Raw genomic sequence first — 72089 nt, 5'->3', positions numbered from 1 at the left:
AGGGGATCTTCCCTATCCAGGGATCAAACCCAAGTCTTTTATATCTCATACATTGGCAGGAGGGTTCTTTATCACTAGCACCACGTAGGAAGCCCTTTTTACAAGTATTTTATAAGTTTGTGCTTGTGTGTACTTGGTCATTTGGTCATATCTGATTCTTTGTGGCCCCAAGGACTGTAGCCTATGAGATTCCTCGGTCCATGGGGATTCTCCAGGCAAGAACACTGGAGTGGATTGCCATGACCTCCTCCAACTTTATAAGTTTAATGTGCTTCAAGTCAATGTGCTCTGCAAAGATGCAGAGCACATGTTTCTCACTCCACCTAAATATTTGGCTGTTTAATGGGTGTCTGTACGTATGTGCAATGTTGTAACTTCCTTTTACCCAGCCTCACAAAGCCTTAATCGTCTCAATTTTTAATTTTCATGAATTATATTAATATCTATCTAACTAGCCATCCAAAGCACAGTCTGGCCCTGTTCTATATTTCTTACCGTGCCTTCTAAGGAATGAACAAGCTTCACTGTATCTGAGACTAAATTGTTCTCTAATCCACCCATTTCTTTCTGTCTCCACTGCCAATACCTCAGACCAGTTCACCATCATTTTCCTGGATTGCTACTATAGGATTTTAATGATCTCTTTGTCTCTTATCTTATTTTTCTCTAATCTGTTTTCTTTAAAACCAGCCTAAGTTCTTAACATGTCTTGTAAATCTAGAAATATCTAACCCTTGTTTACATCATCTCTAGTGTAATCACTTAGCATTCATCTCCACGTAGTCTACACTGAAGTATACTGGATTTTTCTTGAAGGACTAATGTTTCTTAAGAGAATAATATTTTTTAACCTGCACCCTAGGCTTTGCAATAGTTTCAGTATTTTATTGAGGCATTACTCACATACCATACAATTCACCCATTTAAATTGTACAATTCAATGACTTTTAGTATATTCACAGAATTGTGTTGTCATCAAGACAATCAAATTAAGAACATCTTCACTGGGAATTCCCTGGCAGAGCAGTGGTTAGGACTCAGCACTTTCACTACCAGGGCCCAGGTTCAATCCCTGGTCGGGGAACCGAGATCCTGCAAGCCATGTAGCATGCCAAAAAAATAAAAAATCCCAAACAAAAACACCCACTAGTTGGATTTGTCTACTGTGGACATGCCATACATGGACTCATACAGTTATGATTTGTGTTTTTGTCTTTTCATTTAAAAGACACTTATTCTTTGGAAGGAAAGTTATGACCAACTTAGACAGCATATTAAAAAGCAAAGATATTACTTTGTCAACAGAGGTCTGTCTAGTCAAGGCTATGGTTTTTCCAGTGGTCATGTATGGATGTGAGAGTTGGACTATAAAGAAAGCTGAGCACTGAAGAATTGATGCTTTTGAACTGTGGTGTTGGAGAAGACTCTTGAGAGTCCCTTGGACCGCAAGGAGATCCAACCAATCCATCCTAAAGGAAATCAGTCCTGGGTGTTCATTGGAAGGACTGATGTTGAAGCTGAAACTGCAATATTTTGGTCACCTAATGCGAAGAGCTGACTCATTTGAAAAGACCCTGATGCTGGGAGAGATTGAGGGCAGGAGGAGAAGGGGACGACAGAGGATGAGATGGTTGGATGGCATCACCGACTCAATGGACATGAGTTTGGGTGAACTCCAAGAGTTGGTGATGGACAGGGAGGCCTGGTGAGCTGCGGTTCATGGGGTCGCAAAGAGTTGGACACGACGGAGGAACTGAACTGACTGACTGACTTCATTTAACCTAATAGTTTCACTATTCATCTATGTTGTAGCATAAATGAATAGTCCATTTCTTTTTGTTGACAAAATATCCATTGCATGGATATTAATCACTTTTATTTATCTGATTATCAACTGATGAACTTCTAGATTGTTTCCACTTTTTAGTTATGAACAGTGCTGCTGTGAACATTGGTGCCTAAGATTATGTGTGGACATGTATTTTCAGTTCTCATGAATGATAATTTTCAGTGAAACTGCTGAGTCATGTGGTAACTCTATTTCACCTTTTAAGAAACTGTCAGGCATTTTTTCTAAAGACAGGGAACCATTTTACATTTCCAGCAGCAGTGTAGAAGTGTTCCAATTTCTCCATACCTCATCAATACTGATTATTTTTGATCTTTGCAGTAGTTTCTCTTTTTTCCTGAAATACATCTCTCTTCTATGCTAACCTCCTTCTCTCTTTTCCAGAGGGCAGTGAATAATGATTAAATGTTACTTCCTTAGAAGTTTGTCCCTGCCGCCCTCAAACATCAGGTGATTTTATATTGTTGATTGGTATGACACCATCCATTTATCAGAATTTATTATAATTAATAGTCTGATGCATCTGTTATCCCAGGCTCACTCTAACCTCTGTGAAATACTATGACTTTATTTTTTGCTGTTGAATTTGAGCATCTTGAAGAATACCTAATATGTAGTAAAGGCCCCAGATATCTGTTAAACTATTGATGATATGAAAGTATAATGCTAAAAATCTACTTTTCAAGAAAACACTGTTTTTTAACCAAACTTTTAAGCTTTAGTTCATTAAAGAAGCTCACAATCCATTCTTATAGTTACTAACACCCAGATTGTTTCAAATTCCCTAAAGGGAAGTCTAAAATATCATGCTGTGGAATTTCTTATGCATTAACTTCTGCAGTAATTTTTGCAAAGGAACCCCAGCATTCCTGTCTTCATGTTTGGAGCTATACCAATCATGGTTTTCAGTGTATTCTTGGGCAGGATCTGGTACCAAGCAGCAAATGCTCTGGTTCCTACTGAGGGATCACCAGATCTCCATAGATGAAATGTCCGTGATGATTCATTCATTCACCAGGTGAGTGTTGTTCTGGTATTTCCACAGCCACCAACTTAACAGATGAAGCCATTGAATCCATTAACAATCTTTCCCTAAGTCTCTTTCCAGCCACATTGTCTTCAAAGCTCTCCTCACAAATTTCCATCTTCATCTCCTGCTTCGTGTAGGAGATGATCCAAAATACCAGCCATTTTCAGGCTAGGGGAAGCACTTTCATACATCTGGACTTGGGCTATCTTTTCCTTACAGTCTGAATGCCCCTTTCCACCTCACTCATTTCCACCTCACTATCCTGCTCGTTATACAAAATGTCTCACTGCCACCTTGCTTTTGAAACAGACCTGAAAGGAAGTTTCTTATGCATCTAGTCTTCAAGCAAAGATGATACTGATGGCTGTATTGTAATACCCAGAGGCTGTTCAAGACAAATTTAAAAATATCACTTTGTACAACCATCTTGCTTAGGATTTTCAAGTTACTGTGTCAGGTATAAGTTGTGATTGCCACAGTGAAGAGAGATTCCAAGAGCAGATAACTGTGAACCTAGAATAAGGAAGGCAGGCAATTTAATGATCATCTGCATTCACCCAGTAATAACTTGAACCTCTCTTTTTTGTTGTTGTCGCAAAGCCTTATACCTGTGATGATTATCTAAAAACTGAAGGCAGTAGCCTATTTTCATCTGTTTTCCTTGACTTTCCATTGTTATGCATCCTTTAATCCTCTTGATAGTTTTGACTTACCATGGTTTTCCACTTTCACCTTGGTTTTGAAATATTGAAACTTTTATGGCAGAAATAGAATATAATTGCTCTCAGTGCACATGATAAACAGTAAGCATAGAGAATGATACAAAATACTTGGCAGATAAAAGAACACAGAAACAAAACAAACACTTCAGTTCAGTTCAGTAGCTCAGTCATGTCCAATTCTTTGTGACTCCATGAACCGCAGCAGGCCAGGCCTCCCTGTCCATCACCAGCTCCCGAAATTTACTCAAACTCAGGTCTATTGAGTCGGTGATGCCATCCAACCATCTCATCCTCTGTCGCCCCTTCTCCTCCCACCCTTAATCTTTCCCAGTATCAGGGTCTTTTCCAATCGAAACAGGTGGCCAAAGTACGGGAGTTTCAGCTTCTGCATCAGTCCTTCCAATGAATATTGAGGACTGATTTCCTTTAGGATTAACTGATTGGATTTCCTTGCAGTCCGAGGGACTCTCAAGAGTCTTCACCAACACCACAGTTCAAAAGCATCAATTCTTCAGCACTCAGCTTTCTTTATAGTCCAACTCTCATGTCCATACATGACTACTGGAAAAACCATAGTCTTAACTAGATGGACCTTTGTTGGCAAAGTAATGTTTCTGCTTTTTAATATGCTGTCTAAGTTGGTCATAAATTTTCTTCCAAGGAGTAAGCGTCTTTTAAATTCATGGCTGCAGTCACCATCTGCAGTGATTTTGGCGCCCAAGAAAAATAAAGTCTCTCACTGTTTCCACTGTTTCCCCATCTATTTCCCATGAAGTGATGGGACCAGATGCCATGATTTTAGTTTTCTGAATGTCGAGTTTTAAGCCAACTTTTTCACTCTCCTCTCTTTGACTTTCATCAAGAGTATCTTCAGTTCTTTGCTTTCTGCCATAAGGGTGGTGTCATCTGCATATCTGAGGTTATTGATATTTCTCCCAGCAATCTTGATTTCAGCTTGTGCTTCATCCAGCCCAGTGTTTCTCATGATGTACTCTGCATATAAGTTAAATAAACAGGGTGACAAGATACATCCTTGATATACTCCTTTCCCTATTTGGAACCAGTCTGTTGTTCCATGTCCAGTTCTAACTGTTGCTTCCTGATCTGCATATAGATTTATCAAGAGGCAGGTCAGGTTGTCTGGTATTCCCATCTATTTAAGAATTTTCCAGAGTTTGTTGTAATCCACATAGTCAAAGGCTTTGGCATAGTCAATAAAGCAGAAATAGATGTTTTTCTGGAACTCTCTTGCTTTTTCAATGATCCAGCGGATGTTGACAATTTGATCTCTGGTTCCTCTGCCTTTTCTAAATCTAGCTTGAACATCTGCAAGTTCATGCTTCATGTACTGTTGAAGCCTGGCTTGGAGTATTTTGAACATTACTCTGCTACTGTATGAGATGAGTGCAATTGTGCAGTAGTTTGAGCATTCTTTTGCATTGCTTTTCTTTGTGATTGGAATCAAAGCTGACCTTTTCTAGTCCTGTGGCCACTGCTAAATTTTCCAAGCTGGTATATTGAGTGTAGCACTTTCATAGCATCATCTTTTAGGATTTGAAATAGCTCAACTGGCATTCCATCACCTCCACTAGCTTTGTTTGTAGTCATGCTTCCTAAGGCCCACTTGACTTTGCATTCCAGAATGTCTGGCTCTAGGTGATTGATCACTCTATTGTGGTTATCTGGGTCGTGAAGATCTTTTTTTGTACAGTGCTTCTGTGTATTCTTGCCACCTCTTCTGAATATCTTCTGCTTCTGTTAAGTCCATACCATTTTTGTCCTTTATTGTGCCCATCTTTGCATGAAATATTCCCTTGGTATCTCTAATTTTCTTGAAGAGATCTCTCATCTTTTCCATTCTATTGTTTTCCTCTATTTCTTTGCATTCATCTCTGAGGAAGACTTTCTTATCTCTCTTTGCTATTCTTTGGAATTCTGTTTTCAAATGGGTATATCATTCCTTTTCTCTGTTGCCTTTAGCTTCTCTTCTTTTCTTAGCTATTTGCAAGGCCTCCTTAGACAGCCATTTGGCCTTTTTGCATTTCTTTTCCTTGAGGTGGTTTTGATCCCTGCCTCCTCTATAATGTCAGGAACCTCCATCCATAGTTCTTCAGGCACTCTGTCTATCAGATCTAATATAATCAGATCTAATCTAAACAAAAACTACCACCTCCTCAATCCTGAAGTCACATATGGTTCAACCTTTATAATATGTGCCACCCAATGCATTGAGCATATTTTGTGAGTCTTGTTTTGGCAATAACCTTCAAAGTGCACAAGGCCTAGGCCTATGTTTTATGCATTCTTTGTTTAGTCATTCCTATCATATTTTATGGCTCAGATCACTTCCTCTTAGATTAAAAATAAATCTTCTTTGATTGAAAGTATTAAATCTTTATTGTTCAACAGTTTGTACCTATTAGCATATTTGAAATGAAAGAAAACAGTGTGTTCCTTCCTTTGCTATTGTAAAAGGTAATTAGATTATTTGCTAAGAAATTACTTTTCAGAATTAACTCTCTTCTTGGTTATTACTTTTCCCTTCGGCAGGACTTAAGTGATTTAATATGCTTCCTGATACTTTTAGCAACCATATAAAAATTCCTTGGTGGGATGAGTCAATGTTTGCACAAATAGAACTTTAGAAATTGCAGAGACAGAATTGATACATTTCAGAAAGTTGAAATTCTAGGAAGAAAATCTTCCTCTTAAATTATCTCATACTACAATTTTATGCTGCAACATGACAGGAAATAGATTTCCATTAGCTTTCTAAGCTGCAAGTGTGTTGCCTTTTGTATGGGGACAGTGACAGATCAGTAACAATGTGTTTGTACTGAAACTGAATCAGGGCAGCCACTTTATGCTGAGCCATCCTACTCTTATAATGTTATTCTTATAAAAACCTCAGACTTATCCAAACTGTGCATATATGTGTGTGTATGATTATTAAAATAAACCACCAATGTGTCTTACACATGAACCCTTCTTTAACTGACTGCCTTTTGTCTTTTTTCTCTCTGAGACACACACATCCCTTGAAGAAGTGCTAGTATCATAAGTATGAAAGATAAGAGTCCCTCTGTGCTCCTAAAATCATGTGCTGTTCTGTCTTGGACAGCATACCCAAGCTGAACCCAGAACTTGCACAGCCCGTTCCTCCTCCAGTTTTAAGGAGCTGAGGGCGCAGAAGTGTCCCGGTGTTCACAGGCACACCTTGTTCTGTTGTGCTTTGCTTTATTGCACTTCCTGGAATCTGTGCTTTTTTTTTTTTTTTTAAATACAAACTGAAGGTTTGTGATAGCCATTCCTTGAGCAAATCAATTAATGCTATTTCCCAGCAGCATCATATTTTAATTAAGCAATGTGCATTTTTTTTTAGCTATAAAGCTACTGCACACCTAATATACTACAAAATGGTATAAACAGAAATTTTATACACCCCAAAAAACCAGAACCCTGTGACTCCCTTTATAGTAATATTCACTTGACTACAGTGGTCTGGAACCAAACCCACAATATCTCTGAGGTAAGCTTGCATGTGAATCTAAGTATAAGCTTGGCTCCAACAGGGCGAGCATTGTGAAGCTGCCAGCACCAGGGTCTCCCCTCAGAGCTGGCATCAGTCCCCAAATTATGGTCTTTTTAATGTCTTCTGTGGATTAACAACTTGGCTTCAAGGTAGACAAGGCTATAAAAATACAGATAACTTCTTGAACACGTTTTTCTCCTGTGCCCATTTCACTCGCTAACTCTTCAGCATAATTCAAGATATATTATGCTAGCATGTGAAAGATTTTGTGGGTTTGAAGGGAGTAAGAAATAAATCTTCGTGTTATTTACCTTCACACTGTGATACTTTTTTTGATGCCAAGCAAAGGTGTGGGTGACATTTGAAGTACGGGTTGCTGATTTGGAAGAAGCCTCCTTTTACATAATTCTAGAGTCTTTTAAAAGTGTGAGTGGGTTTTGCGCGGCAGGTGGTGAATGGCAGCTGTTTGGGCAGGATACAAATGAGAACACCAAACACCCCCACATTATAAAAGCTCCAAAAGCAAAGTATGTTGGGGCTGATATATGACAATGCATATGAAATTACCTGTTACTTTTCCCCCTTTTAAAAAAAAAAGTTCTGGTTCTATTTCTTCTATAATTTGAAGGCTAAAAATATTTTAGATAAAATTAACAATTTACATTTTATGTAAATAAGCTCTTTCATCAATGTTCTAACTATAGCTTTAAAAGTCTCAAACTTTGTACTTTTCATTTGTCATTTTGATTAGGAAAATAATGAGCAGGGGACATTGTAGTTGGAAAAACTCTGAGTTTGAGTTTGGATCTGACTTCTAATCTCATTTCAACTACCATCACCTTAAAGCAGTTAAAACAAGAGTGAATATTTAAAATGATTTTTAATGTTAATTCTTGAAAATGTCACTTTCTGCTTCTCTGCCCAGACATTCATTTGTTCGTGGAAACTTTTCAGTTTTTGCTATGTATGAGACCCTATGTTGGGTCCAAAGTAAATCAACCATAGTTAGAATCTTCAGTGTGACTTTTATATGGAGAGGATAACAGAATGTAATATAAATAATCATAAATATGTATAGAGAATAATTCCATCAGAATGTGATCTATGTGTTTTAGAATGTAGAGCATTTCCAATATTCAATACTTAAAATGTGAGAAGATGACTGTATTTATCCTGACGGATATCTAATGCTTCTTCAAAAGAAAAGAGATTGGGGGAGTCTCAAAAAACTTATGAGCAAATCTTTGGGGAATAAAAAGTACTGAATATGCGTAAAGGACTGCACAATTCTCAGTTCAGAGTCAGGGAGTATTTAGCCAAGAGTAGTGTTGAGATATCTTGCCTGGAGAATCCCAGGGATGGCGGAGCCTAGTGGGCTGCCTTCTATGGGGTCGCACAGAGTCGGACACGACTGAAGTGACTTAGCAGCAGCAGCAGCAGTGTTGAGATAAGGCTGGAAAAGAATTCCACCAGTACACAGAAAGAAACTGTGAGATGCAGAATAAGCCAGACAAAAATTTTTCTTGACAATAAAATTAAAGAGTATCTTTGTTCTAAGTAAATACTATGAACCTTTAAAATAGGATATTAAGCAAATATTCAGAGAAGCCAATGGCAACCCACTCCAGTACTCTTGCCTGGAGAATCCCATGGACAGAGGAGCCTCGAAGGACATGGACATGACTGAACGATTTCACTTTCAATTTTCACTTTCATGCATTGGAGAAGGAAATGGCAACCCACTCCAGTGTGCTTGCCTAGAGAATCTCAGGGACGGGGGAGCCTGGTGGGCTGCCATCTCTGGGGTCTCACAGAGTTGGACACAACTGAAGTGACTTAGCAGCAGTAGCAGCAAGCAAATATTAATTGGATAAATGTCTTCTCTCATTTACTTTACCAAGCAATTAAATGAATTAAGAATATTCCTCAGAAAACTAAAAATAGAACTACCACATGATCTAGAAACTCTGCTAGTGGGTGTATATTCATTTCAGTTCACTTCAGTCGCTCAGTTGTGTCTGACTCTTTGCGACCCCAAGAATCGCAGCATGCCAGGCCTCCCTGTCCATCACCAACTCCTGGAGTTCACTCAGACTCACGTCCATCGAGTCAGTGATGCCATCCAGCCATTGAGTCAGTGATGCCATCCAGCCATCTCATCCTCTGTCATCCCCTTCTTCTCCTGCCCCCAATCCCTCCAAGCATCAGGGTCTTTTCCAATGAGTCAACTCTTCTCATGAGGTGGCCAAAGTATCAGAGTTTCAGCTCTAGCATCAGTCCTTCCAATGAACACCCAGGACTGATCTCCTTTAGGATGTACTGGTTGGATCTCCTTGCAGTCCAAGGGCCTCTCAAGAGTCTTCTCCAACACCACATTTCAAAAGCATCAATTCTTCACCGCTCAGCTTTCTTCACAGTCCAGCTCTCACATCTATACATGACCACTGGAAAAACCATAGCCTTGACTAGATGTATCTTTGTTGGCAAAGTGATATCTCTGCTTTTTAATATGCTGTCTAGATTGGTCATAACTTTCCTTCCAAGAAGTAGCATCTTTTAATTTCATGGCTGCAATCACCATCTGCAGTGATTTTGGAGCCCCCCAAAATAAAGTCTGACACTGTTTCCACTGTTTCCCCATCTATTTGCCATGAAGTGATGGGATCAGATGCCATGATCTTCATTTTCTGAATGTTGAGCTTTAAGCCGACTTTTTCACTATCCTCTTTCACTTTCATCAAGAGGCTTTTTAGTTCCTCTTCACTTTCTGCCATAAGGGTGGTGTCATCTGTATATCTGAGGTTATTGATATTTCTGCTGTGGTGTATATTAGAAGAACACAAAAATATTAATTCAGAAAGATACATATACCCCAGTATTCATGACAGCATTTTTTAGGAATGCCAGGATATGGAAGCCACCTATGTGTCCCATCAACAGATGGAATGGATAAATAATATGTGGTATGCATGTGTGTGTATATGTGTGTATGTTACATATATAAACACACACAATGGAATATCAGCCATTTTGAATGAAATTTTGCCATTTTCAACAACGTAAATGGACAGATGGACTGGGGTGGTTTTATGTTTAGTGAAATAAGTCAAACAGAGAAAGAAACATACTCCATGTCATCACTTATATGTGGAATCTGAAAAATAACAAGAATGTATTTAACAAAGCAGAAATAGGCTGACAAATATAGAAAACAAGCTAGTGGTTATCAGTGGGGAGGGGAAAGGGGAGGATCAATGTAGGGGTAGAAGATTAAGAGGCACACCTACTATGTATAAAATAAATTAGATACAAGGACATATTGTATAGCACAGGGAGTATAGTCAATATTTTACAGTAACTTTAAATGGAGTATAATCTATAAAATACTAAATCACTATGTTGAATATCTGGAATTAATATAATATTGTAAACCAACTACATTTTGATTTTAAAAATCTAAAAAGTAAATGATGTAGGAATAATTATTTTCATTTTACAGATGAGAAAATTTATGAGTAAACAGCAGTTAATGACTTGGGCAAGTTCACATAACAATATGTTTTGAAGCAGAGATTTTAAGTTTGCTTCATTGTCCTCTGGTTGCTATGCTCATAACCACTCCACACTCCTGTGTACTTGAGGAAGGGAATTCAAATGCCATAATAGTTATAAGCTCAAAACCATACTTGTCACTAAAGAACTAAAGTGCAAAGCAGAGAAACTAATTGAGGGAAATGATGCATCAAAGCCAATGTTAGATGTACAACAAGAATGATTTATTTTACACTTGGTAACTCACTGCTTTGAGGGTACAGTTTTACCTGATATTGATAGCTTTCCAGGCTTGAATATTGGAGTGGGCTGCCATTTCTTACTCTGAATCTGGGGTTGGGAAAGTAACCTGGACAGATAATTAGAACAGTCTTAATTGTTATCATAATATTTCAGACTATCTTCACTAAGTAAATTAATTTGCATATAACTGAGAGTTCGGGTCATTACTGTCAAGAGTTCTTCTTGTCTAGTCTCTTCAATCTAACTGGTCTATTAGAGTCCGTCTGGACTAGGTAAACATATTAAATTATTCTGACTTATGATTTCTGAAAGACAAAAAAAGGATAAGTTGAAATGGATAGAATCCACATTTTAAACTAAAAAAAAGATACTGCCATTCAAATAATTAAATATATATAAGCACACTAATATATATTAATACCATGTATATAAAATATTATACAAATGAGATATTCTCATAAACAAATGTGCAAGCTTCTCAATATAGACATCATGAGACACACTCCCAATCTGGATGTGGTTCATTTTAACTCAGTTACCAATCACTCAGTGAAACATATACATGGTTCTGCTGACATAGTTAAAGTATTGAAAGTGAAAGAAAGTGTTAGTTGCTCAGTCATGTCCGACTCTTTGCCACTCCATGGACTATAGCCTGCCAGGCTCCTCTGTCCATGAAATTCTCCAAGCAAGAATACTGGAGTGGGTTGATATTTCCTTCTCCGGGGGATCTTCCCGACCCAGGGATCGAACCCGGGTCTCCTGCGTTATTGCAAGCAGACTCTTTACCACCTGAACCACCAGGGAAGTTAAAGTATATTTTATAGTAAATAGAAATATGCACATATTACATTGAAGAAGCTACTCAATGAACTGTACAACTGAAAAAAAATCTCTTTTTAGGTCTCAACACTCAACTTATAAATGAAATACAAACCAACATACCCTATCTTGACACCCCTACCTTTATCACATGAAAAAAACTCAGTACTTCAGTAAATATTTTTTTTCTCTAAGTAAATGTATTCTGTGTACTCATTCATGCAGTTGATATTCTCTTTGTATCAGTGTGAGTCAGGCACATGACAGGTTTTTATATACATTATATCATTTATAATTCATCTTAAAATTATAAAATTGAAATTACAGTACCCCCACACTGTGGCTAGGGAGCAGAGCCGATGTGATTAGACAGAAGTCCTTGGGGAGGGTGTCCTTCCAGAAAGGAGGAGTTAGTTCTTGGGAGGAAGCTCTTTGCATGCTTCATGCATCCTCTTCTTTTTGTTGGGCAGGCAGACATCAGAGGCTTAGCTTGTTGCAACCTTGGGGACAAAGGCAAACGAGAAGGAAATCAAGCAAAAAGATGAAAGGAGTCTAGCCCACAGATGTGCTATTCAGCCTCCAGAGCAGCCCTCGCCTGCTTATTCCGACAGAAAAAGGAAGTTGGCTTAGCCAGTGTTAATTTTTGACAAATAATGTGATTACACAGATAGAAACTGAAAGGCTAGCATAAAACATGGGGATGAGCGACTCCAACACTAGTTATGTTTTCCTATTTTGCCAAGTGGTTCATATCCTTAAGGAACTTGAATTTCATGGAAGAAAAGACAAGTAAACAGGCAGAGTGATGGTGGCTAGTATATTACTACCAGAATTACTATACAGGGAGTCTCGTAAACACTTTTTTATAGGGTCCTGGATTTGGCAGAATTAACCTTAGGAGAATTCCTTTACTCTGCTGCCACCTTTTAACCTCCTACTCATCCTTCTTGAATGTGTGTCTCATAATAGATGAGATAAAATTTCATCACAGGGTAAAGAAAGAAAATGTTCAAAAAGACCAGAAAAAAAGCAAGCCTTTACATCAAAGATGTTTGCTTCCTAAATTCACATTTGTTTTTTGTTTCCAGAGATCACAGAATTATTTCAAAAGTTAGTTATTTTAGTCTACATGAAGAAATTGTTCAAAAGATCAGATACTTAGTGTCATGAAAGCTACTTATAAAACTGTTTTTTACTATGCATTAACCTGCAAGTGACAGTTACAGTAGATGTTTCTAGAAATGTCAACTGGTTTCTGGTTTAGATTCACTCCATAGCACCAATAAGTAGCTTCTAATTGACATTTTACTTTTTTGCTTCAAGCTAAAGACAGATGGGTATATATATGTGTGATATGAAAAGTGTGTTTTCCCAATATTCTTTTTCAAGTCAAATCCTAGTCAGGTTCCATTGGACTTTTTTGAAAAGGTGTGTGTCTGTTCTTTATTTGTAGTGGTTTTTTCTGTCTCTAATTGCAACCTGACTGAGATTTTTGCATCCTGGAGTCACTAAGTATATGGTAGCTGGCAACTGGAGATTAGAATTTCAATATATGAATTGTCTCTTTTGGAGGCTTACAGAAATTGTTGGTAAAACAATAATAAAGTGATTAGACAACACTACAAATTGACATCTGTCTTGGGAATTCTAAGTGTGAAGATTAAAGCTAAGGTCAAATATAAGACTGTATTTTAATTTATTATACTAATTGAAATGACAAAACCACAATCAATTATGAGTCTGATGCTTGTTGAAATTAAGGTTAAAAAGATGCTTGTGAGAATGTCTTTTATAAAATTAATTTAATTTTTATTGAAGGATAATTGCTTTATAGAACTTTGCTGTTTTCTGTCAAATCTCAACATGAAACAGGTATACATATATCCCCTCCCTTTTGAAACTCCCTCCCATCCCCCTTTTAATATCCATTTCTAGGATAATCATTGCCTAACAGTTTTTAAAAGATGGAGGAAGATACTCAATCTGATGAAGAAACTAAAAATTGTCTGTTCTTAAATAAACAGAACACTAGGGAAATATACTTAGATAAGAGTGATTCTATAAATAAGTGCCTTTTGTTAATAGTAATCTTGTTTAACATTTGTTAAACATGCTTCCTTTGAGAGGCTTAAGGTGCTTTTTAAAAATCTTTGTTACTCTTTCACGGTAACTTCGTGAAAAATGAAACAGATCTCCTCTCTAAAAATGTCATTGCAAAAAGAATTTTCTCTGTGGGAATAAATGACCTAACATTGAATAAATAGCCCCCAAAAATCTATTGCTTCCTTTGTCTGCCGCAAAGTGTACAGTCAGATCAATGTCCCATTGAACTTTGCACTGATGTGAAATCGTCTGATGTATTTAGTCAATTTGGGGCATAACATTTTAAAAATAAGTAGTCGATCATGTCTAATTTATCAGTTTATGTATCCCCAGCAGTTCTTATATGTTCATGATATATAATAGTTGTTCAATAAATATTTAATAGCTGCATTAGTATCAGATGCTGCTGCTGCTGCTGGTAAGTTGCTTCAGTCGTGTCTGACTCTGTGTGACCCCATAGACGGTAGCTCACCAGGCTCCCCCATCCCTGGGATTCTCCAGGCAAGAACACTGGAGTGGGTTGCCATTTCCTTCTCCAATGCATGAAAGTGAAAAGTGAAAGTGAAGTCGTTCAGTCGTGTCCGACTCTTTGCGGCCCCATGGACTGCAGCCTACCAGGCTCCTCCATCCATGGGATTTTCCAGGCAAGAGTACTGGAGTGGGGTGCCATTGCCTTCTCCGAGTATCAGATGAGGACTATATAAATGCCATGAAAGATGTGCATGCAAAGGGTTTAGAGGCTTAAAGAAAATGTATCTGTTTTTGTTGTTGTATAACAAACTACCACAAACTTAGCGGTAGGTATGGACTCTGGGTAGGGCTCACCTGAGTTCTTTGTGCAGAGTCACATGGCTGAAATGATGGTATTGGCCTGGATTGTGTGACTACAGGAGTGACTATTTCATCATAGTTTGCTGTATAATATAACCCCATCCAGCTTCCCTGGTGGCTCAGTGGTGAAGAATCTGCCTGCCAAGCAGGAGATATGGGTTCAATCCCTGGGTCGGAAAAATTCCTCGAAGAGAGAAATGGCAACCCACTCCAGTATTCTTGCGGGGGAAATCCCGTGGACAGAGGAGCCTGGCGGGCTACAGTCCATGGGGTCACAAGAGACTCAGACACAACTTAGCGGCTAAACAACAGCAACATAACCCAACCCAGGGAGTCAGTACACATTACATGTGCAAGTTATACTCACATTCAACACAGTTTTAGAAGACCTGTACACCAGGGAGCAAGAGTCATGGGGCCATCTTAGAATTCTGCCTTCCACAATAAATAGGGACACACACACACACACATATCAAGGCAAAAATCAAGGAAATCATCATTTAAATATTTTTACCCTTTCTTCACTGAGATCACCTTTTAAGAATGGGAGTAAGGAAAGAAGATAGCAATTCTACCTATAATTCAGCTATTTGCAAATTGACCTGTTCCATGGAACAAGAGCTACATGTATTGAGTGCTTATTATGTGTCAGACCCTGTCTGAATTCTTTCAATAGATTAGCTCATTCCGTCCTCCAGAAACTGTAAGGGAGGGACATTACTATCTCCTCATTTATAGTTGGAAAACAGTCACGAAGAGGTTATGCTGTTTGTCAGAATCAAAACACTGTTAAATGGCAAGGATAGAACACTGTGCTTAACACATATTATACCCTCAATAAATGTATTCAGTGGGACATCCCTGGTGGCCCAGAGGTTAGGACTCTGCTTCCAGTACAAGGGAGGTGGTTTCGATCCCTGGTTGGGGAACTAAGATCCCTTCAAGCTGTGCTAGTGTGCCCCCCAAAAATGTCATTAGTAATTTGATTATCATTTAGGATTACTGGAAAAAATAGTATAGAAAACCAAAGAGGACATGAGTACATATCTTTACTAAACAAGCATTGTTACTGCTTTATGTTAGAACTTCTCTGGAAGGGTACCCATCTCGGAGAAGTATAAAATCAAATCAGGAAAGAACTTCTGTCAGTTACTTCTGTTTAGCAGTGTTCATTGTAGTGCTATCGAAATTTTCAGTATATTGACTAAGAAAACCCAGGGTAAAGAATGGACAAAATCTTAAAATAGAAGCAAACAACACTGGGTAAAATCTCTCTGTTGTGCTTGAGAAAGAAAATAGTGCATGAAAAGCATGTAACCCAGGTTTCATTTAATGACATAACCTGACTTCGACCTTTTGGTAAAGAAGTTAACTAAAAATCATACAACGAGGTACTTTGTTTCTCTCAAAGCTTGGTTTTGGTTCTTCCAGTAGAAACCTGGGAGTGGCCTCTCCAGTTCTCAGGGGCTGGTTCTCAAGCAGCCCCAGGACTGAGTCTTTTCTCCGTCTCTTATCCCCAGGCCCCCATCCCCCAAGGACTGATTACCTCCTCAAACACTCGATTCATCTGGGCAGAGGTGGCAAAGTCCAACAAAGTACCGGGAATCCAGACTCCATGTCAGGGTCGCTGTCATAGGCCTGGGTGCTCGTGGGATGAGAGAGGAAGCTGCAGGAGGCATGGAGGGATTGTAGAGGTTTTACACCCAAATGCTCCAGGAAGAAACTGGGAGCGGGATAGGCCATGCAGTGTGTTTTCAATTTCACACTTTCTTTTTCCTTTTTTAAATTAATTTATTTTTTTAATTGGAGGCTAATTACTACATGCTTTCAAACTGTGGTGCTGCAAAAGACTCTTGAGAGTCCCTTGGACTGCAAAGAGATCAAACCAGTCAATCCTAAAGGAAATCAATCCTGAATATTCACTGGAAGGACTGATGCTGAAGCTCTAGTACTTTGGCCACCTGATGAAAGAAAGATGACTCATTGGAAAATACCTTGATGATGGGAAAGATTGAGGCAGGAGGAGAAGGGGGCGACAGAGGATGAGATAGTTGGGTGGCATCACTGACCCAGTGGACATGAGTTTGAGCGAACTGTGGGAGATAGTGAAGGACAGGGAAGCGTGGCGTGCTGCAGTCCATTGGGTCACAGAGTTGGACTTGACCGAGTGACTGAACAACAACAAGAAACTCAGGTCAGTGGAGAAATAGGATCATGTTTCTGAATTAATATTTTATAAGATCTGTTATAAAATTTTAATAAACTCACATGCTCAATAGAGTTCAAGAAAATTACACTTCTTTATCAAGAAACATAGAAGATTATTAGTTATTTTAATTTAAAGGGAATAGAGTAGTGATCAGTTAAGTGACCCTGATATGATAATTCTATGACACTTTATATTATAGTCATTTGATTTTGAGATAAAGAAGCAACAGATCAATAGATATCTGCCACGCTCTTGAATCAGAGTGCAATTTGAGTAAGAATTCTATTCAAATAGATAAACACAGGACATAGCTATAAAGAAGCACATGTTGGTTGCCATGGTTAAAAAAATACTAGTGTAAGTTTGGTGAGGTGCAGAGAGGTAATCAGGATAAACAAAGCCAGCTTAGAATTACTTGATTAGTAGAACTACATAGAGAATTGTGTTAAGAGTTGACCATTTATCATTTAGAAAATGATAAAACATTTTCTAAAGCCAATGAACATATGGAGGCAAATTCCAAGAATTTGTTACTCTACAGGATTGTGTCTTTATGTCTCTTAGGATGAAAGTATGTTAGTTGACATCATCAAAAAAAAAGTTTGTTGTAATTGTTGAGCTGTTTCCTCTAATAATTACGCTTTTGCCCTGAGGTTGGCTTAAAAGCTTAAATTATGAATATTTCACATTATATTATTTTCATATTCCTCATACATACCTCATGCAAATTAGCTTTCTTATAGGCTCACACTGACCTTTACCTCATTGATGGAAATTAAATTGTAAAATGAATCTGCTTAGGAAAATCATTTTCAGAAAATATTTCTTCCTCTGTGTTGTGTTTAAGAGAAGCTTTTAGCATGCCAAGTCATCAATCCTACTGTATAATGAAATAAAAATCTAGGCAATTGGTAAAAAAAAAAAAAAAAATGATGTTTTGTTTTTCTCAGGATGAAAATGAAATAACTCAAAATATTGGAATACAGCAGAAAAGAAAAAAGTGCCTACAACAATTAGCTGTGAATATTCTCAGAATTTTAGGATGCTTTTCATACCATATACTAGCATACTTGATTTTTTCCTCAGGCTGCTTGAAATTGATGAAACATATATAAAGACAAAGACATTTGGATTCTGTAAATTTCTGAAAAGTCTCAATTTGTACTTCTAAAATAGTATATATTCATAGTTTAAGAAACAAAAAATACCTGAAATATCTGAAATGAAAGATGTGTTTTTGTATGTAGTAGTTACAAATAATAAACTATTTTCTATTTTACCTGAGTGTGCTTTTAGAGTAATTTTTAATCTCTTATGATTTCTGAGGGAAATAAAACTGCAAGTTGTATATTTTCTGTTCACAAAGTCTCATTTGCCTCCTAAAATTCACAAAAGTACCTTATGATGTCTGGTGGCACTCAAGTCTTGTATGCTAAAAAAGGAGAAAAAGTTTGGGCTTCTCAGGCACCATTTATTTTAAATTCACATTGCATCTCAAAACTCTGAAATCATATTACATGGACTCTACTTCCTTTATATAAACATCCTGATTCAATTTTCATACTGAAGTGTTTTTGAATGTAATGTCATGCATGGAATCAAAAATAGAAGCATTGGTGTTTTATTTTTGCACCCAGTAATTTGGTTTTTAAGCCAGGTTTACAGGGAACAGACCTATAAAGAGAGTTTATAGATTTCAGAATAATCTCAGCAACTGACTACTTAGTTTAGGAAGTTAAAGTCTAACAGATAAAATAGCCAACTTATAAAAGCCCATGAAACTCAATCAATTTTTTAGAAATTTTAATTTTAAAAAAGTGAAAGAAAGAATAATTACAGTAATTACATATAAAGTAGTAAATAGTCAAGCTGTTGACTTCAGGATTTATAAAACAAAAAGCATAAGTATATTCAATAACTGTTTAATAAAGTCTATGATTAAGTTACATATAACTTGTTAATATATGTACAAGTCTTTCCTATTTGAAAATATTTTCATAGAGATTCCCTGGTGGCTCAGATGGTAAAGCATCTGCCTACAATGCTGGAGACCCAGGTTCAATCCCTGGGTCGGGAAGATTCCCTGGAGAAGGAAATGGCAACCCACTCCAGTATTCTTGCCTGGAAAATCCCGTGGATGGAAGAGCCTGGTAGGCTACAGTCCATGAGGTCACTAAGAGTCGGACACGACTGAGCGACTTTCTTTCATAGCGATTAATTATCTGGTTCTCCCAGAACCTCCAAACCTTCCTTTACTTTTATGTCAAAGCCTAATTTTCCTTCCAGGTAATTCATTGTTTTTCTATGATTTTAAACATTCTTTTACTTTACATAACATGATGAGCAACTTTAAAAGGATATATTCATCAAAAACTTTCAGATGTCTGATTGTGATTTTGCATTTGGTATCTGAGTCTTTTTTTTTTTCTTCTTCTTCTTCTTAAAGTGAAGTTTGGTCTGAATCATGTTTTGAAGAGATTTAAGCAGATACCTCATTTATATTTTTGCTAAACACTCAGTCTCATGACATGGAAGAGAAAAATTAAGCTTTGTGATCAAAATTTACAATTTAAGTTTTTGCTTTTTATACTATTAACCAGTAATAGTCATTCCCACATTTATTCTATAGATGTATTTGAATCGTGGAAGCAAATCTTTGTAGCATATATAAAGTAGTAAAAAGAAGCAATAGACCTTTTAAAATAAAACAAAAGAATGAGCCAACAGCTCTAATTGGGTCTTATGAAAATTAATCAATCAGATATATAAAAATTAGGGTAGTTCTATTTAAAAATAAATTTCAGAGATCAACTCATTTAGTATTGTTGTTGTTGTTCTGACTCCATTGTGTCCAACTCTGTGACCCATGGACCGCTGCATGCCAGGCTTGTCTGTCACCATCTCCCAGAGCTTACTCAAACCCATGTCCATTGAGTCAGTGATGTCATCCAACCACCTCAACCTCTTTCCCCCTTCTCTTGCTTTCAATCTTTCCCAGTATCAGAGTCTTTTCTAATGAGTCACCTCTTGTACAAATTTGCTGGCATATTAAGTGCAGCACTTTAACAGCATTATCTTCTAGGGTTTGAAATAGTTCAGCTGGAATTCCATCACCTCCACTAGCTTTGTTCATAGTGATACTTCCTAAGGCCCACTTGACTTCACATTCCAGGATGCCTGGCTTTAGTTGAGTGATCACACCATCTATGATATCTGGGTCATTAAGATCTTTTATGTATAGTTCTTCTGTGTGTTCTTGCCACCTCTTCTTAATATCTTCTGCTTCTTTTAGGTCCATACTGTTTCTGTCCTTTATTGTGCTCATCTTTGCATGAAATGTTCCCTTGGTATCTCTAATTTTCTTGACGAGATTTCTAGTCTTTCCCATTCTATTGTTTTCCTCTATTTCTTTGCACTGATCACTGAGGAAGACTTTCTTATCTCTCGTTGCTATTCTTTGGAACTCTGCATTCACATGGGTGTCTTTCCTTTCCTCCTTTGTCTTGAGCTCTTTTCTCAGCTATTTGTAAGACCTCCTCAGACAACCATTTTGCCTTTTTGCATTTCTTTTTTTGAGGATGGTTTTGATCACTGCCTCCTACAATGTCATGAATCTCCATCCATTGTTCTTCAGACTGTCTATCAGATCTAATCCCTTGAATCTATTTGTCAGTTTCACTGTATAATTGAAAGGGATTTGATTAAGGTCATACCTGAATGGCCTTGTGGTTTTCCCTACTTTCTTCAATTTATGTCTGAATTTTGCAGTAAGAGGTTCATGATCTGAGCCACAGTGAGCTCCTGGTCTTGTTTTTGCTGACTGTATAAAGCTTCTCGATATTTGGCTGCAAAGAATATAATCAGCCTGATTTCAGTATTGACCATCTGGTGATGTCCATGTGAATAAATATAACATCATTTTAATCAAACTATATATGTTTATATATTTAGATATTGTCTATCCATCTATCTACCTAGCTATCATTTTTTCTGTCTAATTACCCTGAAAACTTATTTTACAAATTCTTGGCAAGATAGCCACCTAGAAAAAAGGACAAACAAATAGAATAAAAGAAAATATATCTGAAACTGGCTAGCAAAAATAAATTAATGGACCAAGTTGCATAGTTACTGTTTCTTTCAGGATCCTATGATCTTTTAGAGAATGTGTATAGTATATTTTACAATGATATGTTTATGAATAATATAGGCTTCCCTGGTAGCTCAGCTGATAAAGATTCTGCCTGCAATGCAGGAGACCCCAATTCAATTCCTGGGTCAGAAAATTTCCCTGGAAAAGGGATAGGCTACCCATGCCAATATTCTTAGGTTTTCCTGGTGGCTCAGATGGTAAAGAATCTGCCTACAATATGGGAGACCTGGGTTTGATCCCTGGGTTGGGCGGATCCCCTGCATAGTGCGTGGCAACTCACTCCAGTATTCTGGCCTGCAGAATCTCCCTGGCGGACTACAGTCTACGAAGTCACAAAGAGTCGAGCCACTAAACACACATATGAATAACACAGGTAAATGAAGTTTTATGGATTGCACCATGATTTTTCAGTGAATTTACTTCATAATTTGAGTTAGCCTGTATCTGTTTCGGGGGTGATATTCATTTTTCTGTGTCTTTTAACACTCTGCTTTTCACTTTCTACCAAAAATTTGCTTCCAAAAACTCCGTATAAAGTAATTTTCTATGAATATAGCCTAAATACATTTCTGGGAACTCGTACTTAAAGGGAGCTTATAATGAATCACATTATGATGTGAATGATGCCCATTTATCTATTCCAGGAGATCAGCTCAGGTTTCCAGAGACTGGTATTTTAAAGTAGGTTTCAATGGAGAGAGCATTTCAGTACCTAACCTCAGACTATAAAGTACACTCAGACATATAGTGGAGACACAGAGATGTGACTCTGGTGTTTTACTACATCATTGTAAACCTGTCTTGCTAGTTTTTAGAGATAGGTGAGGCAAGATTACATGAACATTTTGCACGTTATATTGAAATGATTGGTTTATGTGTTTGCCTACACAGGAACTCCTATGGGGTGTAATATCTTCAGTGATAAACTTTATACTATGTTACTCATCTTTACATTCCTACCATCCAGTACGGTGACTAGAATCAAGGTGAAGCTGTAGTAAATTTTATTAAACTGCAGGGGCTCTGTATAATTAAATAAGGATAAATTAGGCATGAGGTATTCTGCTAACTGCTACTGCTAAGTCACTTCAGTCGTGTCCGACTCTGTGCGACCCCATAGACGGCAGCTCACCAGGCTCCCCCGTCCCTGGGATTCTCCAGGCAAGAACACTGGAGTGGGTTGCCATTTCCTTCCCCAATGCATGAAAGTGAAAAGTGAAACTGAAGCCGCTCAGTCGTGTCCGACTTGTAGCGACCCCATGGACTGCAGCCTACCAGGCTCCTCCACCCATGGGATTCTCCAGGCGAGAGTACTGGAGTGGGGTGCCATTGCCTTCTCCGATGAGGTATTCTAAGCTATAGATTATTAAATGGGTGTCATTAGTATCATTAATATGGATTTGACCTCATTTGAGTTCATATTTAAATATTCTTATTCCTCTGCATGTATTAATGTTCAGAAAATAATTTGGGAATGTCACATATTGATGGCAATCTTTTCAAATGTTTGTATTTATTTCTTTAGTCTGTTAAATGGAGTCTGTTAATCACAATTTTGGTATTTTTGGTAGCTCCAAAATAGATAGCGTTTTAATCTTCATATTCCACACAATTATTATTTATTTTCTGCCAATAGGTAAAGATATCAGAGATGAAAGTTTAAATAGACTATGTGAAATTAATACTGTTGTCTTACTAAATCTATGATAAATTAGTTCCTTTGGTTATAAATTCTAAAAGTCGCATTTTTACTATAGAAAATTTAATTAGAAAGCAAAGTCCACATTTGGAATATAAAGAATGATTATATTTTTAAAATCACAGTTGAGGACTGGTTTTTAAGTTTATTAAATGCAATATTTTACCACTCATGCTGCTAATTTCTCCCTTTTGTTTCTCAAGTGATATGATTTTTTTAAATGTTGCTTTTAATTATGCTTCCCAGATGGTGCTAGTGGTAAAGAACTCACTGGCCAATGCAGGAGACATAAGAGATGTGAGTTTGATCCCTGGGTTGGGAAGATCCCTGGAGAAGGAAATGGCAACCCACTCCAGTATTCTTTCGTGGAGAACTCCATAGACAGAGGAGCCTGCTGGGCTACATTCATGGGGTTGTAAAGAGTGGGACACAACTGAGCAACTAACACACTTTTTCACTTTATGATTATGTCATTTTTTTTTAACCCTTTGAAGGAACTTTTTTACTCTTGGAAGGACCTTTCTTGATCAGTAAGGCAAAAACAAAAAAATGAAATTAACAACCAAAAAGCCTAAATTAAAATGTGTTTATATATTGTGTATGCTTTTGGTTAGTTTTGCCTTTATAAGCAAGCAAAGTTTTTGCAAGTTAATGGTTCTATTTTTCTCTAAAATGAAATTAGTTACTTAACTCCTAGCTTCAAAAGAAAAGTGATACCTATATCATCATTTACAAATGGATTTGCAATTTGAGATTAATATGAAGGGTTGTTTGTAAACAAACATGGCTTTCAGTTGCATATTATAGAATGTAGACTTTATCAGAAAACATCCCAGGAAGAAAGTTTCTTTCTCTCTCCCTTTAACTCTTTCTGTTTGATTCACCTCTGAGTGTTCAACAGATAACAGTATCAATCAAATACACAGTATTCAATAAATATTTGTTAATTCAGTCACCATGTTACAGAAAATGGATTTGTATATGTTATCTTAAACTTTATTTTCATTGTTGAAAAAACCTCAGGTGATATAGATGAATGAGTTTGTTAAATTAACAAGGGGTTTGGGTTTTGTTTTCATTTTTAAAGAGATGATAATTAAAGAGCAAGGCAATTAAATATAAGGTCTCTTCATATGACACAGTGAAAATAACTTTAATGTGTTTAAATTTAGCTAATGCTATAGTTAAGTCTGCAAGCATTTCAAGGGTCATGTATCTTCAATAAACTTTGTTCCTTTTTTGCTCATAAAGAATGACTATACTGAACATAACCAAATAGTCAAGCTTTGTTTTCAGCTTTTTCTTTTAAAACAAAAATTTGTTTTTAATATTCCAATATTTTTCATTTAGCTAAAAGTCATTATTTACTTTTATTTGCAGTGAACAATTATAAAAGATTTTGTGAGAGCAATAGCTGTCCCTATATTTTATTCTGAAAATCTCATTTTTCTCAAAGGATGTTTGTTTGATTTGTAATCTAGACATTACTAGAAATTTTATATTATAATTAAAATGTGGTACTTAAATACAGGGAATTCTTTTCATAATCCTGCCCATGCACTAAAATAAATTAATCTATATTTGGCACTTTACAAATATTTTAAAATTTAATCATCTTAAGAACACTGTAAATGTTTTATTCCAATATTACAGATGAGAAATTGAAGTTAACATTTAAGTAACTTTGCTAGCGTGTTGCTCTTGAAAAGTGGCAGAGCCAGGATTTAAATAAAAATATGCCACATTGTAAAGATTTTACCTTTTGCTAAAATACTGTATTACTTTTCTCATAATGCTTCCTGTTGCTTATATTTGATTCCAAGGCCGTTTACTGATCTATTATGTACAAAATGTGACAGTCTGGTTTGACTTTTGTCTCTGTGCTTCATGACACCTCAAGACATCTAATTCAACCCGTCTCTCTTTGATGTCAAATTGCTTCTTTGACCACCCCCTTTTTTTTCTACTGGCCATAAAACAAAAATTTAAGTTATATTTCCTGTGATTTTTTTTCTTTTCACTATACTTCTAATTTTTTTAACAAAATTGTTTCTTATTCTTAGGCCAATATCCCATGTTAACTTTTAGTCTGAAATTTTCCTTCACTGACCACAATTATGTGCCTCTTTTTTAAATTTGTGTGTAAACCAAGAGGTGCTTTGAAGAATATCAGGTCAATAAATGAATAGAATCCTTAAATGTGAGGACCATAAGGAAAATCAGAAATTCTGAATCCTTATCTTGAAGAAATGTGTGGAATAAAGATACTTAGAAGTTAAATGAACATCTGAGGATCAGGCATCTGATTAGGGAGCTCAGATATTAAGAGTCTTGGGTTTTCATTATATATTTCTGCAATTCCTTCAGCCAACTTTCAGTACTGTCTGCATGTTTTTTACTTGGCTTCTATAACTGCTTATTTTGTTTCCTTTATTTGGCTCTTTGTCCCCCCATATACACCCACTCCTTGAAGTCAGGGCTTGGCTTCATTAAAAAGTCCTGGTATGATTTTGAAGGATCTCATGGAGTATTTCATAATTTATATGATATCAGATGCTTCTGAAGAGCATTTCAAATGAAAAAGCTACATATTAGCTATTTGTGGTCCTTGAACAATGCTGTTAATATCAACCCATAGTTTTTTTCTTATGAGATCAGAAAGCCTGTATACAGTCTTAAATCTATGCATAAAGTAATCAAACTCTTTGAAAAGAGACTGCTGTAAACAAAGAAAATATCAATCAACCACAGAAAAAATAGGAAAATAATTTTCTTAGTTGATCTTTGAAATGCATAATGCCTTGTTTTCATATTCACAATACTGGGAGTTGATATTAGCATTAAGATCAGTGACAAAACACCTCAATTAATAATTTCTACTCCAGTATCATTCTAAAATAAGAAAATATGCCTTTGTCTAATTTGATGACAGGAAGGATAATCAATAATCAGTGAGAGCATTTAGTGACCAAATAAACATTAACTGGACAAGCGAAGAAATTAAAAAATATTTATTTCTATAGGTGATATCGGAGAAGGCAATGGCACCCCACTCCAGTACTTTTGCCTGGAGAATCCCATGGACGGAGGAGCCTGGTAGGCTGCAGTCCATGGGGTCACTAGCGTCGGACACGACTGAGCGACTTCACTTTGACTTTTCACTTTCATGCATTGGAGAAGGAAATGGCAACCCACTCCAGTGTTCTTGCCTGGAGAATCCCAGGGACGGGGAAGCCTGGTGGGCTGCCGTCTATGGGGTCGCAGAGTCGGACATGACTGAAGTGACTTAGCAGCAGCAGCAGCATAGGTGATATACAGATTTACATTCTACAGTTCAACTAAAATAACATTTGCCAAAACCAAATGTATGGCATCTTTAAATACCAACATTTACAGACCATGCAAAACACATTTATAGGAAGAGAAATATGTAACAATTAGCATCATCTTATTTGAGTAATATAGTATTAAATTATTCAGTGAGATAAGATTTGGAATAAGAACATGATCAGTGGAAGCACACTTTCTGAATATAAGCCAATGTGGCAGATGCCTGAGTTCCCAGGGCCTTGGACTCCTTGCTTTTTTATTTCTTCTCATTCCAAAAATGAAGGCTCACTTAGGGGATAAACCTCTTTTGGTCATTATTGAAATGACGGACTACCCACTGTTTTAGTGGCAAGTTCCCCCCACAGATGAGAAGATGCTCCTCCCTGGAGCCATTGCATCATCTGGTCATGTTTCTGTGACCAGCAGTGGTGGCTCTGTGTGACTGGGTGAGTTTATGCTCACTTTGGAAGGAGCCCAAATGTGGATCACATTATCAGTGATCAACCTAGGTTACGTACGATCTGGAAGTTCTGTAGAGATGAATGTATCCTCCCAAAAGTTTCTGGTGCTGGTTTATAACTAGAGGTGATAGATTGCTATTCAAGAGCCAGGGTTAGTAAACCAAGAACAAATGGTCATCCTCTCTCATTATGAGAACTGGATTGCTGCTATACTTTCTATAATCAAGCCATAGAGAACTTTCATCATTATAGAAAATGTCCAAATACATGTCTATCTGAGCATTGTACAGTCTGCATCTAGAAAAAATTTCAAACTAGATAATTGGCCAATCTGTTGACAATTTTGCAAAAGCTTAACCTTTACTTAACTTTACAATCTTGTACAACACTGTTTTTATTTCCTTACTGCCTTTTAATTAAGGAGCTTTCTGACTATGAATGAAATGAAGTCAAATGGAAGCTTTTACAGAATATCTTGGCAGATACATTAGGCATTGTTAGACAAATAACAGTATTGATTTGCATTTTTAAAATCATTTCAAATGACACACTTATTTTAAAAGATGTACCCATTTGTTAACATAAACATGCTGTATCTTAGAAGCAAATGAACAAGCTTACGAATAAAATGAGCGAAAATAATTTTCTTTATAACCAAATGGCAACATCTGACTTTGCATCCTGGAATTCATTGTAGGTAAATGAACGCGATCGTCTTCTCAGATTTGTTGGTCTCTGTGATCTTCCTTTTGTCAAGTCTAAATAGATGTCAGATTTCAGAAAACGCATGTAACTGTCTTGTTCCATGAGCTGATATACTCTGCTTTGGGCAACATCAAAACTCTGGAGGGTGGGTTGGGTGATGCTCTTGGAGATGATTTCTTTGGTGTGAAAATCAAGGTTAACCTGGATAATAATAACAACAAAACGGTAATTATAGTCAGTCTCCTTAAGTAAACACCTTGAGAAACAAAAGTACAGGACTGATTCCAGGTCAGAGGGGGCAAACTGCACTTGGATGCCAGGTGAGTTTCCTGTTGTGGGCCTAGGGATCCAGTGATTCATTCTGGGCTGTCATTTCATCTGGCTCTTCTCTTCCTGTGACCCTGTTCTTTCTGTCTCTGCTAGCATCATGGACCATTGAACTGGTACATACCCAAGAGATCATTAGATTCAACTCATTTTCAAAATGGAAACTAAACTTTGTAGAAATTAAATTATTTTGTGTGAAGTTTAACAGTGTGTTTGGGACATATTTGGGATTTCAACGTGAAGCTTTTGCTATATTTCAGTGCTTTTTTCATTTTATTATACACCTATAAGTATATGTGTGTTGAAAATGCCTATCTTTTTTTAAAATTTTATTTTATTTAACTTTACAATATTGTATTGGTTTTGCCATATATCAAAATGAATCTGCAACAGGTATACATGTGCTCCCCATCCTGAACCCTCCTCCCTCCTCCCTCCCCATACCATCTGTCTGGGTCATCCCAGTGCACCAGCCCTAAGCATCCAGTATCGTGCATCGAATCTGGACTGGTGACTTGTTTCATATATGATATTATATATATTTCAATGCCATTCTCCCAAATCATCCCACCCTCTCCCTCTCCCACAGAGTCCAAAGGACTGTTCTATACATCAGTGTCTCTTTTGCTGTCTCGTATACAGGGTTATTGTTACCATCTTTCTAAATTCCATATATATGCGTTAGTATACTGTATTGGTGTTTTTCTTTCTGGCTTACTTCACTCTGTATAATAGGCTCCAGTTTCATCCACCTCATTAGAACTGATTCAAATGTATTCTTTTTAATGGCTGAGTAATACTCCATTGTGTATATGTACCACTGCTTTCTTATCCATTCATCTGCTGATGGACATCTAGGTTGCTTCCATGTCCTGGCTATTATAAACAGTGCTGCAATGAACATTGGGGTACACGTGTCTCTTTCCCTTCTGGTTTCCTCAGTGTGTATGCCCAGCAGTGGGATTGCTGGATCATAAGGCAGTTCTATTTCCAGTTTTTTAAGGAATCTCCACACTGTTCTCCATAGTGGCTGTACTAGTTTGCATTCCCACCAAGAGTGTAAGAGGGTTCCCTTTTCTCCACACCCTCTCCAGCATTTATTGCTTGTAGACTTTTGGATTACAGCCATTCTGACTGGCGTGAAATGGTACCTCATAGTGGTTTTAATTTGCATTTCTCTGATAATGAGTGATGTTGAGCATCTTTTCATGTGTTTGTTAGCCATCTGTATGTCTTCTTTGGAGAAATGTCTATTTAGTTCTTTGGCCCATTTTTTGATTGGGTCATTTATTGTTCTGGAATTGAGCTGTAGGAGTTGCTGGTATATTTTTGAGATTAGTTGTTTGTCTGTTGCTTCATTTGCTATTATTTTCTCCCATTCTGAAGGCTGTCTTTTCACCTTGCTTATAGTTTCCTTTGTTGTGCAGAAGCTTTTAAGTTTAATTAGGTCCCATTTGTTTATTTTTGCTTTTATTTCCAATATTCTGGGAGGTGGGTCATAGAGGATCCTGCTGTGATGTATGTCGGAGAGTGTTTTGCCTATGTTCTCCTCTAGGAGTTTTATAGTTTCTGGTCTTACGTTTAGATCTTTAATCCATTTTGAGTTTATTTTTGTGTATGGTATTAGAAAGTGCTCTAGTTTCATTCTTTTACAAGTGGTTGACCAGTTTTCCCAGCACCACTTGTTAAAGAGATTGTCTTTAATCCATTGTATATTCTTGCCTCCTTTGTCAAAGATAAGGTGTCCATAGGTGTGTGGATTTATCTCTGGGCTTTGTATTCTGTTCCATTGATCTGTATTTCTGTCTTTGTGCCAGTACCATACTGTCTTGATAACTGTGGCTTTGTAGTAGAGCCTGAAGTCAGGCAGGTTGATTCCTCCCGTTCCATTCTTCTTTCTCAAGATAGCTTTGGCTGTTTGAGGTGTTTTGTAGTTCCATACAAATTGTGAAATTATTTGTTCTAGCTCTGTGAAGAATACCGTTGGTAGCTTGATAGGGATTGCATTGAATCTATAAATTGCTTTGGGTAGTATAACTCATTTTCACTATATTGATTCTTCCAATCCATGAACATGGTATATTTCTCCATCTATTAGTGTCCTCTTTGATTTCTTTCACCAGTGTTTTATAGTTTTCTATATATAGGTCTTTAGTTTCTTTATGTAGATATATTCCTAACTATTTTATTCTTTTCATTGCAATGGTGAATGGAATTGTTTCCTTAATTTCTCTTTCTAGTTTCTCATTATTAGTGTATAGGAATGCAAGGGATTTCTGTGTGTTGATTTTATATCCTGCAACTTTACTATATTCATTGATTAGTTCTAGTAATTTTCTGGTGGAGTCTTTAGGGTTTTCTATGTAGAGGATCATGTCATCTGCAAACAGTGAGAGTTTTACTTCCTCCTTTCTAATTTGGATTCCTTTTATTTCTTTTTCTGCTCTGATTGCTGTGGCCAAAACTTCCAAAACTATGTTGAATAGTAATGGTGAAAGTGGGCACCCTTGTCTTGTTCCAGACTTTAGAGGAAATGCTTTGAATTTTTCACCATTGAGGATAATGTTTGCTGTGGGTTTATCATATATAGTTTTTATTATGTTGAGGTATGTTCCTTCTATTCCTGCTTTCTGGAGAGTTTTTATCAAAAATGGATGTTGAATTTTGTCAAAGGCTTTCTCTGCATCTATTAAGATAATCATATGGTTTTTATTTTTCAATTTAATGTGGTGTATTACATTGATTGATTTGCGGATATTGAAGAATCCTTGCCTATCTTTTAAAGTCATAAAATCTTTAAGGTTTTTTATCAAAGCACCGATGACATATTTGGTGGTAAATTTTTAGTTTTCAGGTAGGTTTCTTCCTTTTGCTTGATGGGTAACAGCACATAACCAGCTGCCTTTGTTTGCATGTGTGCATGCTCAGTCACTCAATCCTGTCCCGTTCTTTTAAGACCCCATGGACTGTAGCCCGCCAGGCTCTTCTGCCTATGGGATTTCCCAGGCAAGAATATTGGAGCAGGCTGCCACTTCCTCCTCCAAGGGATCTTCCAAACCCAGGGATCAAACTTGAGTGTCTTGCATCTTCTGCATTGGCAGCAGATTCTTTACCACTGCGCCACCTGGGAAGCCCTGCTTTTGTTTACCTGTGTATAAGTCTGGCCTTGGGGAAAACAGGATAATACATTGAAACACAAAACAGAGTGAAACACACTGAAACTAGGAAAATAAGTGTTGTTGCATGCAAAATGATATCTACACAGGCAATGCTACTTTGTGAACAATATCAATTTATAGTCAAACAGAAATCTTAGCAGTGACAGACTACAAGTTCTCTTTCAGTGCAAAGACTCTATTTATTGAGCACATACTAGAAATATAGAACCCCTAATTCATATTCAAGGATAATCAAGTAATACTTGCTAGTTTATTAGCTATTTTAGTAATTCTTTCATACAGTTACCTCATTTGAGCTTGCAATCAAAAAAAGAAAAAAATCACAATTGCTTTTTCAATTGAATTCATTACCACATTAGGTTTAGCTTATCTTTCTATTATGAAATTTTATTTCCATTTATCTTAAGGTATGGGGATGATAATTATGGGGCAACTTAAACTTTGTACAGGTAGGTGAGCTAACATTAAAATGGTATATGATACATGCTTCTTGATTTCTCTTATCTTCACCACATGTAAAAATGTTTAGTTTCTACAAGAGGTTACTTGCGCTGTGATTAATATTATAAATGAATGAATCTTAATGTTACAATTAATTATATTCACTCAGTCTAGAATAAAAATATCTCAAGGAGTAATGTCTATTATACCTTTCCTTCCATGGCAATATCTTTATTTTTATTTTTTAATTGTCTTATAATGCATTCTGTTTGTATATAGAAACCTATATACAAGCATATCTCAGAGATGTTTCAGGTTCCCTTCCAGATTACCTCAATAAAGAGAATATCTCAGTAAAGCAAGTCACACAATTTTTTGGTTTCCCAGTGCATAAAAAAGTTATGTTTACGTGATAGTCTAAATGTGCAGTAGAATTATGACTGAAAATACAATCTACATACCTTGATTAAAAATGCCTTATTTCTAAAAAAATGCTAACCATCATCTGAGCCTTCAGTAAGTCATAGTAGTAATATCAAAGAACACTTATCACAAATTGCCATAATAAGCATAATGATGCAAAAGCAAGAAATATTGCAAAAATTATCAAAATGTGACACAGAAGCAGGAGATGAGCCAATACTGTTGGAAAAATGGCACTGATAGATTTGCTCAAGGCAGGGCTGTCACAAACGTTTAATTTAACACAGTATCTGCAAAATGCAGTAAAAGTGAAGGGCAATAAAATGAGGTAGGCTTATAAAGAGACACCATTTTTGTTTCAACAAAATTCTGACCTTTCTGGTAGAATGTACAGCAATACTGATTTGATGAAGTCATATTTTCTCAAAAAATTTTCAAACAAATGTACAGTTTTACAATCATCTTTACCTCTTGTGGGGCATCATTCTGTATAAATTTCTCGTATATTGCTTTTGCTTTACGGATTATTTGTTGAGGGTCTTTGCTTTTCTTGAAATCTTCACAGGCTATCCAAAATTCAATGTTTTCCTCACTGAATTCAGTTTTAAGAAATCTGGTAAAAGTCTCCAGTCCATCTACCAAGAAAAGATGTGACATATTTTAACTATAAGATATTCATTTTGAGAAAACATATTACTTTATATTAAAGTTTAACCATGAATGTTAGCAGAAGAGGTGTGCTGTCTTCTCTCTGATTCAGGGCAGTAGCACACATCTTGGTCTTCCCTGGTGGCTCAAAGAATCTGTCTGCAATGCAGAAGACCTGGTTTTGATCCCTGGGTCAGGAAGATCCCCTAGAGAAGGGAATGGCTACCCATTCCAATATTCTTGTCTGGAGAATTCCATGGATAGAGAAACCTGTAGGATCTATGGGGTCACAAAGAGTAGGACAAGACTGAGTGACTAACACTTTCACTTTCTTCATTACACACATCTTGTACAGTATATATGAGAGTTGTTGTTCAGTTGTTCAGTCATGACTGACTGTTTGAGACCCCATGGACTGCAGCATGCCAGGCTTCCCTGTCCTTCACTATCTCCCAGAGTTTGCTCAAACTCATGTCCATTGAGTCAATGATGCCATCCAACTATCTCATCCTCTGTCTCCCCCTTTTCCTCCTGTCCTCAATCTTTCCCAGCATCAGAGTCTTTTCAAATGATAGACCATGTATCAATTAGCTGATTTCTTTACAACTATGAAAAAGAAGTACCATTTCTGTTGAAATAAGACCAGTATCATATGTAGACATGAGAAACAGGGACCTTTGGGCTTTCCTGGTGGCTCAGTGGTAAAGAATTGACCTGCCAATGTAGGAGATATGGGTTGAATCCCTGGATAGGGAAAATTCCCTGGAGAAGGAAATGACCATCCACTCCAGTATTCTTGCCTGGGGAACCAATGGACAGAGGAGTTTGGTGGGCTACGGCCCATGGGCTTGCAAAGACTCAGACATGACTGAGCATGCACACATGCTGACTCTCTCAGCCATACCTCTCCCTGGGTTATTTGTGGTAGGGTTAGTCTACATAGCCAAGGAGCCATTCCAGCTGGAGACCATCACAACTTCTGCACTATGCTTCTTAAATTCAGGGCCTTAGAATTATCTGTAAAAAGACTTGTGTTTCCAGGATTTACATAGATCTCTTTGCCAAGTTCACCCACAAAAGGCACCTGATCCAGTGGAATGCACACTCCAAGGCTTGGGTGTGGACAGGACTTGAATTTGCATGCTGGGGTGTTCATCCAAATGTGATAGGAGGCATCTCACAGTGTGGCACCAAACCATGGGTGGAAAGTGGAAGAAGGCAGGCCATGCTATTTGGTAGAACTGGGAAGAGTATGAGAATCTTAAAATTAAACTTAATCTGCCAAATATCAAAACAGAAGCATAGAATATCTTTTTTTTAAAGGTTTATTAGCCTGAACTATAATGGTTAAGAATCTAGAAATATAGTATTGGACCTCCATTTTCACTTTTGTCCTGTGCCCCATGAATGTTAGGGGCAAGTATCAAGTCTTATGAAAGACTGCTAGGGTTCAAGTTCTTGTTCAGCTAGTGACTATGTGATGTTGTCTTGTGGCTCAGCTGGTAAAGAATCCACCCACAATGTGGGAGACCTGGGTTCGATCCCTGGGTTGGGAAGATCCCCTGGAGAAGGAAAAGGCTACCCACTCCAGTATTCTGGCCTGGAGAATCCCATGGACTACAATCCATGGGGTTGTAAAGAGTTGGACATGACTGAGCAACTATCTTATGCATGTTGCATGAATTGGTTTTTCTTTCTGTACCTTGGTTTCTCAGTATTAAAATGAAGATAATGATAGCATCTACCTGATAGAGCTGTTTAGAGAATTAAATGTGACAAAATATACAAAGTGTGGTTAAAATAGAAACTGGTACATAGTAAATATGAGTTTTGATAGTGATTATGATGATGGTATTGATGATCTTGATGATTAAAATATTTGTTAAGCTCAATTAAGTAAAACTTCATAGCTAAAGCTGTGGCAGACTCAGAATTCAACATTAAGACAGCCTGACTTTAAAATTAGTTCTCTTTCAATTATTTATAATATTCTAGTCTTTTTGACTTACAGGTATTTTTTACATTTAACTTCTTTGAACAAATTATACATTTACATGTAGTCATAGGAGATAAAAGAGCTCATGTACCTTTTACCCAGTTTCCACCAATATAACATTTTATAAAACTGTAGTATAATATAACAAATAGGATAATGATACTGATATAGTTAAGATACAGAATATTTCCATGATTGAAAGGATATCTCATGTTGCTTCTTTACTGTTACAGTCACATTTTCTCCATATCCAACCCCTCCTTAAACTTTAGGAATCAATAATCTGTTCTCCATTGTAATAATTTGGTCAATTCACAAATATGAATCATGTAGTATATATTGCTTGGGGTGGCTTTTTTCATCTACCGTGACTCTCTGGAGATACATCAATATATCAGTAATTTCCAACTTTTCATTGCTGTGTTGTATTCCATGATGTAGATTTGTTTAATCATTACCACTGAACCATTAAAGGCTTTCCTGGTGGCTCAGATAGTAAAGAATCTGCCTGCAGTGCAGGAGACCTGGGTTATATCCCTGGATTGGAAAGATCCCCTAGAGAAAGGAATGACTGCCCTCTCCAGTATTCTTGCCTGGAGAATTCCGTGGACAGAGGAGCTTGGCAGGCTGTACAGTCCATGGGGTCACAAAGAGTTGGACACGACTGAGCGACTGTTACTTTCACTTCCACCTTTCATTGAAGGTTTTAGGGAGCTATTATCAATAAGGTTGCTGTTAACATATATGTACACATCTTTTAATATAGACATGTTAAGATTTTATTTCTCTGGGATAAGAGAAGTGAAGCTGTTCATTCATATAGTATTGAAACAGAGAAAAGGGCATTCATTGCAAGAGCATTAATAAAAGGTAAAAATGTTCCTTTTAGATTTTTCAGATAAATTCTCTCAGTGAAATTCACATTTGAGTTGGATACAAATGATTCTTAGTGATCTTTCTTTAGATTTGTTCTCCACTCATTCAGTTACTGTCATGTCTGTCTCTTTGCAACCCCATGGACTACCGCTCGCCAGGCTTCCCTGTCCTTCACTATCTCCCTGAGTTTGCTCAAACTTGTGTCTGTTGAGTCGATGATGCCATCCAACTGTCTCATCCTCTGTCATCCCTTCTTCTCCTATCTGCAATGTTTCCCAGCATCAGGGTCTCTTCCAATGAGTCAGCTCTTCACTTCAGGTAGCCAAAGTATTGGAGCTTCCGCATCAGTCCTTCCAGTGAATATTCAGGGTTGATTTTCTTTAGGATTGACTGATTTTATCTCCTTGCTGTCCAAGGGACTCTCAAGTGTCTTATCCAGCACCACAATTTGAAAGCATCAATTCTTCAGTGCTCAGACTAGTGATCCAACTCTCATGTGCTTGTGGCTTATTTCTCTTTCTGCTCTTACAGGTGAGTTATTACAAAAGGAAATTGCACAAGGCATGAGCTCTGTCTGGATTTCTCACTTGGCAGCATTTGATAATAACAATATCCTCCTTTTTGAAATATTCTTCTTCCTAGGATTCTAGGACAGCATACCTCCTAGTTTATACCATCCAATCACTTTAATGTAATTGTCTGCTCTGGCTTAACATTGTTTGTTCCCTGGTTAAATGTGATGTTCACAGGGATTCTTTATAGTCATCTCCTTTTGTCCCCTCTTTCCATTTCTATTTCCCTTTTCTTAGTCTATTCTCCTGTATCTTCCTCTTATAACATTTTCCCTGAAACTCCTTTCCCTCTTACCTTCTTCTGTATTTTATGCATATTGCTCGCACCTACAGGCAAGATAAGGTGTTACAAATAATCTTGGAAAACAATAAAGTTTTTTTTAGTTAAATTTAATTTTAATTAGATCAAAATAAGAATTTTAATCTCATCATATGAAATCATTAAAAGAATTTTTTCTCTTAACCTCAGCTTTTCTCCAGCTACTGATCTATATCTTTCCCCTTGCAAATACAGTCTTTTGAGTAAGCTTTGTACAGTTGATCTCTTAATCTCCTCCACTGATTTACTTCCCTAGACACTAAAGTGTGGTTTCTACTCAATGCTTGATTTAAATAATTTTTACCAAAATGACTTACTGTTATATTTACTGGAAAAGTTTCTTTCCAATCCATATATTACTTCATCTATGTCAGCAGACAAAGATATGTTTATAATTTTTCTGTGGCACTTAACACTTTTGAGTTTCTTCTTTTTCCTCTGACTATTGCTTTTCTTCAGAGTCATTTGGACAGCAAGGAGATCAAACCAGTCATGAGCTACGTTAGTCATGATCCTAAAGGAAATCAACCCTGAATATTCACCAGAAGGACTGATGCTGAAGCTGAAGCTCCAATACCTTAGCCACCTGATTCGAAGAGCTGACTCTTTGGAAAAGACCCTGAGGCTGGGAAAGACTGAGGGCAGGAGGAGAAGAGGATGACAGAGAATGAGATGGTTGGATAGCATCCTTAACTCAATAGAAATGAGTTTAAGCAAACTCTGGGAGAGAGTGAAGGACAGGGAAGCCTGCTGTGCTTCAGTCCATGGGGTTGCAGAGTCAGATGTGACTTAGTGACTGAACAACAACAATTGCTTTTCTGAATACTTCTCAATTTATCCTTCTTCATTCTTCCTTTTAACTCTGTTTCCAGGACAATTATTTCAACACTTCAAGACAATGAATATGGCGATGACTTTCAGAAATCATCTCTAGCTCAGATCTCTTTCCTGAGCTCCAAGCTTATATTACCTGGTAAACACCTTCACTGAATTTCCCACCAAAATAATCACATCACAGCTGAATTCATTATCTTCACCCCAAAGCTTCCCAGAATGTTTCCATTTAATGGCACCATCAACTCAACATCATAACCCACAACCTTGATATCCTCACAGATCCCCATTTTTTCTTCTCAACCCAATTGATAATCATATCTTGTCAGCTTATCTCCTTCATATATCGTACATCTCTCTTTTAAAATATTTAATTATTTATTTTATTTGGTTGTGCTGGGTTTTAGTTGTGACATGTGAAATCTTTAGTTGAATGTGAGAACTCTTAGTTGCTGTATGTGGGATCTAGTTCCCTGACCAGGGAATAAACCCAGGCCCCCTGCATTGGGAGCACAGGCTCTCAGCCATTGGACCACCAGTCCACCTGTCTTTTCATTTTAATGCAATCTGGAATTACCTTTATTCAGATCAGGATCATCTTTTACATAGCTAATTTTAACTACCTCCTGTCAATAATTGATGATTCTATCTCCAGTCTTCTCTTGCTTCCTTCTCTCCCAACCCTCCACTTTCCTAGTTTATTATCCACATTCTAGTCAGTAATATCTTTCTACAGTACAAGTTTAAATATTTTTCTTCACTGTTTAAAATTTCCCAGAAATGCCTTAATCTCTTTCCACTATCTTTTTCACACTTTAAGCTCCAAGCATAGTGAAATAACTTAGAGTTCCACTCATGTGCCATGTTCCCACATGTCTTTACCTTCTATTGGAAACATTTTCCCTTCCTACTCCAATTTTACAAATCAGATTTCATCAGGTTAGTCTGTATCAGCCATTGAAGTTTAAATCTGGAAAGATTTCACCAGTCTCTCAAGGGTAGGTTGGGTGTCCTTCATATATGACTTCCTAGTACACTGGGTAACAAATATTGTGCTGCAGTTGCTTGCTTATTTTTGTTTCTCATTCTATATTATGAGATTTGTGAGAGGAAGATCCTTGTCTTATTTGCCAAAAAAAAAAAAAAAAAAATCCCCAGCATGAAGAAAACACTCAATTTTTACTTACTAAAAGAAATAAGCCATAATTGAATACAAAGGAAAAGTACAAAATTTCATTAAAAATACAAAAGTTCTAGGGTATGTTTTTGTTTATTTAGTGAAATAGAATACTTTTAAAAGAAATTGTCAGAGCCAGGAAACATTAAACAGCAATAAACAAACAAACAAACAAACAAAAAAACACAAAGAATCTTGTCCAATTATAAATATGGACACCCAAAATCTGAAATTAACAATATACTATTCATTTAAGAAGTCAATCCTTATTTTAGCGTGATGCCTTTAAACATTTAATTTATGTTCTAATTTCAAGCTTGTCAAGCAAAAATCTTATTACGGTTTGGCTCCTTTCTTGAGTGCACAGAAGAGAAGTGGCTACCAGTGACAGTTTTATTTCTGAATCTATATTATTAAGTTGGACCGCAGCCTCATGAGTTTTGCCAAAGCGAGCCTCTACTGAGTGTTGGGTCCTTCTTAACATGCTAATATTCAAGTCTGTAAGGTTAGATTTTTGTGGAAAATGCCAGCCTTTGTGGCTTCAGATAAGTTGACAAGCCTTCACGGAGGTACACAACTCCCTTTTGGATATCACTGGGTTATAAGCATATTCCCAATTTTTTTTTGTCAACTATTTTATTAAATAAATTTGTTTTCATCCCAAATTTCCCTCCAAGCAACTCATTAATTTATTGAGAAAAAAATATTTATTGAATGCTAAGTATTTCCTGGACACTGATCTAGGTTTTGGAGATCCAGTAGTGCTGAAAATGTTTCATCATATTGGGACTTGAACGCATGTGCCAGGATTTGAACTGGACCAAAACCCTGCTTGGGACTCTAACTCACATAGCTGGGACTCAAACCCAGCCAAAACTCACAGTAATGAAACTTGGGTTCTTGTTGTCTTATCGCAGTGATAGGTAAGAAGTGGATTTGTTCAGAAACACACTCCACAGACAGCATGGGCCATCACAGAGGGTGAGTGAGCCTGTGAAATGTGGTGTGGTTAGCTTTTATGGGCTGGCTAATTTCGTAGGATAGTGAGTGGGATGCGGAGAACTGACTCATTAGAAAAGACCCTGATACTGGTAAAGATTGAAGGCAGGAGGAGAAGGGGACAACAGAGGATGAGATGGTTGGATGGCATCACCAACTCGCTGGATATGAATTTGAGCAAGCTCAGGGAGTTGGTGATGGTCAGGGAAGCCTGGCATGCTGCAGTCTATGGGGTCTCAAAGAATTGGACATGATTGAGTGACTGAACTGAACTGAACAGAATGAGTGGGTGGGTTATTCCAACTCTTTTAGGGAAGGGGTGGAGATTTTCAGGAGTTGGGTCACTGGCACTTTTTTGGTCTTTTGATGGTGCCTTGGAACTGTCATGGTGCCTCTGGCTGTGTCATTTAGCTTGCTGATGGAGGATCAAGGTCTAGTTGAAGCTGACTTGTCTGCCATCTTGGACGCATTTGATTCTTATTGGTTTTCGTGGTGTCCTCAGGCTTTGTCGTTCTTTCAAAAGTTGTGCACTGCCCCCTTCCCTCCTGTTTCAGTACCCAGTAGACAAAATCCTTGCTTTGATTTTTAAACTAGAGTCTCACCTTAAATAGAAAGAGATATTGCATTCAAACTATAAAAATGAAGAGGGCCATAATAGAGTAAAAAGAATCAAATTTGCCTTTTGACAGCATATAACCATAAAACTTATGGATGGCATCACCAACTCAATGGACATGAGTTTGAGTAAACTCCGGGAATTGGTGATGGACAGGGAGGCCTGGCATGCTGCAGTCCATGGGGTTGCAAAGAGTCAGACACAACTGAGTGACTGGACTGAACTGAACTGAACTGAGCAATAAAACTAGACAAAATATCAAAACAGTCATTTTCACAGAGTATAACTGGCAACAAGGCCTGGGAGCAGTATGAGAAGAGAAACATATGAAGTGACCTATAGTTTTGCTCTGCCTTTTTACCTGAGAGTACATATAAGGCTGGAATGGATGCAGATGGAGCTCAACAAAGTTAAAAATCTTGTTGAGGAGGCAGAAATGAGTTTGGGGGTCATAATATGTTTGGAATTTATGGGTCGGTCAAGGTAGTAAGGAAAAAAAAAAAAAAGAAATCTGCAAAGGGTTCCTGGACGTCTACATGCAGGTTCTCTGCCGATTCTTGGCTGAGGGTCACACTGTGCATGGGCAGGGTAAACTCTGTGAAGCCCAGAAGAGTGTAGCGGCTGAGAGGTGAATGGAGATCAGGAATTTGTGTAGGTATGGGAGGCTAGAATTCTGACCCAGCCATAATGGAGACACCCCACAAAGGTCATGTTTTTGTCTAAATACTTTGCCTAAAGGCAAAGTCTTTGTCCTCAAACTAATATACATTGGAAAGAGATTGGTTCTAAAGATCTATCTGATCAGAAATAATCAAGGGGACCCACCAGTGATTTAATCAGAAAAATAATCTAACAGCATAATCTAAGACAGCATAATCTAGACTCCTATACCTTCCTCCTTGCTCATATGCAATAAATATTTATTAGGAATGCAAGTAATATCTAATGTGGCCTATTATTAATAACAAAAATAGTCAAGAGAAATTGACCACAAAGTATCTCAAATTTGGATATTGGACTTAGGATGTTATAAAAGCTATTATTAATATGTCGAAGAATGTAAAGTTTAAAAAAGACACAATCAGTGGATAGATGCAAAATGCAGCAGAGAAACTTATATAGAAAACAATCAAATGGAAATTATAGAACTAAAATGGAAAATATTTGAAGGAAAAAATTCATGGGATGGGTGTTGTAACAGATTAAAGACTGCCTGAAAAGATCAGTAGACCCAGAAGATAAGTAGGTAGAAATTATTTAATCTAAGGATAGTAGGAAATTTTCACAATTAGAGATATAGATTTTAATTTTATCCACCCATAAATTTATAGAACAAGTAGAATGTCAATGAGAATATATAAAACCTGAACATTATCAACTAAATTGACCTAACTGACAACTATACAACATTCTACCAAACACATCTTTTCAAATAAATGAGGAAGATTATCCAAGATGGAAAACAAGCTAGGATATAAAATGAATTTAAATAAACTTCAAAAAATTGATATCTTACAAAGTATGTCCTTTGCCCATAAGGGTTTTAATCAAAATCAACTAGTAACATAACTATAAAAGTCCCCAAATATTTGGAATAAAATGATACATGTAAATAATTTATAGGTCAAAGAAGAAATCACAAGAGAAATTACAAACTATTGAATTATTATAAAAATACAGCACATCAAAATTTGTGGAATACAGTTTAAACTGTATTTATAGGGAAATTTACTGCATGAAATGCTGTACTTTACTAACAAAATATGGTCCAAGTTTCTACTTTAAGAAGCTTGAAAACCAAGAGCAGATTAAGACCTCTATAAGTAGAAGGAAAAATTCATAAAAACATAGCAGAAGTCTATATAAAAGAAAACAAAGCACAGAGAAAATTTACAATGCTGAAAGTTCTTTCAAAACAGAACCCCAAGTGAGGCTGTTTAATAGTAGGAAGCAAATGAGTGGTATTATCACAGAATCTTAGAGATATTACAACGACAGTAATTATTATGAATGATTTTATGTCAATAAATGTAATTTAAAATGGGAATATTGTTTAAAAAATACCTATCCAAACTGACAGTGAAGTGGAAAATATGCAGCTCTAATTATAAATAGATCTTTATAATAAAGATCTCTCCCCTCCCCCTCAAAAACAATCTTTGGGCCCAGATTTGGTGAATTTCATCACAAATGTAAGAAAAAAAATATTATAATCTTCCAGAAAACAGTGGAGGGATAAATAATTTCCTTCTTATTTTAAGAGGAGAAATGATTTTTAATACCAAAACTTAAAATTATAACATGAATACCACCCCAGAAATAAAAATTAAGAAAGGAAAAGAAAATTATAGACCAATGATCATAGTCATAAAGATTGTGAACAAAACATTATAGTCAAATTCAGCAATTTAAAGAGGGAGAAGCATATATTCTAGCATTAAGGCTAAAAAAATTGTGAAGTAAATGATAGCTTTCTTTGTCTACTCAATTCATTCTCAACTTATATTCATTTCTTCTATTCATTGGTCTCTAGAAGTATTCTTCATGATCCGTGGTTATTTGTAATATAATAAGTTCCATACAGAGTGAAGCAAGAAAAATGGATATGGTAGAATTATGGCCATAGCTAAAAGGGTTTGCATTTATAACATGTTCAGAGGTTTTGAGGGCTGAGTGCTGTTTATATGCATGACTACATTTAGTATTTACAACAGATGTCTGGAATATATCCTACGTTCATTTACATAGCTGAGGAAACTGATATTCATATAAATACAATTGTCCCAGATCTCACTTTTCAAACAAACGTATTGTAGAAGTGTAACTTTTTCAAGAAGGCTACATTTTCTGTCAGAGGTAGAGCGACGGTCCTCCAAGAAGTCCATGCCCTAATTCTCAGAACCTGTGAATATGTTACCTTACTGTGGAGAAAACGCTTTGCTAATTAAGATTAAGGACCTTGAAAGAGGGGAATTATCATGAATTATCCAGGCAGACCCAACCTAATCATTCAATCCTTAAAAGTAGAAGAGGGGAGGGAGGAGGGTTCAGGATGGGGAACACATGTATACCTGTGGTGGATTCATTTTGATATTTGGCAAAACTAATACAATTATGTAAAGTTTAAAAATAAAATAAAATTAAGTAAAAAAAAAAAAAAGTAGAAGAGGGGGGCAGAAAAGTGGACCAGGGAGGTACAATATAAGAAGCACTGCCACTGCCCTTTAAGATGGAAGAAGATGTTCCCAAGCCAAAGAATGTGATGGCTTCCAGAAGGTGAAGAGGACCTTAATTTAGAGCAGGATTAAGGAGACATTGGTCCAAAATTTCAAAGAACTGAGTTCTGTCGGGAACCCACGTGAGTAGGAAAGGGATTCTCAGCTAGACCTTCGGAAAATAACAAAAGTGTGCTGACACCTTGATTGTTTTCTAGTGAGGTTCATGCTACACTCCTGACCTACAAAACTACAAGATAATACATTTGTGTTAAGTCCCTAAAGTTGCCATAATTTGTTACAGCAGCCACAGGAAAGGAATGCAGTCTTCAAATCATGTGTTATATATCACCATGTATTTCTCCTATATCTGGAACTTGTCCTCTTTGGCATGAAGCACTTTTTTAATGTTGAAAGCAACTGTTTGATTATGTTAGAGATCCAGAAACTTAACGTGAGAAATCAGTAGCCAGAAGTGACACAACCTACAGACGTTCCCTCTTAGGTATGGGATCTCTCCAACCACCACCGTGATGGAGGAGCCACGTGGGCCTCTTCTGCTCCATGGCTCCTTCCATTGGCGTTTGCACTGGGATAAGGGGGGAGTCTGCCGTTTCTTTCCCTCAGTAAATTGATCCTGAGCACCAGATGTTAGTGGCTAAACTTTACTGAAAAAACTAGGAAGACAGGCAAAGGTCAGTCTCCATGAGAATTTGTGAAGGCATCCCAGGACTGACATACAACCCAGAGCTTGTCCAGTGATTAGATGCTAGTAAGATAATTCCTAGTCAAGCACAACTGTCTTAGGAGGCCTTAGTGCTTAAGCGCTTCCTGGATAAGTCAACAAATTCTAGTCACTGAAAAGAAGGAAGAACAATCAATGTTGGTGATATTGAACTACTCTTTTTCTTACTTTTCTGGCACAGTTAGTGTTTGATTTTCAAGATTTATTTCTCTTGCTGAGTAGTGTGATTTGGTCAGAATGTAGCAGGGACATATAAGTGGATAATGATTCCTTAAAGCATTTTGATAGATTTTCCCCAGATACCTAAAAATGTGTATATTTCAGAGTAAAGTTAATGATTTACCTCTGTTTTAATTATTTTTAAGCCAAAAATAGCTGTTAAAGTGAACACAGGGGGTCAAATGTGCGGATTCTATCCTGGCTTGGTGACCCATTAGCATTTATAGGGTCTGTGATTCTTTAGTGTGTTCTGATTTGATTTTCCTTTCCACAATTCCTTTCTCTGTCTGAAGCTCAGTACCTGAATGTCTGAAAAAGCAGTTTGAGTCATTATTATTGTGGATGATTACATTCCTTTAATTTTTGAAAACTACCATTACAGCAGCAACCTTTCAAGACTTCGGGTAAAGCTGGAGCCCCAGGCTGATGACTTTAGAAAAGAGGCTGAATAAGCATCATTTGGCTGCTGGTTGGCAACAGCTTGAAAACTTCTTTCTGTTCTATTTACATGACTAGAAAGATAGTTTTGTTTCACAATCTCTGGTTTTACTTTCTGTCCCTTTTCCCCCTTCTTCTCTAATGATCCTAGAGAGACTAAGGCACAACAGGCCTTTCAACCCCTAAATAAAAACTGCAACAGAATATTGGCAACGTTAGGTGTGTGAAAGCAAAACCACAACATACACAACCATCTGTAGACCAATTGGCTCAACCCAAACTTTAGACAATTACTTAGTCATGCCCCAGCTTTTGGCCAGAACTTTAAAAAAAAATATTGAGAATTCCCCTTGATGGATTTTTAATGTAACCAAAAACCACTGCTTACCACCCATACTTCCTTCCTCTTTCAAATTTCTAAAATGCTTGCCCTTTTGTCCTCCAATTAACATCCACTTTTTACTGGATGGAATACTAAATATATGTACTCTCTTAATTTATCTCTCATAATTATCTACATTCTTTGCATTTTTAATAGATTTCTGAAATTTCTTATTTGCTTGGTGACTGCTATAAAGTAGATTTCCAAGGAGAATCCCTTGACTAGCTATCAGGAAAGACAGCAAAATGATTGTGAGAACATGTTCAGGTAACTCTAAGAAAGCAAAAGTGGTTACGTGGAAAAGTGCAATCGGATTTTGCAAAGCCTGTCACTGGGTAGTATTGCTCTGTGTTCCTGGTGTAGACACTGCTTCTCCCCCTTTTGTTCCTAACCACTCCTCTGTTACTATTTAAATGGAAATTAAAACAAAGTTAGCAAATAAAATGCCTTACAACAGAATGGTCTGTCCCAGGTCAGATCTAGATTGGAGAGAGGCAACTAAGAATATGTTTTATTGGGTTTATGAATAAAGGTACTTTGACCTCAGTGAAGGGAAAGACTTTTTTGCATTTTATTCTATCCATATGTCACATGTAAGCATGGACTAATCAGTTTTTAAATACTGGATTATTCTTAAAGCCAGTTGATAAATGACTGTGACAATTATAGGAGGAAATGGCTATTACTTTTCTTATTAATAAATCTCAAGCATAATAAACTGTTTTTTATATTGACACCTAAAGGGGATCATCCATATGCCAGACAACTGAAAGTGTTACTCATTAAAAATAACTTCCTTCATCTATCTCTTAATTATTTGTGAAACACCTAGTATGAACCTGAAAACTGTAATATAAACTGAAAAGGCAATGATATTAATTATAGCAGCTGCAAGTTTTGAGTCTTTTATAAGTTATTGCTGCATTGCTGTGTGCCTTTGATTAGGGAAGTTCCAGTTAATTTTTTAAAATTTATTTATCTTTTTGTTGAAGGATAATTGCTTACAGAATTTTGTTGTTTCCTGTCAAACTTAAATATGAATCAGCCATTAGTTCAGTTCAGTTCAGTTGCTCAGTCATGTCCGACTCTTTGCGACCCCATGAATCGCAGCACGCCAGGCCTCCCTGTCCATCACCAACTCCTGGAGTTCACTCAGACTCATGTCCATCGAGATGGTAATGCCATCCAGCCATCTCATCCTCTGTCATCCCCTCCTTCTCCTGCCCCCAATCCCTCCCAGCATCAGAGTCTTTTCCAATGAGTCAACTCTTCGCATGAGGTGGCCAAAGTACTGGAGTTTCAGCTTTAGCATCATTCCTTCCAATGAACACCCAGGGCTGATCTCCTTCAGAATGGACTGGTTGGATCTCCTTGCAGTCCAAGGGACTCTCAAGAGTCTTCTCCAACACCACAGTTCAAAAGCATCAATTCTTTGGTGCTCAGCCTTCTTCACAGTCCAACTCTCACATCCATACATGACTACTGGAAAAACCATAGCCTTGACTAGATGGACCTTTGTTGGCAAAGTAATGCCTCTGCCTTTGAATATGCTATCTAGGTTGGTCATAATAATTTCATGGCTACAATCACCATCTGCCATGATTTTGGAGCCCAAAAAAATAAAGTCTGACACTGTTTCCACTGTTTCCCCATCTATTTCCCATGAAGTGATGGTACCAGATGCCATGATCTTCATTTTCTGAATGTTGAGCTTTAAGCCAACTTTTTCACTCGCCACTTTCACTTTCATCAAGAGGCTTTTTAGTTCCTCTTCACACTCTGCCATAAGGGTGGTGTCATCTGCATATCTGAGGTTATTGATACTTCTCCCGGCAATCTTGTTTCCAGCTTGTGCTTCTTCCAGCCCAGCATTTCTCATGATGTACTCCGCATAGAAGTTAAATAAGCAGGGTGACAATATACAGCCTTGATGTACTCCTTTTCCTATTTGGAACCAGTCTGTTGTTCCATGTCCAGTTCTAACTGTTTCTTCCTGACCAGCATACAGATTTCTCAAGAGGCAGGTCAGGTGGTCTGGTATTCCCATCTCTTTCAGAATTTTCCACAGTTTATTGTGATCCACACAGTCAAAGGCTTTGGCATAGTCAATAAAGCAGAAATAGATGTTTTTCTGAAACTCTCTTGCTTTTTCGATGATGCAGCAGATGTTGCCAATTTGATCTCTGGTTCCTCTGCCTTTTCTAAAATAGTCTTGGACATCTGGAAGTTCACGGTTCATGTATTGCTGAAGCCTGGCTTGGAGAATTTTGAGCATTACTTTACTAGTGTGTGAGATAAGTGCAATTGTGTGGTAGTTTGAGCATTCTTTGGCATTGCCTTTCTTTGGGATTGGAATGAAAACTGACCTTTTCCAGTCCTGTGGCCACTGTTGAGTTTTCCAAATTTGCTGGCATATCACAGCATCATCTTCCAGGATTTGAAATAGCTCAACTGGAATTCCATCACCTCCACTAGCTTTGTTCATAGTGATGCTTTCTAAGGCCCATTTGACTTCACATTCCAGGATGTCTGGCTCTAGGTGAGTGATCACACCATCGTGATTATCTAGGTGTACATTTATCCCCTCCCTTTTGAACCTCCCTCCCACCTCTCTCCCCATCCCACCCCTCTAGGTTGATACAGAGCCCCTGTTTGAATTTTCTGAGCCATACAGCAAATTCCCATTGGCTATCTATTTTACATATTGTAATGTAAGTTTCCACATTACTCTTTCCACACATCTCACCCTCTCCTCCCCTCTCTCCATGTCCATAAGTGTATTCTTTATGTCCGTTTCTCCATTACTGCCCTGTAAATAAATTCTTCAGTACCATTTTTGTAGATTCTGTATATATGCACTAGAATAGGATATTTACCTTTCTCTTTCTGACTTACTTCATTTTGTATAATAGGTTGTGGGTTCATCCACCTTATTGGAACTGACTCAAAGGCATTCCTTTTTATGGCTGATTAATATTCCATTGTGTAAATGTATAATTTCTTTATCCATTGATCTGTCAATGGACATCTAGGTGGCTTCCATGTTCTAGCTATTGTAAATAGTTCTGCAATGAAAATGGGATACATGTGTCTTTTTTGATTTTGGTTTTTCAGTGTACATGCCTAGGAGTGGGATTGCTGGGTCACATGGTGGTTTTTTTCCTAGTTTTTTAAGGAATCTCCATACTGTCTTCCATAGTGGCTGTATCAATTTACATTTCCACCAACCGTGCAAGAGTGTTCATTTTTCCACACCTTCTGCAGCATTTCTTGTTTGTAGACTTTTTGATGATGGCCATTCTGACCAGTGTGAGGTGATATCTCATTGTAGTTTTGATTTGCATTTCTCTAATAAAGAGTGATATTGAGCATCTTTTCATGTGTTTGTTAGCCATCTGTATGTCTTCACTGGAGAAATGTCTCTTTAGGTCTTTTTCCCACTTTTTGATTAGGTTGTTTGTTTTTCTGGTATTGAGTTGTATGCTCTGCTTGTATATTTTAGAAATTAATCCTTTGTCAGTTGTTTCATTTGCTATTATTTTCTCCCATTCTGAGGGGGTTGTCTTTTCACCTTGCTTATAGTTTCCTTTACTGTGCAAAAGGTTTGAGTTTAATCAGGTCCCATTTGTTTACTTTTGTTTTTATTTACATTATTCTAGGAGATGGGTCATAGAAGATCTTGCTTTGATTTATGCCATCGAGTGTTCTGCGTATATTTTCCTCTAAGAATTTTATAGTTTCTGGTCTTATATTTAGCTCTTTAATCCATTTTGTGTTAAGAGTAAGTCCTGTTCTACCCATTTATACAGATGAAGAAGCTGAAGTTCAGAGAGTTAAGTTGCCCTGAATCTTACAGGTAGAGAAAGATGGTACAAGGGTTTGAACTTAGGTATATTTGGATTACAGTTATAGAACATTTATCACTCAAGTGCATAAAACAACAAAGTCTTGACTGTTGAGGAATATGGAGATTAACAGACAAGACAGACATGTATAGACCAATGACTAAGGAAGGAAAATTGCAGGAGTGACTAACTCTGGTGTTTGTGTGTGTGTGTGTGTGCGTGTGTGTGCGTGCGCGCATGCGCGCGCTCAGCCATGTCTGACTCTTTGCAACCCATGGACTGTAGACCACCAAGCTCCTCTGCCAAGGGATTTTCCCAGCAAGAATATTAGAGTGTGTTGCCATTTCCTTCTCCAGGGGATCTTCCCCACCCAGGGATCTAACCCATGTCTCCTGCATTAACAGGCAGATTCTTTAACACTGCACCACCTGGGGAACCAAATTGCTTAAGATTGTTTTAGAAGTTTTCGGAAATAACATAAGTGCTACTTAAATATCGTCCTTCAGGAATCTACAGAACACGAATGAGTGTTAGCTCTGCACAGCCGCTGTGCTTTGAAATATCATCCAGAGCCCTTTGTTACACTGCTTGGTCTTGAGCTTGACACAGACATTGGAAATGAAGTCACAGCATTAACATTAGGAAAAGTGCTGTGTGCTATAAGTGCTTGTGGTGAGTTAATCAAGAGTGAATGGATTTTGTTGGCATAATACGAACATAATAGGGATGAATAAATACTAAATAGAGAAACAAATTAATGATGAATTAGAAGAAAGTTCATTTATTTAAAACTTTAAGTAAGTGACTTTTTAAATAATTATACACCATGTTGTGCAGGATTATCCCAGCATACTGGTTATTTCCTGTTTCTCTAGGCACTTAGAGCAGCTGCATGAAGTCAGGTCACAATGGAACCATTTCTCACACAGAAGCAATAACTTACTAAAGAGTTATTCAGGAAGAAGCAGTGGTGATGCATCTGCCAAAAGTGCTTGATAGAACCTGGGATTAGAATTTACCCTGGAAGAAGCTGGCTCAGTGTGTCATACAAACAAAATGCTTGTAATTGCATGCTTCTAAATTGAAACTCTGGCATCTGTTGGAGTATTTTTCTGATGCCAAGAAACCAAATGAAACAAAAAGTCAAGAAACTGAAGCTGAAAACCCAAGTACAGTGTAATACGCTAAGAACTAGGTTACCTTGCTTCTCCTTTGATATTTGGCTTGTGACCTGCCACAGAATGTTGTGGTTACTTTTGCAATATTGTTGTTATTTGTGTGGTCCATTTATAATTTAGACTGGACTTTACCTTTTGTTTTTGGTGAGATCAAGTAACTGCTTGTTTGTTATAGGTCAGCTTGATTCAGAAATGTAACTTTGCAGAACCCTGGAATCTCTTATCTTGCAGAACACCAGTAACTGAAAATTGGGAAGGGCAGCTTGAAAAACCACAAGGTGAAAAGTATAAGTGCTCATTTCCTTGCCCAAAGGAGAAGTGAGCATTTCCTTGTAGCCTTTACTCAAAGTCAGTGATACGTATTTTCCACAGTATAATCAGCTCATATTTTTGAATCAAGGGGGTGAAATGATTTACATATTCTACTTTTATCTTATCTTGTTATGAATTATTCTCAAAACGAAGTTTAGTATAATCACAATTTAGGGTGCAAAAAGTCCAAGCCAATACTTGTTAATAAAAAGGCTAAAAAAATTGGTATTATTTGTAGTGGCTGGAAAAAAGGAAATAAACAGACAGATTTTTCTTTTTAAATTGATAGATACTCCCTTCACAAGAAATAAACTTCTATTTCAAATATTAAGTATCAAGTATATGAGATGGTTAGAAAATCTTTCCATAATCAATCACTCTTTCATGTTCTAGATGTATGTCTGTAAAATCCTGCAAAACTTCTGATAAAGTTTATCAGCAGTTAAAGTTCAAACTCTAACCTGTTACCTTCTCCAAATCTTTTTTCCCCCTCTACTTCTGATAGATAAAAAGCACTGTTATGTTCCTATTAATACAGAACAAAATCTAGGGGTCTTTGGCTCATCCTTTTTGTTCATCTGTTTCTTCACCATTTCACTTTACAACATCTATACACATTCAGTCAGTCAAGTTCATCCATTTTCTTTCCAAAATGGCCCTTGCTGCTATTTCACTTCAGTGAAATACTGTGAATTTTCAGTGAAATTCAGTGAAATGCTGCTGCTAAGTCACTTCAGTCGTGTCCGACCCTGTGTGACCCCATAGACGGTAGCCCACCAGGTTCCCCCGTCCCTGGGATTCTCCAGGCAAGAACACTGGAGTGGGTTGCCATTTCCTTCTCCAATGCATGAAAGTGAAAAGTGAAGGGGAGTCGCTCAGTCATGCCCGACTCTTCGCAACCCCATGGACTGCAGCCCATCAGGCTCCTCCGTCCATGGGATTTGCCAGGCAAGAGTACTGGAGTGGGGTGCCATTGCCTTCTCAACCTTGAGGTTAACTTTGACATTTGTAACAGCCTTGTATGTAGTCCTTAAAATATGCATAGAATTCTACCTTTCTGTCCATCAGAGTAAGCCTTCTAACTAGCAAACTCTTCTGAAATTTGTTCACAACTTGAACAAATTCTAATGTGTCTGTTCACTGCTCTGCCTCAATGAAAGAGACCTGCTTGCTCTCCTAGGTTACATTCAAATTGCTTATTTCTCTGGTCTTTTTCCTGCCTTTTTCTCTACTTAAAAATAACCTTTTCCATCTGCCTGTTGAAATCTTGCACACATCTACATAATTTCCATTTAATGATTTTCTAAAGCCTACATGAAACACTGCGAATTCTATAGGCATTTTTAAAAACAATTGTTTTAAAAAATTGTTTTTAAAACAAATTGTTTTTAAAAATTGTCATTTTGCCAATTGTTTTGCACATGATGTTATTCAGCAGCAATGTTTTACTTTCAAAACTGTCTTAAGCAGAACCATATACACATATGCATACAAATACACTTACATGTGTGAGTGTAATATATATATGTATATAATTTTATTGGAATTTATTGATTTGCTAAGTTCATTTTGGTAACATTTATTTTCATAAAGTCAATAAGTAGAAGACTGATGACTAAATTTGAAACTGATGATTATGAACAACAGATAGTCTGATCCCGGTTTTTGATTGATTGTTTTTCTTAAACTATATCATTGATATATATGAATAGCCTTAAATTACAGATTTTTATGATTTATTTTGCCATTTCAGACAAATCTGTCAATCAACAGGGAAGGCAGGGAAAAATTATACTAATATCTGCATAGAAACACATGAGGAACAGAAGTAAAATTATTTATGGACTGTGTTGTGTTGAATTTACTATATAACATGTTTGAGTCCATTTTTTTCAGATGATCATTTGCTTTTAGGGTAACATTTACAGAAAAGTTGGGAAGCTCAGACAGAGCTACCTCACACCACACCTGCAGTTCCCTCTTATTATTAACATCTTATATTGGTAAGGTACATTTGTTACAATTAATAAACAAATACTGATTCACTATTATTAACTAAAGTCCCTACTTTGATTATATTTCCTTGGATTTTATGTTTTGTGCTTTTTATCAATTTTAAGAGAGTTATAGTTACATTTTAGGAATGAAATTTGAATATAATAGTGGAATTATCAAAATACTCCATGGATTCTTTAGTTTCTGTGGAGCATAGCAAAAACAATGTTCTTTCTGTTTAGTCTTGTCTATTATCTGTCATCCTCAGCCACCCTTTTTCAAATTATGTTTCTCAATAAAGAATTATGTTCTGTCTAGTTCACTAAATAAAATGCACTGTTTAATGCCCTGTGCCTGAGTTGGCTTTCTGCTTGGATGATCTGTTTCTCTCTTTGTCCAGCTAGTGAATTTTTTATTAACCCCCTAAAATCTAACATAAGAACCATCTACTCTATGGCTCCATTCCTTAAAATGCCAATAATTATTCTATTTTGGTTTTAGGATCAGGCATTTTTGTCAAATATTCAAATTTCTCATGTATTTTGTTTTGACTTATCACTTCACTCCCTATTTGACTAATTTAATACATTTCCATTTCCTTTGTATAGATATGACATACAGAATTTGAGAAAACGACACGTTTAACTAAAGGGAAATCCTATAAAATCTGATGAAGTTCTGATGTGTGTGTATGTGTGTGCATGAGTATAGGAACTTTCCTTTTTTGTCTTTCTGGCCTACAGTTAAGTCAATAGAAATGAGCTGAATTTAACCATTGCAACCATGAGACTTTTTATGTGACTATTTTAAGTTTTACAGTTTAATATTACAATAAGATTTGCAATTTAGAAAAACTGGATTTGGGGGACTGATAAAAAGAATACCATTAACATAATTTTTTGCAAGTCCAATATAATTTAATTATCACTTTGATCATGAGCAATAATAGTTCTTCCCACTGAAATTTAACCCTGTAAGTGATGCTAATACAGCTTGGAGTAGGTTGCAAAACACAAAAAGATTATTACAGAAAAAGATGATAATTATTTTTTATAATAACAGAAACCATTTACATTTGAATAGTGTCAAACAGCTATTGGCTTCTTACATATCATTTAATCCTGAGAGAAATTTATTCATATTGGCACTAAAGACATTGCTATCTCCATTTAGAGTTGAGGAAGCTGAATGTAAAAGTGATTAGGAAGCTTAACTAAGGTTATACAACCATTGTGTTACAGGAGAGAAGTGAAGTGAAGTGAAAGTCACTCAGTCATGTCTGACTTTTTGTGATCCCATAGACTATACACTCCATGGAATTCTCCAGGCCAAAATACTGGAGTGGGTAGCCTCTCCATTCTCCAGGGGATTGTCCCAACCCAAGGATCAAACCCAGGTCTCCCACATTGCAGGAAGATTCTTTACCAGCTGAGTCACAAGGGAAGCCCTACAGAAGAGAACCAGAACTCAGATCTCTAAAGGAGCCAGGGACTAACATTTTTCCTAGCAACAGATTTCATTCTATAACTCAAGCACTTAATATTTACCAGGTGATGTGCTGGGTTTGGAGATCCACATATGAAAAGTCATGTTTCCTTACAATAAACATTCAAATTAGGGAAAAAAAAAAAAGTGAATTCCATTTCTTTTTTTTTCCTTCCCTGACTAATGAAGAGGCTTAAGGGCTGAGTTGTGCCCAAGTGTTGGAAATAGTAGGAGATTAGAAAAAGAAGTAAGTTTTGGGAGGCATGGATTACAAGGGAAGTTTCACACAGGCTGTAATTAGATAAATACCTGAACTCAGTCGCCGTGGAGATGAGAATGGGAGACAAGTTCGACATATATTTGGCAAGAATTTTAACAAAAGTCAAGACGTGACTGGATATTGGGAATGAAGAAAAATGGGTAGTTGAAGAAAAGTGAAAGTGAAAGTGAAGTCGCTCAGTCCTATCCAACTCTTTGCGACCCCGTGGACTGTAGCCCACCAGGCTCCTCCTTCCATGGGATTCTCCAGGCAAGAATACTGGAGTGGGTTGCCATTTCCTTCTCCAGAAGATCTTCCCTACCCAGGGTTTGAACCCAGGTCTCCAGCAATGCAGGCAGACGCTTTAAGCTGTTCACATTATTTTTCTCCAAATAGGGAGTGATAGAGCATTACAGTGAAATGAGGGTGGAGTAACACATTAACTTTTTTCAGCATAAGCGTCCCTTCTTACCACTGCTCTCCATCTTCACTGATGACATTCTTGCCTAAACTTAAGCCTTGGTTTCTCTACCTATATTTTTCTTTCTCTGACTCAATATAACAATCCAGAGGCAGAATCTATTTTCATTGGAAGTGGGAGAGTCTTCGGGGATTGTCTGCAGAAATAGGATTCTCTGTCAGTAAACTCAGGAGAACATGAACTAGTTGCCAAAACCTTATAGAGGGTGAACAGTTAGGGATGAGAATACTGCAGGACATGAAGACAGCCTAGACAACGTTGGTTTCAGCGAACAGTGCACAGTACTTGGGGCTGAATTACAAGTACTGAGCTCCCAGCTGACCCAGCAATAGGAGCGCCTGCTTCCAGTAGACACCGCGGATGCGGAAACGACTGACAAGTGCTGTAAACAGTAGTCAGCTGGGACTCATTCAAAGAATGAGGTAAGGAATAGGACTTGGATGTACAAATAAAAGTTGTGGACTAGACGAAACCCGTGGCTATTTGGCAGTGATAAAGCGTTGCTTTTTAAGCAGACTCTGCGTGATTTAGCGTGAGGAAACAATAAACCCTGTGTTTTTTTAACCTCATTGCCTACTTAGCTCAACCTGTCAATTTTCCTACCTGAAAGAAATCTGAATAAAGGTAAGAAAAAAATTGCTTACTCACCTGCTGCCTTAGGAAAGTTGACTCTTAAAAAGTAGCAATTCTGGCAGCCTGTTCTTAACCCTTACTTGAACAAACTCAGGATTTGTCCTTACTTTCCATCTCATCTACAAAGCTCCACCTTAAATGCCCACCTAAACCTCAGCTCCTCTGCAAAATTCTGATGACTGATTCAACCAGTGAATATTTATGAAATTAAACAACATCTCTTCTCATGAAGGTTTCTAAAATGTTCAACAAGAGTATTTTTTGATCACTTAACAATAAAAATAACATAGATAGTATGGGATTTAATAAAACCAAGTTTCTCATGCACAAATGATAAACACTGAAAATTTTTATTCATCCAGTGGATGAAACTGGATGAAACTATCCATCCAGCACCAAGAAATATTTCATCCACAAAAAGTAGTTTTTAATAGCATAAATATATTTGAAAAATACTCTTTATTTTTAAACAAAAAATACTGTTTATTTGTTAACCAGTCCATTATTTAGTTATTTTTGTGGATCAGAAACTCAGATTGCTGTACAATTTCAATCAGGCTAAATTTTTGTGACAGCCTGTTTTTGTACAGTTACATACAAATTTCATGTACTTTTCCATTAAAGAATAAAATATTTGGGAAAAATAGCACTAACCTTTATGGGAAAGCAGTTTGTCAAATGATTCACCCCATTTTATTGCTTCTTCTGGGGAGACTCTGTTTGAGAAACAAAATGTTTTATACTGGAACATGCAGGAAGTCTATTTATGAATCTGCTGCAACATATGTTATCATACTGCTCTTTTCGGTCATATTTCACATGATTTCTCCTTTGATTATTATATGAAAAATCAAAAGTATTTGTCAAACTTCTTTTGGATTTTGCCTATCAGATGATGTGTTAACACTATCCTCTCTTGAGTTATTTTATTTTCTAAAAGAAAAACTAATCATGTCTTCAGTTAAAAACAAAGAGAAGGAAACCAGGTCAGTTATCTTTCTTAATTCATCGTATAGAAGAACCTAAACTGACTGTATCTTTTAGTCAAACTTTTTTTTTAACTGCAATTTCCTTGAAACTTTTACCACAATATGCAGCAATTAAAAAAAAAAAATAGATACAGGAAGTTTGACTAATGAAGCTTTAAAGATGTAAGAAATATGAAATGTTTTTAATGCAATAAATGTTTTAGAAATGATAATTGAGAGAATTGAATATATTTGTCTTATATCTTTTATTGGTCATATTTTCTGTTTGGAAAAATTTGTATTATCCTAGTATATAAGCTTATTCCATTTTCTTTTTAAACTAAAGAAATGGCTAAAAATGACAAGACATCCCTTTTTATGTTTTATGTTATATTATACCCAGGGCGTTTTTTCCGAATTACTGAAGAAAGAGATGAATAGTACTTTTCAATGACATTGTGCACACTCTTAATGAGTATTTCATCAGTTTATAAGGAGTAAAATATATCATTTAAAATTGACAGGCATATAATTTTAAAAGAGCATCTTTAAATTTTTACGAGATTATTTAATTCAAGCTATTAAAATAGTTTAATTTTATGAAATATTTCTAGTTTTTTTTGAAATGAGATCTCTAACCTTCCTTATATTACTGTATAATTTCCAATAAAATAGGAATCCCTAATTTCCTCTTTCTTAAATCTTTAATGATAGAATCAGCAAAATGTCCCCACAAATAATTACAAGTTATTCACCTTGTTTCTTTGGCCAATTGCCCAGATCTAGTGGAGGGAGTATCATCGTAAAACACAGGTTTCTGTACCAGAAGACTTAGCCTATTTCTTTTTTCCTTAGCTCTGTAATGAAAAGGCATTAGCTTCAGGACAATTTGGATGACAATTAAAATCTCTCTTTCTGACTGTCAAACAGATTTGTGACTGGTAATCACATGAACACCCTTTCTCACCCACCTCCACTCCTGACACACTCACAGTGGTCTTATTGAGAGTCTTATTTAAATACTATGTTTGTGGAGGAATTAAGATACCGTATGTGAAATATATGTCTCCCCCCATGACTATAAAATATTTGAGATTATATTTCAATAAGTATTATTACTGGTTCTTCTGTGTGGTTAAAATTGTTGGACTTAAAAAAAAGAACACTTTATATTTAACAATTGTTTACTCCTAATAAATACTTTTTTTTCCGTTGTAACAGTAGAATCAATATATTTTCAACCAGATATTTTAAAAACAAGTGCTAAGAAATATTCAATGTCAATCATGTTTTTAAAAGTAAAATGCTGATTTTTAAAATTATGATTTTTACCTGATTTTGGCTTCTTTGCTTGTTTCTTCTTTTCCTGAACCGTGTATTAACTTGAAAATAGTTTTTGCTTTTGGTTCGCACATACTTAATTGAGAAAAGAAAACCAATGATGTTTCCATCTTCTCTCTCTAAAATGAAGAGATGTCTAATTTATTACATCTTTCACTTGTTAATGCTACTCCCTTGTTATACATGGTGTAGTAAAAAGTTATCTCGATTCCGTCAGCAACCTTTAAAATAAAAATCAAGAGCTTATGTTTCTGCCTCTGCAAAAATATAGAACTGAGGAACTAAAGTACAATTCAGTCCAGAGTTGTTTAGGGAAATGATACTACAAATTTGCAAAAGGCCTCTTGGTCTCTAAGATAAAGACTAGTATTACCACAGTGCCACTTCTCTTTCTAGTTTGTGCAACCAGATGATGCTTTAATAGACTCAAATGACACCGTCATTTCCCACAGGAACTTTTTGAAAAGGTCTTTAACATGTGTAGTATGCGTTAAAATGTATCGGGGCAAAGTCCTGCACTAATCATTAGGAGATATTTCCCTTGTTCTTAAAAAAGTATTTTTCCTAATTTAATTACATTGAATTAGGTAAATTACATTTAATTAATGTAATCATGTAATATTAATCACATTTACTTAACATAATGTATCAAAATAAGAATATAAATCATAGAGTTTCATAGTAGAAGAGGGCAGTTAAGAAGCATTTAATTCAATGATTTTTAAACACAGGTCCATGGAATGATTTTAGACATTCATAAAATGTTTACCAGTCCATGATGAAAATGGGAAAAAAAGATAATATGCAATTTTTTCTTGAACTACATATATTTTTAATGTGAAGCACTTATTTTGAATGTCTTTAATGAAATGTTTTTAATTTCTTTATGTCTTTAATGAAATATTTTAACTAGAGACGGCAGTGTGTATGATTGTTTATGTTCTTACTAAAAAAGAAATGGCAACTGTATGTTTGCTCAGCCTCCATTTTCTTTTGTTTCATGAATCCCAAATACTTCAGAAATGCTAATGTCGACCATAACTCACACTAAAAAGCAAACAAACAAGAAACCAAAAACCCAGGATGCAATATAGTAAGTGATTTATTCTTATAAAGTCCCAGAGGTTAGTAGAAGAGGAGATCTGGAATCATCAGAGCCTTTGATCTCCAGTAGCTTGTGCTTTAGTGTTTCCAAATCTTTGATATCCAGTTGTGAATGCTTTAATTACTCTAAAATTCTATATATTTAAAAAAGTTAGCAAATCTAAAAGAAAATTTATTTCCAATCTTTTGAGTGACTGATTTTAAGAAAATAGTTATTATTAGGGACTATTCTTAAGGATTCACAGGGATCCCTCTTAGGGATACCAACTAGGAAGTAAAAACATTTACAGAATTGAAATTAAAGAGTTTTAGTATATATTTATATGTACACATCTGATTCTATAACTTTTACTTTGAGCATATTTTAAGTTCACGTTGACTGCAAATTGAGTGTTAAAAATATTATACATGAGGGAATTTCATATGGCAAGTCTAGCTGGAAACAGATGTTGATAATGCAGGTACACTGTCATCATGAAGTCTTCTGTTCTCTAGTTGAATGAGGTCAAGGGCAGATGAGCAAGGATATCTTCTAGTCCCTAAGACTGTATTTGAATTATTATATCCAGAGGAGTGACAGACAGGAACTTACTATTTTCATAAGATTTGCTGAAGTTGTGTGTCAGATGTGCTCTTCATGGGCTGATAGAACTATGGAGACAGAGGTTGTAAAAAACAGACACAATTACATCAAAGGCCTGTCCAAAGATCCGAAGAGAATTGGGAGATGTATGGACTTCCTCTGGGTGTATACAGACAGGTGGAAGCAGAAGAAAAGAAGGGTGGATGCTACATGATGACCTGAGCTGATAATCATTCTTTGGGGTGCAGTTATCCTTTAGCTTGAAGAGTATTTTCCAAAGGTAGGTTCCTAGGTTGACTGTTGATTTTCTTTTTAATTTTGTTAAATGTCAGCACTTTTAAGATGTTACATTTTTGTCCCCTGGTATCCATTATCCCTGATGAGAAGTCAATGGTAATTTGTATCACATTTGTTACTCTCTTTTTTCTCTTTTACTCTCTTTTCTCTTTTTCTTTTTTCTCTCTGACTACTTTCCAGATTGTTTGTTAGTTTGTTTTAATCTCTGAGTTTAAAAAATTTGATTAAGATGTGAACAGTGTTCATTCATTCTATTTGGGATGTATTTAGCATGGGTTTATACTTTTCATCAAAACGAAACTTTTAGGCATCGAGTCTCCTTTTTCTCTCTCTCTCTTCCACTTTCAGAAACCCCAATTGCAGCTGTGCTTGACCCCTTGATATTGTCCACCTGGTCACTTAGGAACTCTTCAGTTTTTTCAGCCTCATTTCTTTCTGTTCCTCAGATATTTTTTCCTTCCTAGGTCTTGATAGAAATTTTCACCAACCTTTTTTTTCTTCCTCAGTGCTCTAATCTGTTGTTAGATTTATTCAGTAGTGTTTAAAATCTCAGTTCAAGAAATTTGATATTTTTACAGTTTGCATTTTTCTCTTCATTATGTTCTTTTTCTTCTAAGTACTTGATCATATTTAAAATATACCTTTATTGAAGTCCTTTTCTGAAAATTTGTCTCTGTGGTTCTGGGTCTGATTTTATACTGATTTTTCTCCTAAAAGCATATTTTCCCACTCTTTGAAATGTTGAGTAATTATTTATTGGTGCTGAACATTTTGAATTTTATAATAAGTATCAGGACTTTGTTAGTCTTTATTTAATGATTTTAGAGTTGGTGTTGGTCTGGCAGTTACCTCAGTATCAAGTTTGTCCTTAAAGACTTTTATTTAAACTTTGTTATGGTGAGCCTAGAATAGCCTTAATTACTAAGATACAAGGATTCTTAAATTTCAAATGAATTCTCAGGGTGTTCATTAAAGCTTTTCTATTCTGGATGTTAAGTACTCGAATGTCCCTTAGCCCTGTGTGAGCTCTGAAAATTAACTTATATCTTATGATTGGTATCCTTTGTCAATACCCATAGTGTTTTATCCTGTATATAAGCTGCTTGGTGTTCAGTCAGGCTCAAAGGTACAAAGCTACAAACTTCTTGAGATCTTTCTAGTGCTTAGTCTTGCAAATTTCACCTCTCTTTCGTTCACTGAATGTAGACAACTATTTCCTCAACTCGGAATAGTACTTTTTGTTCTATTTAAAGAATAGCCCTGTAAACTTGGTCTCTAAATGAGAGTTACATTTCTTCCCTGCACTGAAGTCTTTAAAGAAGGCAGTTGAAGTTGTATGGTCCACTTCATCTGTTTTGTGTTAAAAATCACATATCTATGTTGCCTATTGTCAGTGTCTGAAAACAGTTGTATTATATATTTTTCCAGTTTTCAAGTTGTTTATGGTAAGATGTGTTATATCAGTTAATCTATCATGATTAAGGCCATCTTTGTGATAAATGTATGTCTGCTTCTTATTGTTTAGTTGCTAAGTTGTGTCTGACTCTTTGGGACCCCATGGACTGTAGCCCCCCAGGTTCCTCTGTCCATGAGATTTCCCAGGTGAGAATACTAGAGTGGGTTGGCATTTCCTTCTCCAGGGGATCTTCCCCACCCAGGGTTCAAACCCATGTCTTCTGCATTGGCAGGCAGATTCTTTACCACTGAGTCACCAGAGAAGCCCATATATCTTGTTACATTACTGAATTCCATTATTGGTATTATTGCTCATAAAATTACTTAGTTTTTCAGTTAGTTTTCTTTAATCTCTCAATAAACAGATTCTTTATAAATATTAGTTTCAATGACCCTTTACTGTTATACTCTCATTTATTTTTCAGCCTAATATTATTGTTTTATAACTTCAATATAGAAAGTTGATAGTTAGAATCTTTGTCTTTTTTCCCTTGCCATAAGGAGCAATTAAGACCCACTAAAATGAGGCTCAGACTTATCTTTTGTGAATATGTGCATTTATATGATTATGTTCCTTATTCTCATCTTTTCTTAGTATAACTTCGCAAGGAACTTCATACATTTCTTTGCTTATTTTCACATGAAATTAGTTTTCTTATATTGTTAGAAACTAAAGCTAAGAAAGCTTAGCTTTTGCTTATCTAATTTCAATAATTATCATGACGGTAATATTGGTATTATCATTTTGAGACTGCTTTTAAAAATGGAGCACATGTATACCTGTGATGGATTCATTTTGATATTTGGCAAAACTAATACAAGTATGTAAAGTTAAAAAAAAAAAAGAATAATTAGTTGATGTTTTTATTTACCATTCTTTGTGTCCTTGAGAAGAATTTTTAGTGCAGAATAAGGGACACACAGATGCAATAAGGAAGAGTTTAATTAAAATCTCATTAGTCTTGAAGTCTGATTTTATCAGTATAAGTTTAGGAAGTTGTTACTCGGTTGGTTATTCTTTCTAGTCTTTTACATTGCATGGAGTTGGGATATATATTTTTCCTACCTATAAATATTTCCTACCTCTTTACACTGCAAAGACCTAGATACAATGACTAATGCTTTAGTAAAGAGACTCAGATTGTGGTCTTGAAATGTCACTTCTCACTAAAAGCAATCTAGGTTTAGTGGAGACATTGCTGAGGTCTGAGACAGGAAATGTACAAGCTGAGCCTGGCAAATCTTGTTATTATCAATTAGAAAGTTAGCTGTCAAAGGCTAGTGAAGTCAGTCAAAATTATTCAAGGGCCAACTTTGCTAGTCTTCTACTAATCAAAATGAGACCATTTCAATTTCAATAATATTAATAACTAGAATGGATGAAATAGATCAAACTTATTTATATCTATGGGTGCATAGTGATATTTTAAGAGAATTGTGTACTTTCAGAGGATTATAGAAATTAACCCATTAAATTGAAAACTGGTTAATAAAGGGAGAAATTAAGTAGTTATCCTACATCTCTTATTAACTCTACCAGGGTAATCAGACAGTCAGTGAGATTTCTTTATTAAAAAATTCTAACAAACAAGTAAAAGTGAAATAATACTACTAAAATCTCAGTTTTTTAAAAACATCAACAAACGATTAGATAAGGTGTTAAATTACAATGCTTGCTAGGATCTCAGGAAGAGACAAGCAGACATCATGTGCTTCCAATAGCTGTGACATATTCTACTTACAGTAGAGATCAAATCTGAGTTTGACCCAGTCTCTGGACTCAGCTGCCCACCTGCAGGCATGACAGCTAAACTCTAAGGAAAAGATAGAGCGTGAAATAAGGGGGTGGAGGTGGGGGGTAGGACTGTCTCTTTCATTCAACTGTACACCAAATGAAAAATAAACAGTCGAATATGTCTTCTCAAATAAAGGACTAATTGCCCAACTAGTTCTACCTAAAATTCTGTTTGATGTTATCAAGGAGACACCCATGTTTTACTACCAATCAGGTACTCAAAATCAAACACTATTGGTACTTTACTAGCCATTTTGAGAGTAAACTGTATCACAGCATGAGGTAAGGGAGCTCTGAAAGAACTTACATTCCCCAAAACTAATCAAATCTACCTTTCCATAATTCTCCCTGAACTACTCTCAATCAGAGCAGCTGGGTTATTTTTCAACCCAGCAACACAGTGTGACTTCTGGCTCTCACTAGTTCTTCCAAAATTCTTTTTATCCTCATTTGAAAATCAAAATATTATTACTGCTACTTATAATCATAAAACAAAATTAAGTTGAAAACAAATTCCTTGACTGACTCTAGTGCAAAAGGGAAAAATTACAAACATTCCTTACATATCCACAGTGAAAATATTACATTGGGTTTATTGGGGAAACACAGAAAAGCAGCAAAGCATACAGGATTTTCAACATTTGTGTTATTCCACATAAGAGGATGCCTGCCATGGGATTCCACCTGCAGTGCAAGAGCCACAGGAGACACGGGTTTGATTCCTCAGTCTAGAAGATCCCCTGGAGGAGGAAATGGCAACCCACTCCAGTATTTTTGCCTAGGAAATCCCAAAGACAGAGGAGCCTGGTGGGCTATAGTCCATGGGGTCGCAAAGAGTTGGACACAGCTGAAGTGGCTAAGCACACACACACACACAAACTAGATATTTCACAGAAGGACTCTTAGAGTGAAGTCTCTCTTCACTCACTCAAAATATGTATAGGAAAGGAGGACAGATGGCATCTGTGTGTCAACGGGAGAATCGTAGTTGTGGAAATGCCAGAGTTCACGCCTCTTCCACTGAGCTAACTCACAACTGCTATGCTAAATTATTTGTGAGCTAGAAGAAGAGGAGGAAATGACCCCTGAGTCCATCCAGGATCGTCTCTGCTTATTCCCTTTTAACCTGAAGAATTCCCATAATAGAGCTTTACATATTTGTTGTTGTTTAGTCACTAAGTTGAGTCCAGCTCTTTGCAACCCCATGGACTGTAGCCCACCAGGCTCCTCTGTCCATGGAATTTTCCAGGAAAGAATACTGGAATGGGTTGCCATTTCCTGCTCCAGGGGATCTTCCCCACCCAGGCGTCAAACCCCGTCTCTTGCATCTCCTGCATTAGCAGGTAGGTTCTTTGCCACCCACTTCCATACAAAATAAAAGGCTCCACTCAGCTTCATATGAGCCCTGTCCACCTTTTCAGTCTTTTCTTCTCCCCTTCAACCTTCTGTCCTTTTAACCCCCAACTGTACAGTATTCTAGCCATTCTTACAATGGATCCTGATATTTTCCAAAACCTAGGCTTTCTGCTGTCAGTAAAAATATTCAAAGACTTTGAAAAGGGGAAAAGAATTACTGAGTAACTTGTCCAGTTACCCCTTTGGAGTTATCTTCCCTTCTCATTATCTTTGAGGTATTTGACAGTTCCGTTAATTGTTGGACACTGATAGTAACACCCATGCTTCTGTTTCACATAAATGCAGGTTAGCCCAGTTGAGTTGCATTTCATTACTGCCCTATGGATATTGATTAATTTTGTATCTATGTGTAAATCATTTTAGCATTCCTAATAACCAACCAATATGTGCGTGTCTTGAATTCTTTTTTGAGCCACCAGTAACATCTTCCTTATTTCTTCACTAATTAGTGAGTTAAATGAAATGTTGCTGCTGCTGCTACTGCTGCTAAGTCGTGTCTGACTCTGTGCGACCCCATAGACGGCAGCCCACCAGGCTCCCCCGTCCCTGGGATTCTCCAGGCAAGAATACTGGAGTGGGTTGCCATTTCCTACTCCAATGGATATTGATTAGTTTTATATCTATGTGTAAATCATTTTAGCATTCCTGATAACCAACCAATATGTGTGTGTCTTGAATTCTTTTTTGAGCCACCAGTAACATCTTCCTTATTTCTTCACTAATTAGTGAGTTAAATGAAATGTTAGATACATACTAATATTTACATTTGTATGAGTCATGATTTTACCTGTTAAAAAATATCTTTAAAAAAAATAATTGGTCCCTTCTTTCTAAATGGTTCCATCCTCTATTCCTTTTGAAAACTGTGGTTAACCTTTAAATATTAAGCTGAAATGTTGGATTTGCTGTCCTTCAAAACCACTTACAACTTAACTGGGGAAAATTGAACACCCCATCCACTGGACTTCTCTGTACCTAATACATAATTTCATGATAAGAATTGAAGATTCCATTGCTCATTTTGTCACCATTGTCATTTTGTCCATTGCTCATTGTCATTTTGTCTTTCTACTTGATTCTAGCCTTTGATTATAGGGAAACTTTCTTATTCATTGTTGTAAATGTAGCACACAGCTTTCTGCCAGGAACACACTGAGATTTTATTACATACTGTAATAAAAAAGGGAGAAAATGGCACAAAACAAATGTATATTGTAAAGGATTATTAAAATGTTAACACTCTTGGAACCACTACTCAGGAGAAAAAATCATATTTTGCCAGCTACCTGGAAGCCGCATCCATGTGTCTGACCATGATTACAAGTTCTCTGTCTCCCCATGAGTAACTATGGCCCTGAATTTCATACTGATAACTTCATTTATTTTTAGTTTTATAACCCAGCATACTTTGATATTTATCTTTTCCCTTTTAAGCTTAATATGAGTTTTAAGTCTCTTTTACTATGTCCCTCATCAATCCTCTTCTTCCCTTAAAATTTAACTATTGAAAAACTGGGATGCAGTTTCTCCCATTATCTAGACTTTGATGACTGCACATTCATGGTGCAGTGCAAACAAGTTCCTCTGCTTCTGAATGATACTTGCAAGTATGATGAATACTTCAGGAATTAAAGGTATAACTATCAATATCTATGATCAAAGCTACACACATTATAATTGGATGATAAATTACCTCCTACTATATCCAAGGACTTGCCAAAATGAGAATTTAGAGTTTTATATGCTGACTGAAGTTATTTTTATTTCCCTTTCATATTGCAATGTATTTTAATTTTTATGTCATTGTCAAATATAAAGCTTAATTCAATAAATTCAAAAGGATTAAAGAACTGCCTTTATAAATTAATATAATCAAAGCTGTGGATGAATGCAACCCATAATTAAGAGAGTCAAGAATGAGAAAAATGACAGTGAACATGACTTGTTCACTGTCAGCGTATTACGGGCAGAGTTGAAACTGGGATCTGGTTTTTATAACTCTCAGACCTTCCCCAGGCTCATCTGTAAGTGGGTAAAAGCTCTGGGCTGGGAAAATGGTCTGCTCACATTCTATGTATAGCATCCCTCTCTTTGGTTGTGACTTGACTACTGCAAGGTTCCTTTTCCTCTCCCACAAAGGCTTTAACCTTAAAGTGAATAAAAGCTACAATTAGTCTGCCTCTCTTCCAGGCTCTAGTCCCAGGACAATTTTCTGCTTTATTATCGTGCAGTTCAATGATGTCCTTCCCCACCTGCTGTCCTGTAAAGTCTTCTTTTCTAATGCTTAATTGATAGTTTTGCTAAGACTCAAATAATATATTGAAGTTTTAAAATTTGGTCAGAAGTTTACTTTTTTAGTAAGCTGTTTAATTTGAAAGGATTATAGATTCATAGAAATGTTACAGAAATAATAAGGGAGTTGCCATATATTCTTCCCTTATTTTCTGCCACTATTAACATCTTACATAATCCTGGTGCATTTGTCAAAGCTAATAACACAAGTATTAATTTTGGTGAATTTCCAGAAGTTGAGTGGAGGCTAGTGTGAGGGCAAAAAGTTCCTGGGAACTGCAAACTTAGGGGGACACCATATTTTATAGGCTTTCCTTCCAGTAACCCCACTACGTTTTTATGGTAAAGTTCAAGAAAATTCCCCTCTTCCCCTCTTGTCTTTGGCAGGGGGAAGAAAACAGTAACCATTATCCATCATGATCAATGCCTTCTCCATATCAAAGACCTACTTTCTGGTAGAAAAGATTTTGCCAAATCTATTCTTAAACTTTATCCAGATGAAGGAACAAAACTCACTTCAGCCTTCCTATCTCACTTGAGGGGTGGAAAAACACAGGTGTCTAGGAGCGAGGCTTTAAGGAAGTATATTTGGCAGTGCTGCAGCCAGGGAAAGGTGTAGGGGCCTGAATGCAAAGAACACTGGAAAAACACTTGTGAAGGTCCAGCCTCCAAGACACAGGCACATCAAATGATTGAGACTTAATTAGAAGATCCTAGAATGTCCCCTCCTCCACTTAGCACCACACCAACACAGCTCCCGGCTTGGGTAGAATGCTGCTGCTAAGTCGCTTCAGTCGTGTCCAACCCTGTGTGACCCCATAGACGGCAGCCCACCAGGCTCCCCTGTCCCTGGGATTCTCCAGGCAAGAACACTGGAGTGGGTTGCCATTTCCTTCTCCAATGCATGAAAGTGAAAAGTGAAAGTGAAGTCGTTTAGTCATGTCTGACTCTTAGCGACCCCATGGACTGCAGCCTACCAGGGTCCTCCGTCCATGGGATTTTCCAGGCAAGAGTACCGGAGTGGGCTGCCATTGCCTTCTCCATTGGGTAGAATAAACGTGCACTATAACTGAAAGAACTAAAATACAGACTCTATGAACAGGGATACTTAGGGAAGTCTGAAGTCAAGGGAGGAGATCAAAACAAGGACATTGGAAAAACTTCAATTAGAATATCCTATTGTCTCCTTATATGAGAAGTTGCATGTGACTTTCTCCTATATAGAAGAAAAGCTTTTGGTGGGCAGGGATCACATTGCACCATCTTGGCATGTTCTGCATTGGTAATAAATAGGTTGTCAGCAAGGTTTTTTGAATGAAGAATTAGGTAAACAAGACAAGCATGTGTTCACATTATGGGAATATATATGGGACTGACAACAAATCCAGAGACTTAAAATCTTGATTTTTAATATATTTTTTATTGAAAATATCAACTCACAAAAGTTGGTATTTCTCCTAATTCACATGGTTTCCATTTTCTATAGATGAGTGGCTAAATCAGGGAGGCCAGTAATGATTAAGTATATATTATAGTTGTAGGCATCTCTGTTGGAAATTTCCACATAATTTTGTTTTTACTTTCATGAACATTTCATGCTGAGTCCTGGAGTGTTTTACTGTTTTTGTAATGAAATTCCCTCCCAACTCCACATGGTCCATATTCACTCATACCACTCTTTCTTTCTTTGTGTTTCTTACTTTTATTTTACTGAATTAGGAATGCAGCATTTACCGGAAAAAAAAAAAAAAAAAAAAGACACAAATGGTGCAGCCACCCAAGGACCAAGACGGTAGCTTCTTCAGTAAGCTGCATTGCAAACCTCAATATAAATTCCCCCTAATTGAAAAAGGAAAATCTGAAAATCTGGAGGGCCAGATTCCAGTTCTTTTATCAAAAAGTGCTGGCAGCTGTTGTCAGGAGCCTTCAGATAGAGATCCCTTACCCCACTGCCAGCACAAAAGAGAGAGAAAAGACGGGAGAGAAACTTTTAGAAACTGCACAGAAAATGCCAGGTTCCTCCTGTTGAGTGGGGTCCTGAGCTTCGGGTGTCTGAAAAGGAACTGGGCAGAGTGGGGAAGGGATGTTTTCTGGTCAACTTGACAAATCCCATACCAGGTACGAGTTTTTTCCTCAAGATTCTTTCTCCCCCTTTCCTTCTTTCCATATAATCTTCCTCTGACTGAGAGCTTTTTTTTTTTTTTTTTCGTCAGTACTATGTGGGCCTATTTCGGAAGCTGCGGTATTATCTTGGAGGGTCGGGGGGCGGTCCGTGAACGAGTTGGGTGGTCACAGTGAGAACTCCTGGGGCTGCTCCGTCCAGATTCACACTGGGCATCCAGCTGTAATTCTTCCACGTTGACACTGGAAACAGAAACTGACTCTACAACACAGAGGCGTCCCCACTATTGCTGAAGTGTTCAGTTCAGTTCACTTCAGTCGCTCAGTAGTGTCCGACTCTTCGCGACCCCATGAATCGCAGCACGCCAGGCCTCCCTGTCCCTCACCAACTCCCGGAGTTCACTCAGACTCACGTCCATCGAGTCAGTGATGCCATCCAGCCATCTCATCCTCTGTCCCCTTCTCCTCCTGCCCCCAATCCCTCCCAGCATCAGAGTCTTTTCCAATGAGTCAACTCTTCGCATGAGGTGGCCAAAGTACTGGAGTTTCAGCTTCAGCATCATTCCCTCCAAAGAAATCCCAGGGCTGATCTCCTTCAGAATGGACTGGTTGGATCTCCTTGCAGTCCAAGGGACTCTCAAGAGTCTTCTCCAACACCACAGTTCAAAAGCATCAATTCTTTGGCGCTCAGTTTTCTTCACAGTCCAACTCTCACATCCATACATGACCACAGGAAAAACCATAGCCTTGACTAGACGAACCTTTGTTGGCAAAGTAATGTCTCTGCTTTTGAATATGCTATCTAGGTTGGTCATAACTTTCCTTCCAAGGAGTAAGTGTCTTTTAATTTCATGGCTGCAGTTACCATCTGCAGAGCCCAAAAACATAAAGTCTGACACTGTTTCCACTGTTTCCCTATCTATTTCCCATGAAGTGATGGGACCGGATGCCATGATCTTTAAAGCCACACAGGCTCTCCTTGGGCACCAGGGTAGGTCTCACTCTGAGACGTGGAGCCCAGGAATCAGGTTCAGCGTCTGGGTCGACGTGGGGTCAGTGGATGCTCTGTGGTGGGAGTGGGAGCGCTGGGCGCCGAGGCTGGAGACCCGAGTCACCTCACAAGTGCTCTTTTTCGAGAGGTAGGGACAGCCACTGTTTGGGTGATGTGTTTACTTTTCCTCTGTGGTCTTGACTGAACAAGCTCATGTTTATCAGTGAATTACCTCTGACTCCGAGTTTCCTTCCAGATAAATATCTCCCCATTTTTAGGAAATGTGTGAAAGCAATGAGAAATAGCCTCAATGAACACCTTCTTTGGTTATAGTTTTACTGTGCTAGTTGAACCCGGCAGCATTCATACCTGTATTTCCTGAGCATTGGTCAAAAAAGGCGGTTGGCTTGATTTATGTTATTGAATACTAGAATATAGATGCTGAAATGAGGTATGTATAGTGCTGGTTGAAATATTGAAGACAACTTATAAACAAAATACCATTGTATGGGAGAGGGTGGTGGGAGAGATAGAGAGAGAAACACACAGTCTTCAGAAATCCAGCTTAACACATTATTGACCAGAGACGTATTAGTATGTCTTTTGTTACCCACACATTATTGACTAGAGACATTTCAATATCACCTACATAAATCACTGGCCACAGGTGTTAGTTTGTGGAAAAATCCCTGCGTCAATAATTAGTTAAGCTATTGCTTATTGGGTTCCTAATGAAAGCAGGAGACCCTCAAATTCTTGGTGACTAGGTTTTATCCTTAGGACAGAAATAAAACTCCTTATAACACGTAAATTATGTATCTTGTATTTTAAACCACTTTTTCATAATGTGTTTCAGTATGGTTCACGTGAAGTTCATAAACATGATTTAAATATCAAAATGTAACATTTTCCTTCCAACTTTGTCCAAGTTCGAGAAACTGAGAGAAATAGTATTTCAAGTGACTTTAGTGTTTGGCTCACTGGAAAGTTAGGTTTTTGAGCACGGATGGTACATCAGCCTTTTTTTATGACCGGATAAAATATTCTCTCAGGCCCTCTGATGCTCTTGGTACTTTTTCTGTGAGCATCAGGCAAACTTGGGCTCTTAAGCACCTTGTTTGCCTTGAGGCTGAGAAAGATGTGCTCCTGACAGAAGACACAGGGAGGAAGCACCCTGGTTTTGAGCACATAAACTAGACTCCTGCTTTATTATCAGTCTCTTAAGTTTGATTGTAGAAGTCCAGCTTTTAGAGCCCAATTGACTGGGACTGCACTGTCATACTTGGGCTCCTGACGAAATGGCTATCGGACCTGGGATTGAAATTACCCTGTCATTTTGAGAGGCTCTGTCAGAGTGACCTGCTCACCTCCCTCTGAGCTGGCTCCTTCATTTTTTCAAAACAGGTGGTTCTTCTGTGTTTTTTCTTTGTTGGTTAATCCATTGAGAGACAAATTCAAATGTAGATCAAATGACTGGACATTTCTAACCTTGAGTCTGTGGATTTTTTTTTTTAATCTTAAAAATTATTGGAGCATAGTGGATTTCCAATATTGTGTTAGTTTCAGGTGTACAGCAAAGTGCATCAGGTGTATGTCTATGTATATCCACTCTTTTTTTAGGTTCTTTCTCCATTTGTCCATTACGGAGTATTGAGTAGAGTTCCCTGTGCTATACATCACGTTCTTACAAGTTATCTATTTTATGTATAGCAATGTGTATATGTTAGTCCCAGTCTTCCAGTTTATACCGTCACTGCTTATACCCTGGTAACCATAAGTTTGTTTTCTATATCCATGGCTGGATCTTTTTAATAGCAGAATTATAGTTGCTTAGAGCTTACACAGCCTTTTCCAGAATAAATTGTTCATATCCTTTCTAACTTTATTCCACCCTCCCAGGAATTTCTTCACCCACAGAGTCCCTGGATCTCCTATGGGTAACTCACACTTGCCCATGAATCATGTGGTCTCATTAGTGGCTCTGCCCACCTCTGCAGAGTCAACAGAGTGATGAGCAAAGTAGAGACCATGTGGTCCCTAAGTGGCCTGTATTGAACCCTCTTGGTCCGGTGCTTTGCTCACTACTATTTGTCAGCTTGATGTGCCGGTCGAGATTTCTGCCTCATTCCTACTGGCACAAATGTTCTTTTCTGAGGAAAAGCAGGAATCCCTTCCCATTATATCATGTTTAGCTCCACAGCAAAAGTCATTTTGCTTCAGCAGTTATATTAGGAAAGGGTTAACCTAATTCATTGTTATTTCACTTGAATTCTTTTTGTGTTCATGAGAATTTACATATCTGCCAGGTGCATATGCCTTAGCAAACTCAGTTTCCTGTTGATTCTGTACCAAATTACCACAGACTTAGCAGCTTACAACAACGCAAATTTATTATCTTATGGTTCTGGAGGTTGGAAGTCCAAGATGTGTCTCACTGGGCTAAAATTAGTCAACAGGGTCGTGTTCCTTTCTGGAAGATCTAGGAGTAAATTCATTTTCCTGCTTTTTCCAGCTTCGAGAAGCTGCTCATGACTTCCTCCAAAGCTGCAATGTCTGGTTGAGTTTTTCTCCCATGGCGTCACTTGTCACCAAGTTGTGTCTGACTCTTTGTGACTCTATGGACTGCAGCCTGGCAGGCTTTCCTGTTCTTCACTGCCCACACTGAAGTTTGCTCATGTTGATGTCCACTGAGTCAGTGATGCTATCTAACCATCTCATCCTCGGACACCCTCTTGTTTTGCCATCACTTTAAAGCTGATGTTTCTGTTTCCCTCTTCCATGTTTAAGGGAGCTTGTGATTACATTGGTTCCACTTGGATAATTCATATTAATCTCCCTATTTTAAGTCGGTTGCTTTGTAATTTTAATTCCTTCTGCTATAATTCCTCTTT

The 72089-nt window shown here is 37.0% G+C and overlaps 1 protein-coding gene and 1 pseudogene across 2 annotated transcripts; both read right to left on the bottom strand.

Annotated features, from left to right (window-relative positions):
• Positions 1-25747: 25747 nt before the first annotated feature.
• Positions 25748-57435, bottom strand: RGS18 (regulator of G protein signaling 18). Of its 2 annotated transcripts, XM_005904128.2 has the most exons (5): positions 57136-57435; positions 56559-56660; positions 55490-55551; positions 32080-32246; positions 25748-27442 (listed from the first exon to the last, which is right to left on the bottom strand). In XM_005904128.2, exons 1-5 carry the CDS (start codon positions 57252-57254, stop codon positions 27185-27187), a joined length of 708 nt encoding a protein of 235 aa, XP_005904190.1. In that variant the 5' UTR covers positions 57255-57435; the 3' UTR covers positions 25748-27184. The 2 variants fall into 2 exon arrangements, with proteins under 2 accessions (XP_005904190.1, XP_070240607.1); XM_070384506.1 differs by lacking the exon at positions 56559-56660.
• Positions 57436-67979: 10544 nt separating this feature from the next.
• On the bottom strand, positions 67980-69470 carry LOC138991152 (BCL2/adenovirus E1B 19 kDa protein-interacting protein 3 pseudogene; annotated as a pseudogene).
• Between the last annotated feature and the right edge of the window lie 2619 nt (positions 69471-72089).

Source organism: Bos mutus, chromosome 16 (genome assembly GCF_027580195.1).
Source record: "Bos mutus isolate GX-2022 chromosome 16, NWIPB_WYAK_1.1, whole genome shotgun sequence".
NCBI classification, from domain to species: domain Eukaryota; kingdom Metazoa; phylum Chordata; class Mammalia; order Artiodactyla; family Bovidae; genus Bos; species Bos mutus.
Note: the sequence above shows the minus strand (reverse complement) of the source record. Positions and strands in the feature narration are given on the sequence as shown.

Excerpts from the sequence above, each read along its gene's own strand:
- RGS18 (XM_005904128.2), bottom strand. The coding sequence starts at position 57,254 with ATGGAAACATCATTGGTTTTCTTTTCTCAATTAAGTATGTGCGAACCA. Across the intron at positions 32,247-55,489 it reads CAAACTGCTTTCCCATAAAG|ATGGACTGGAGACTTTTACC; the intron begins GTTAGTGCTATT and ends TTTTCTTGGTAG. Across the intron at positions 27,443-32,079 it reads AGAATGATGCCCCACAAGAG|GTTAACCTTGATTTTCACAC; the intron begins GTAAAGATGATT and ends ATTATTATCCAG.